Source organism: Chiloscyllium plagiosum, unplaced genomic scaffold (genome assembly GCF_037043375.1).
Source record: "Chiloscyllium plagiosum isolate Xiang-an unplaced genomic scaffold, Cpla_swu_hap1 HiC_scaffold_43, whole genome shotgun sequence".
In the NCBI taxonomy this organism is placed as follows: domain Eukaryota; kingdom Metazoa; phylum Chordata; class Chondrichthyes; order Orectolobiformes; family Hemiscylliidae; genus Chiloscyllium; species Chiloscyllium plagiosum.
Window position 1 is genome coordinate 14,356,858 of NW_028270181.1, and position 72,089 is coordinate 14,428,946.

The window sequence follows — 72,089 nt, forward strand, 5'->3', positions numbered from 1 at the left end:
TGCTGATCTTTGAGGGGCTCTATTTTCTCCCTAGTTACCCTTTTGTCCTTAACATATTTGTAAAAACCCTTTGGATTCTCCTTAATTCTATTTGCCAAAGCTATCTTATGTCCCCTTTTTGCCCTCCTGATTTCCCTCTTAAGTATACTCCTACTGCCTTTATACTCTTCTAAGGATTCACTCAATCTATCCTGCCTGTACCTGACATATGCTTCCTTCTTTTTCTTTTCCAAACCCTCAATTTCTTTAGTCATCCAGTATTCCCTATACCTACCAGCCTTTCCTTTCACCCTAACAGGAAGATACTTTCTCTGGATTCTCATTTCTGAAGGCTTCCCATTTTCCAACCGTTCCTTTACCTGCGAAAATCTGCCCCCAATCAGCTTTCGAAAGTTCTTGCCTAATACCGTCAAAATTGGCCTTTCTCCAATTTAGAACTTCAACTTTTAGATCTGGTCTATCCTTTTCCATCACTATTTCAAATCTAATAGAATTATGGTCGCTGGCCCCAAAGTGCTCTCCCACTGATACATCAATCACCTGCCCTGCCTTATTTCCCAAGAGTAGACCAAGTTTTGCACCTTCTCTCATAGATACATTCACATACGAATCAGAAAATTTTCTTTTAAACACTTAACAAATTCCTCTCCATCTAAACCCTTAGCACTATGGCAGTCCCAGTCTATGTTTGGAAAGTTAAAATCCCCTACCATAATCACCCTATTATTTTCTTACAGATAGCTGAGATCTCCTTACAAGTTTGTTTCTCAATTTCCCTCTGACTACTGGGGGGGGGTCTATAATACAATCCCAATAAGGTGATCATCCCTTTCTTATTTCTCAGTTCGACCCAAATAACCTCCCTGGATGTATTTCCAGGAATATCCTCCGTCAGCACAACTTAATGCTATCCCTTATCAAAAACGCCACTCCCCCTCCTCTCTTGCCTCCCTTTCTCTCCAGCATTTGTTACCTGGAACATTAAGCTGCCAGTCTTGCCCATCCCTGAACCATGTTTCTGTAATTGCTATGATATCCCAGTCCCGTGTTCCAAACCTGAGTTCATCTGCCTTCCCTCTTAGGCCCCTTGCATTGAAATAAATGCAGTTTAATTTATTAGTCCTACCTTGTCCCTGCCTGCCCTGACTGTTTGACTCACTTCTGTTCTTAACTGTACCAGTCTCAGATTGACCTCTTTCCTCATCATCTCCCTGGGTTTCCCCCACCCACCTTACTAGTTTAAATCCTCTTGATCAGCTCTAGCAAATTTCCCTGCCAGTATATTAGTCCCCTTCCAATTTAGGTGCAATCCGTCCTTCTTGTACAGGTCACTTCCACCCCGAAAGAGATTCCAATGATCCAAAAATGTGAATCCTTCTTCCATACACCAGCTCCTCAGCCATGCATTCATCTGCTCTATCCTCCTATTCCTGCCCTCACTAGCTCATAGCACCGGGATAATCCAGATATGACTACTCTCGAGGACCTCCTTTTTAAGTTCCTGCCTAACTCTCTGTCATCTCCCTTCAGAATCTCAATCCTTTTCCCTTCCTATATCATTGGTTCCAATGTGGACAATGACCTTTTGCTGGCCCCTCTTCCCCGTGAGAACATTCTGCATCCTCTCTGAGACATCCTTGATCCTGGCACCAGGGAAGCAACACACTATTCTGATTTTTCACTGCTGGCCACAGAAACGTCTGTCTATACCTCGGACTAGAGAATCCCCGAACATAATTGATCTCTTGGAAGCCTTGTTGCATTAGAGCCAGTCTCAATACCAGAAACTTAGCTGTTCATACTACATTCCCCTGAGAATCCATCACCCCATACATTTTCCAAAACAGCATACTTGTTTGAAATGGGTATATCCACAAAAGACTCCTGTACTAGCTGCCTACCTCTCTTACTTTTCCTGGAGTTAACCCATCTATGTGACTGTATCTGAGACTCCCCCCACCCCCCCCCCCCCCCCCACTTCCTATAAATGCCATCCATCACGTACTGTTGTTGTTGCAAATTCCTCATTGCTTCTAACCGTCTCTCCAACTGATCCATTCAATCTGATAAGATTCGCAACCAACAGCATTTATGGCAGATATAATACGCTGTAATCCTTAAACTTTTTAAACTCCCACATCTGACAAGAAGCGCATATCACTCTACTAAAGGCCATTTTTGCTTCTTCACAATGTACAGACCCAGAAAATAACACCATCTTATTCCTCTACAAACACTGCCCCAGGTTAAATTAATAGTTATGGCTTATATTTTAAGTTTAATCAAGAGACATATCTCCAAAACATATAATCAAGAAAGAACCCACTCTATTCACTACTGTAGCCTTTCTGTAGGTCACACTTAAAACAACAATCTGCTTCTGTGCTGTGAACTTCAAGATCAATCGTGATTATTTGATAAATGTTGGTCATTGAATATGATATGCTCTTAACTATGTAACTTTTCCCTTTAAAAAAAGAATATTTTAATATGACTGGGATAAAAATGAACTGACTTCAATGGAGAGTAAAAATGGGTCAGTTTAACCCAGTTTTTTACCCAATCCATAGTCTTTAGGTGGGTTGGGTTAAATTAGCTCCCATTACCTCTTTACTCCATAAATATTAAGGAATTTTGACAAAAGTATTATCTCAGCAAATCCCCAATTGTCCTTTTCTGAGGAATATTCTCCTGCACAACCCTTCTATTATCTGACCATACGACATTAGACCAGAAGAAGGCCATTCAGTCCATCAGCCCACTCAACCATTCAATAAATTAAACATTATTCTGTGAAATTTATATTCCAAGAGTTCAAATCAAAGTGAGAGAACAAACTATAAACAGACAAGATTCTGGTAGAGGAAAGAAAGTCGTGGGGTAGAGAGAGCTTGAGAATTTTGGCACTGATATTTCTTCTCACTGACGTAACTATGAATTGAGCTTTGGTGTTCTTGCGTTGTATTTTGATGTACAAGACAGCTGGTCAAGTCTAAGGGGTAAGGATGAAAGGAATACATTTAAAGTTAAAGCAGTAATTTTAACGTAACAGGAGAGTCCAGCTCAGAACTTAATTTGCTTACAGTTAGATCCTGAAAACAGTAACGTGATGTGGTAGATGACCAGCGAATTGATATAGTAGAAGCAAAATATTGTCGGTCTGGAATAAAACAGACAATGGTGGAGAAACTCTGCAGGTCTGGCACTATCAGTAGATCCATCTCGAGGACAAGGGCAGCAGATACATAGGAACATAACCTGCAATTTCCCTTCCTATCCTGACTTGGAAATATATCGCCATTCCTTAGTTGGTCAAAAATCCTGGTACTCTTTCTTGAATTGCTACAGATATATTCGGTGTAAGTAGTCACAACATTGGGGACTACTTACACCGAATATATCTGTAGCAATTCAAGAAAGCCACTCACTATCACCTTCTCAAAGCAAAATTTGTGACGAGCAATAAAAGCTGGCCTAGCCAGCAATGCCCAAATCCCAGGAATGAATAAACAAAGTAGACAGAGGAGCACAGTTAATATTTTGAGTCCAATATGACGGCTTCAGAAGTCAGTTCTCCAACACTTTCTGTTTCTGTATTAGTTGTTGTAGTAATGTTAGTTGACAGATAAATATTGGCTCAGACACAAGGGAAAACACACCTGGAATATGTTATATCCAGAGCCAGGACACTGACCCTCAATTTAATACCTCATTCAAAGGAACACTTTCCAAAGTGGAATGCATCTTTATAGTTACATTGAGTTGTTGCGATAGATGATATGACAGATTCTTATTTGACCCAGAGCAAGAATACTTCATCTAACCAAGGTTATGGATTTACTTGTAATATGGTGACTTAATGGTGATGATACAGAACTGGTAAGGCAAATGTTATGAATTTAAATTACAAAATTGAATTTAATAAATTGAGTGGTCAACCAGTAACCATGAAAGCTGATTGCTTTGTTGGCATGATAAGCGCTAACCTAGTGGATAACATTCTGAATTAGCAACTATATTACTGATAAATCTATAACCGCTGATGGAAAATTACGAATATGGAAATAATAAATATGTCGCAAAGAGAAAAAAATCACAAGAGATTTCTACATGCAAGAGAATTTGCTGTTCTGGTTTTCTTAAGTCCTCAGAGTGACTAGTTACACCTGATGTGGAGGTGCCAGTGTAGGACGGGGGTGGACAAAGTTAAAAATCACACCAAGTTTATTTGCAAGTATAACCTTTTGGAGCACTGCTCCTTCATCTGATAGTTAGTGGGGCAGGATCATAGACACAGAATTTATAGTAAAAGATCAAAGTGTCATACAACTGATGCAATGTATTGAACAAATATTAATATATTTACATATTAATGAATCGAAACCTGTGACCCCATTTTAAGTGATTAAAGACTTAACAGCAATCTAGGTTTGGTCAATACATTGCATCAGTTGTATTAGACTTTGATCTTTTCCTGTAAATTCTGTGTCCTATGATCCTGCCCCACTAGCTACCTGCCAAAGGAGCAGCGCTCCAAAAGCTTGTACTTTCCAAAAAACCTGTTGAATTATAACCTGGTATTGTGTGATTTTTAACCTAGTTACATGTCACCTGGATAGAGTTGAAAGTCAAGTCCCGCTCTTCCCTGAGTCATCACCAACGTTAAAACACAGAGTTCCCCAATTTAATTATCAATTAGACCCAGAGTGGCAGAAAATGCAGACTAGGTTTCTATACTTAACAAAAAGTACGATTCATTGCAAATACATTGATTCCAACAGAAACAATGATGAACCATTGACATATAACTATACTAATAAAAACTCCAACATTTATAGGACTCCCCTCTATACACACACACAGACACAAAAATGCATGTTCTGGGTGGAGTGAAAGATTGGGAAGACAGTTCCCAGTCTCTGTTCACAGGGTTTGCCTAGGATAATTTTTCTTCTGATCAGAATGCTGTTTCTTGATCTTCCTTCTGCAGGAAGTTTTATCTGTTTGTAGCAGGCACAGGGTGACTGGTTTGTAACTTAGAAAAATTTCTGACTTATTCATTTAAAGTCACAGCTTGTTGCAAGGGGAAATAAACTGCTATCTTTAGGCTTGAGATGTTTTTTAACTGCAGAGGGAAAACAGCTCCTTCCCTTTTTTGGAGATTCAATCTCCCTCAAGCATTCACATTCATAAGCTGTTCAGCCAACTCGGAGTCAATAGCATAGTCATTGGCAGACAAGAGAGCTTTGTCATTGATAACTGGTCTCTCCCTTCCCCTTCATGTTCTTCACTTAAGCATTGTCCTTATCCAGCTTTGCTTGTTAATGGTTCACTGGCCACATAGGTGTTTTCCTGGTGGTGGGAGGTATGGAATAAAGCTTTTGCACAATGGTGTCTTTTTTTACTGAGTTACTACACACACACACAAAGAAACAAGGAAGAAAAATAAGTGGTCCCTCATCTCCAGACCATTCAGCTACCCGAACCTCCATTTATACACAGGTCCCCTGGCGCCAGCTCATCTGTAACTTGACTTCAAAATAAACAATGACTTGAGATAGCTTGCTTCTTGAAAAATCAGAAAACAAAAACAGCTGGCAATAGAGCAAATTGAGTCAAAACGAGTGGTGTGCAGCCCAACATTATGTTGAGAGCATCCTAACGGACTGTCTATGGCCAAGCCTCTGGTCTGGTGGCAGAGGCTGCCCTTGACTTTCTGGGCTGGAATCCCCTGAATGAAGGCTATACCCCTGTGTTGGCTGAAGACTGCTGACACCCATAACACACTCCCTGGCTCTGTGCCTGTGCTAAATGGCATGGCTAGACAGTGGGACTGTGACAGAGCCAGAAATTGTTGGAAAAACCCAGCATCGGTAGAGAGAGAAACATAGTTAAGTTTCGAGTCGTGACCAGAACTTCATACGGTTACTCTAGTTATTAGTTAGTCAGTATCCGAGGAGAGGAGAATCGACGTTTCAGGCATAAGCCCTTATCTGATACCCAGCATCTGCAGTCCTCACTTTCTCCTAGCACTCTAGTTGTAAAGACTCCATGTAGAATTAACATAATTTCTCCACTTCCCAAATCATTTCAGGCAGATATACAACTGGGGACAGAGAATTTATTTTGCGTTTTTTTTGTCCAATGGAGGTTTACAAATAATTCCCCTCATCGGGTTGCCATTCTTTCAGAGTGAATAGCGCTGCAGGTAGAGTGTTGGGAGCTTTAGTCTAGGTCAGTGTACTGCTGGAAAAGCACAGCAGGTCAGGCAGCATCCGAGGAGCCGGAGACTCGACGTTTCGGGCAAAAGCCCTTCATCAGGCAGAGGTGAGCTTGCGGCCTTTGCTTACCTTGCAAGCCCTGCAGGCGGCTGGTCCTGTAATCCACCACCCCACAGGATTCGTACGGCCCGTAACGAATTGTCACTAGCGCTGCCTGTGGCATTCCAGCTCCCACTGCAGCCCCACTACCCCCCCCCCGCCACCCGACCTGACAACAATACAAAACGTTGCTAAGGAAGTGAAATCATTATTGGTGGAAGCATTGAGTGATTTTTAAAAAAAAAACTTCCGTGGGTCCCTTCTGAGTTTTGAACTCGATAGAAGAACAGTCGCTAACTTTTCCAGGTTTCGCTGTGACAAATCTTTCTGCTCTCCTTCGGTGCTGTCTAAAGGTTTAGTTTTGGTCGGAGCTGACTTGTTTTGCTTCAATATCCAGCCCGTTCTGCTGTGACCGTGCAGACATTCCCAGTTCGTGTGATTGCGTTACTGTCAAACAATGCATTATGCAAAAAAGCTGATGTGCATCAGACAAGAAACAAAGGTCCCCTTTCTTTAATAAGAAACAACAGAAATCCTGGGGAAACTCAGCAGGTCTGGTGGCCTCTGGGGAGAGAGAAATACAATAAATGTTTCTGGATGGTTCAGATTGGACTCGAAGCGTTGCCTGTTTCTCTCATCCGAGACACTTGTCAGATCTGCTCAGTTTCCCCATCATTTCCTGGGTTTGTTCCGGGTTTCTAGCATCCGTGGTATTTTGCCTCTAATCCTCTTTCGTTTCAGCTTTTCAGAGTTGGTGTAACTTTTTAATGTTTTGTCAGTGGGTTTTTTTTTCAGGTTATATGTCGGCGGTTGTTGAAACTCAGTCAATGACGTAAAGTAATTTTTTTCATTTTGGCGTCCAGCAATGTAAAACTCTGAAAGTTAGTGTGTTCCAGCACCTTGATAGCTGCATAAAAGGCATTAATGGCTCTTGGTTCACATTAATGATTCCTTTGTGGCTTAGAGTGGTTTATGGTGCTCAGTTTATTATAGAGTCGTAGAGATGTACAGCATGGAAACAGACCCTTCGGTCCAACCCGTCCATGCCGACCAGATATCCCAACCCAATCTAGTCCCAGCTACCAGCACCCGGCCCATATCCCTCCAAATCCTTCTTATTCATATACCCATCCAAATGCCTCTTAAATGTTGCAATTGTACCAGCCTCCACCACTTCCTCTGGCAGCTCATTCCATACATGTACCACCCTCTGTGTGAAAAAGTTGCCCTGTAGGTCTTTTTGATATCTTTCCCCTCTCAACCTAAACCTATGCCCTCTAGTTCTGGACTCCCTGACCCTAGGGAAAAGACTTTGCCTATTTACCCTATCCATGCCCCTCATAATTTTGTAAACCTCTATAAGGTCACCCCTCAGCCTCCGACGCTCCAGGGAAAACAGCCCCAGCCTGCTCAGCCTTTCCCTATAGCTCAAATCCTCCAACCCTGGCAACATCCTTGTAAATCTTTTCGAACCCTTTCAAGTTTCACAACATCTTTCCGATAGGAAGGAGACCAGAATTGCACACAATATTCCAACAGTGTTATTGAGGGACATGTTGTAGTTTCTCTAGCTTTTGGTGGTATACAGAAGTTGTTCATATTAATAGCCACCCAACTTCCCTTCCTGGTTCCCCTGTTAGCTGATAATGTTAACCTGCTAATGTTTAGTATTGTCTCCCTGTCACTTGGATCTGTCGTTATACATGCTATGATCTGTATGTCCTTGATTGCTATGATCTGTCTGTACTGCTTGTAAAAAAGAATTTTACTGTATTTAGACACACGTGACTGCAATAAATCAAATCAAAACTCCAACCCTTCCCTCCTTCCAATCTCCTGCCTGCTCTGAAACCTCCTTTCCTTCTCCAAAGTCTTTGAACATGTTGCCACTTTTTCAGTCTCCCCTGCCTTTTCTGGAACTCCATGTCTGAATCTCTCTATGTAGGCTTCGAGCCTGGTCACAGTACTGAAAGGGCTCTGATCACAGTCATAACTGATGACTGTCGGAAGTAAACTATTCTCGATCCCCTTCTCATCTTGTTTACAGCCTTAGAAACCTCTGACCAAACCATTCCATTCCAACAGCTCTCTGACGTTATTCAGGAGAGTCGTGCTACACTCAACTATTGGCAATCATATCTAATTATCACGAGAGAATTTAATCAATGTTTTCTCTTTCAGCTCCCACATTGTTAGCTCTGCAAAGGATCTAGCCTTAGCCCTTCATTTGATAAATGTAAATCTCCTATATACAATACATTTATATTCATAGCTCCACATCAAAGTCAACTCTAATAACCTCCTGTAATTGTAAAACAATTGTTAATTTACAGCCAAACTCCCACCCCCATCATAATGAAAGGTTGTGAAATCAGTCAAGCAGTAACAATGTCTTTGTTATAGCACTTAGGAATATGTCAACAAACATCTATTGAAACTGATTCTTTCAGCTCACATTTTAAAACAAATCCAAAATTTAATGGGTAGGGGGTTATATTGATCAGATTTATTTGATTAACTGACAAATTGACAGTTCCACAGACCTTATTGAAGCTAGAAATTCCTACCTCTCATTAAGGATATGGTCAGAAATGGTGTTGGGACTTGAGGCTCTGGGTTCCTCGTGCTGTTTTGGATGAGTAGTTGTGTTTCCATGACACTAAAAGAGTCTAGACCAATGTTTCAGGTCAGTAACCCTTTGTCAGAGTTAACAAAAACAACCATTCTGAAAATACATAATTGCTGGATAAATGCAAGTTGCTGCATTTTGGGAAAGCAAATCTTAGCAGGACTTATACACTTAATGGTAAGGTCCTAGGGAGTGTTGCTGAACAAAGAGACCTTGGAGTGCAGGTTCATAGCTCCTTGAAAGTGTAGTCGTAGGTAGATAGGATAATGAAGAAGGTGTTTGGTATGCTTTCGTTCATCGGTCAGATTATTGGGTTAAGAAGTTGGGAGGTCATGTTGTGGCCATACAGGACATTGGTTAGGCCACTGTTGGAAAGATGTTGTGAAACTTGAAAGGGTTCAGAAAAGATTTACAAGGATGTTGCCAGAATTGGATGATTTGAGTTATAGGGAAAGGTTGAATAGGCTAGGGATGTTTTCCCTGGAGCGTCGGAGGCTGAGGGGTGACCTTATAGAGATTGACAAAATTATGAGGTGCATGGATAGGATAAATAGACAAAGTCTTTTCCCTGGGGTTGGGGAGTCCAGAACTAGAGGGCATAGGTTTAGGGTGAGAGGGAAAATATATCAAAGAGGGACAACTTTTTCACTCAGAGGTTGGTATGTGTATGGAATGAGCTGCCAGAGGAAGTAGTGGAGGCTAGTACAATTGCAACATTTAAAAGACATCTGGATGGGTATATGAATAGGAAGGGTTTGGAGGGATATGGGCTGGGTGTTGGCAGGTAGGACTAGATTGGGTTGGGATATCTGCCTGGCATGGACGGATTGGACCGAAGGGTTTGTTTCTGTGCTGTACATCTCTATGACTCTATGACTGGAAACAGCTTTCCTTGTTTCAATTTTAGATTTTTCATATTCACAATTTTAGCTCCTGTGGCAATGTTAACATGGTTTCAAAGTGTTTTGTTGTCCAGGTCATTTGAGGGTCAGTAGGCTTCCTGTACTATTTACACCACAATCTGTTTCCACCCATTTGTTTAAAATGGTCTTTTAAGGCGTATGTAAGTTGAAAAAAGTTATAAGGTCTGAACAGGATGCATGCAAGATAGTATTGAGCAGAAAAAAGTTGTCTTATTCTCTCGAAATATTAAAATGCTTGGCTGTAATTCCTCAGTTCATCAATCAGTTTACTGCAAAATAATTTATCAAATTTATTGAACAATTTAACTGTTTTGATTTGAAGTAACCTGCTAGCTGGAAGAGGCAATAAGGGTCATCAGAATATAATAATGGGATGAGATAGCTGTCACAGTCTTTCACAAAGTCTGGGTGTTCATGCTGATGATGGTGCAAGATGCAAAATGGGGAAATGAAAGTCTTTCTTCCCCATTTTTACACCCATTTTCCATTTTATTAATTCTTCAGGAAGAAATTTTATGGGGTAGACACAATTTAAAGATACATTTGTACCCCTAAATTATGTACAGTATTTTAATTCCACTATCAGATTTGCAAACATTAATTAAAAGAGTGTGGCATTGAAAACTGTTGAGTTAAATGTTTGACGTACATTTATACTTTCCTGTGCAAAATTGACATAAAACCACAAAATCACTCCTGACAAATGATATAAGAATATAGATTTTGTCCAAATTTTATTTTGTACTAAGGTTATATGCAAATGATAAAAAAAAATCATGTTTGCACAATACCTATTGTGAATCATTGCAATTTTTTGTGCAGATTTGTTTATAGTCTGGCAAGGATCAGAAATGTATACTTGAAACTGGAACAGAATTATGGCTGGTTGGGAGTGAATAATAAGGCTGTAATTTTGTCACAGTTTTAGCTGACAAGTCTTGATAGCAAAACTCAAATTGTTTATGGTGTCATCTGAAAACAGAAGTTCAATCACAGCCACACTTTCTATCATCTATATTATTTTTATCACATATTTTATATTCATGAAACAAAAACTGTGCCATGAAGGCAGCTGAAGTTCATGCTGAAATTCACAGGCAGGTGATGTTAATATGAATAAATTCCAAATCTAAGGTTGAATACAAAGAATTAAGAGCATAATACGAGTGTACAATTGTTTACATAATATTTGTCACAGAATAAATTCATTAAAAATCAATGCATTTTCCTCTCTATTCTGCGTTTTTATGCTATGATTTGCAAAAATGGTGCTTGTTAATTCAGAATAGCTCTGTTCAGTAAATATGACTCTAGAATCTGACCTCTCTAAACTCCTGATATTTTAACTGGCTTTAACAATGCTCCTAGCAGACTAAAGTGCCACAATTTTCTGACTGTAATTCCCTTCCTGACAGTGATTCCCACCTACTTCAGATTTACTTCTGCTAAAAACCCTATGCAAGCTTTTCAGCTTGACTTTTGCAATGGCTTCTGTACCCTATTTAAATAAATGCCCAGTTACTAATGAATGCGATGGCATGAAAAGTTAAAGAATTTCTGTGGCAGCAAATGAAGAAATGCTAACTGCTATTTTGCCTTTCCCAGTCCTGTCGTATAAGGTTTGCTGCTAGGAAGTTACAGGAAAATAATTTTTCTAACACTTCATTCTAATCAATCAGAAGTGACATTTAATCTCAGAACCTGCCACATAAATTTGTTCATATTTGTTCTGAAGCTGTGCTGTTTCGCCAAAAAATCAAATTAAGTAATAGACAACTCATCAGAAATGCAGCAGTGAAGTTTCTGATTATTTTGACGATAAATGGATTTGTTGAAATTACACCACTGTAGGAGATCATTACAGTCATGCAACTCCCACTATCATTTGCCTGTATTTTCCTAGTCATCTTTTTCAAATACTCATCCAGTTCCTTTGCCAGTAATCATTTATTACAACTCAATTTCAGTGGATAATTTTAACCCTTTATCTTTCCAATGATAACATTTTTTTTGGCTGCATAAGCAACTGCTTTGAATACTCTAACGAAAGTCTCTATTAAGTGGTTTACTGATCTTTTTCTGTGCTGAAAATGTGTTGCTGGAAAAGCACAGCAGGTCAGGCAGCATCTAAGGAGCAGGAGAATCGACATTTCGGGCATGAGCCCTTCTTCAGGAATGAGGAAAGGGCTCATGCCCAAAACATCGATTCTCCTGCTCCTTGGATTCTGCCTGACCTGCTGCGCTTTTCCAGCAACACATTTTCAGCTCTGATCTCCAGCATCTGCAGTCCTCACTTTCTCCTGATCTTTTTCTGTTTCAATTACAGGAAAAGGTCTAAATTTTCAAGTCTTTTTACAAGTAAAATGCTTCTTTTCCAAAATACTAAATCCATAATCAGTAGCAAAGCTAGATAGGCAAAGATCAGGACTGTAATGTACTTTTGTAATATTATCATTTTAATGTGTTTGTTACTGAAATGAGAGGAAATATTCTCGGTATTGCTTTTGGCTTGGGATACAGCAAACTGATAATGGGCATCTTCTGAGATGGAGGCACTCTGGTAGAATTAGCAATCAGCACAGGTCATAGAGAAGAGTCATGCAGCATAGAACCACATCCTTCAGTTAACAAGTCCATGTTAACCATAATCCCAAACTTAAGTAGTCCCACCTGTCTACGTTTGGCCCATATCCCTCCAATATTTCTTATTCATGTCCTTATCTAAATGTCTTTTAAATGTTGTAACTGTATATGCATTCAACTTCCTCTGGAAATTCATTCCACACACTGTTAAAAAAAATACCCCTACTGTCTTTTTAAAATCTTTCTTCTCACACATTAAGAATAGGCCCCCTGGTCTTGAAATCCCCCACTAGGGAAAAGACACCAGCCGTTTACCTTATCCATACTCCTCGTGATTTTATAAACCTCTATAATGTCACCCTTCAAGCTCCTAAACTCCAGTGAAAAATGTTCTAGCCTATCCAGGTGGCATGGTAGCTCACTGCTGCCTCACAGTGCCAGGGACCTGGGTTCATATTCCCGCCTTGGGTGACTTTCTGTGTGTCATGTTTGCACATGCTCCCTGTGTCTGTGTGGGTTTCCTCCCACAATCCAAAGATGTGCAACTCAGATGTGAATTGGCCATGCTAAATTGTCCATAGTGTTAGGTGCATTAGTCAGGGGTAAATATAGGGTAGGGGGGTGGGTTCCTCTTCGGAGGGTTGGTGTAGACTTGTTGGGCTGTTTCTGCACTTATAGGGAATCTAATCTAATCATCCAGCATCTCCTTATAACTCAAACCCTCCATTCCTGGCAACATTCTAGTAAATCTCTGGTCAGTATTTGTGGACTTATAATGATCATTCACTGTTTTCACAATAAGCAATTTATTGAACAGTATTGCACAATTGTCTGTTTTTTTTCCTTTCACTTGTTCAAATGCACCAACTCTTCAGCAATCTGCCTCTATAGGCAGTGTTAAAGGATAAAATTTGTCATTGTACAGTGAACATAAAATTAATAACACTCCACTCACACACACTGATTTTACATTTCAACAAGAAATACACATTTTGAAAGTAAAATATAGTGAAAAATACAGAGAACTTTTGTTAGTTTCCAGCATGAATTATGAGAATTTCCTCTGAACATGCTTCTCCAACAGATGTATTATGTACAATATACGTTTATACTGTACTGATTGTACATATATATTTGACTTTTCTATAATTAATTTTCTAAAATATGTTTCTTTTGTTGCATAATTATAATTTATATAAATAAAAGCAGGACTCCAATAATCCTGACATTTAAATAAAAATAGTTTCATCTGATTGGCATTTAGAGAGGCAATGAGGCAATTATTAATCACCACAATTATTTACAGAACAAAGCACACCACATGTCTTCGCCCTGGAAGAATACAGCCAGGATTATGACTGCACCAGCGCTCGTTTCAGAGCTATATTTTACATTCTATTGCTACGATAAGTGATACAAGAATACTTCCAGTAAGACTCACATGTGAAACAGTTACAGATAGACTCATATTCTCGAACTACAGCACATTTTTTTAGCACAACAATTTTGTAATTTACTTAAAAACAAATGACCAAAAAGAAACTTTACTGTTCAAATTGATTCAAATGATATGGTTAACAAAATTATTTAATTCTCTAGCTTTCATGATTTTGTTACCACAATATCACAAAACAAGTTCTTCAATAAGCAAAATACATTATCTTCTTGTGTTGCATAAACAATACAGACATGAGTTATATGTTTTGGATTAAATTGCATTGCTGATTATCATCAAAACATTTGGCAGACCAATCTATCCTGGACTGATGTGCAACATATATGTATCATTATAGAGAGAGAGAGATTTTTTTTTTTCTATTTTTCATGGTAAAAACATTAGAGCTAATTCTATAATTTAACAAACTTGTGATTTCTTTGTTCATAGTGCATGAACAGTGGCAAGTAAATGTTTTTTCAGATTCTATACAGCTACTAAATGGATTAAGACTGATAACAGTATGCTATTCTTTTGCATAGAGAAATGACCATTTATGCATTTCACAGTACAACAGTCTGAGAACTTTAATGATACAACTTCCTTCCATTTTGAACCTTCTGTGTTATATTCCCCAAGAAGCTTTGCTTGGCTTTGGTGTTGTACTTAACGCACAGCTCCTTCATCTGAATAAAACTCTTTTCCACAGCTTTTGCAAACATGGTAGAAGAGGTCTCCTTGCAATCATTAAAGCAAGAAATGCAGAAGATGATATGGTCTAAGTGTGGATTGTAGGAAGCACCATAACCATCTGGAACTACAGGCCCATAAAACAGAAAGCCCTCTGTTGTAGTTGGTACCTGTGGAGTAATGGAACACTTAATGATCTTGAGCTATGAGCTTGATTGAGTACACAGCTACTTTACATTTACCTGTTCCACTTTGCTGAAATATGGGTAAATCTTAAGTGTTTCCCATTGACTTATTAAACAACAATCTTTTGTCTGCATTTACACAGTTGTGCATACAGAATGGTGACATTATTTGAACAATGCTGCTATGACAAATGTTCAACATGTCATAGATTTAATATTTTGCATAGTTTTAAATAGTCGATAATACTCTTCCCAATGCAGTCTGTGTCCATACTTGTCTGGAACCTTCAGATCTTGACTAATTTGAGAATCTAGTCAGATGTAGGCTGGTTAATGCTTTGATGGGAGATCACCTAGGTATACCAGGCGCAACCGACTTTAATATCTCTACTTCTGAGGACTTTGCCAACTCCTACCCAACATAATCCTGGAGCAGAAACATCATGTGGAGATTTGAGGTCTATCACTCCATGGTATTGGATATGGATGTCTCATCTGCAATTGTTTATTTGAATTGGTTAAGTGAGAATCTAATTAATAATCATAGTTTAATGGTGTTTTGACACTGACCTGGCTGGTGGAGAGGGTAAAATGGTTACTTATTAGGTATGTTTCATCAGTGAATAATTTAGGTAAATCCATTTGCAGTTCCTTTGCCATCTGCCGCAGTCCAAGTAAATGATTATCAATTGCCATCCCAGTAATAGCCTAGATGTGGGAAGATAAACTAAATTAATATTATCTGATATTAACTATAGCCTTGTGGCATTCACTTCTCAGGAGTGATGCAGCCTCTAAGTCAACAAAATGGCAAGTCAGAAATGTACATCATACTTTTCATTGAAAATATAACAACCATTATTTTCAATGTACACAAACAAAAAGCATCCTTCAGCCACACCTTTTGGGAGTGGCACGGTGGTTCAGTGGTTAGCACAGCTGCCTCACAGTGCCAGGAACCCAGGTTCAATTCCAGCCTCGGGCGACTGACTGTGTGGAGTTTGCATGTTCTCCCCTTGCCTATGCGGGTTTCCGACGGGTGCTTGTTTTCCCCCACAATACATAGATTTGCAGGTTAGGTGGATTGTCAATGCTAAATCACAGCGTCCAGGGATATGTAGGTTAGGTGGGCTCGCCATTAGAAATGCAGGGTGATAGGAAGGTGGGGGGTGGGGGGGCGGTGAGTCTGGTTGGGATGCTCTTCAAAGAGTCAGTGTGGACTTGTTGGATCAAATAGCTTGTTTCCACACCGTAGGGATTGTATTCTGCCTTAAGCAGTGTATACTTTGCAAATAAGAGACAGGAAACCAGCCTTACTTAATGTCTGTAGCAACAAAATAAGTTATATTATTTCACCTTGATTATGGAACTGGTTGGAAAATGGGCACACCCAAATTCCTAGGGCTTTGTAGTAATGAAGGATTACAGGATTTTATCATCAATGAGTATTTGCATTTTCCCATTTAGAATCATGCTCTCTCATTACTGAAATAGTAGGTTACCACAATATCACAAAACAAGTTTTTCAATAATCAAAATACATCACTTCTTCAGGGGAGCAAGCTTTCAGTAAATGCCAGTATCAAATTTTAACCAGCTGCCAAGAAGTGAATGAGTTTGGCAGAGTGGAAAGTGTATTCCTCTCCCATCCCATCTGTACAGGAACATCTGACCCCTCACTGACTCACTCCGAATACACCCCTCCCAATTCACAACACAGACTGCATTTTACTAGTTTCTGAATTGTCTGTTATAAAATTTCTGAAGGAATTTACTGTGTTCTCAAATATTATTGAATAATTTGAAAATGAAATGGTTCCACGTGTTTTAAAATTTGGACTGCACTGAAGATTATTGCTGCCAATGAATTAGATGTAGACCAGTGGTTTGCACACAGCGTAGACATTGTGGCTGAATATTAAGTGTAAAAGCTACACTATTTTGTGACAAGAAACCAGGTTATTCAACTGAGGTGTAGCAAACTGAATGGCTGAACAGAGAATCCAATCATCACCCCCTTGACATTCATTGGCATCACCATCACTGAATTCCCCCATTATCAACATTCTGGGAGTTACTGTTGACCAGAAGCTTAACTGGACCAGCTGTGCAAATATCATGGCATCGACAACAGGTCAGAGGTTGGGAATTCTGCAGTGAATAACTCACTCACTGACTCCCTAAAGCCTATCCACCATCAACAGACACAAAACAGGACTGTGGTGTTTTACTTGCCATTTCCCCGAATGAGTGCAGCTTCAAAAACACTCATGAATCTTGACACCATTCAGGAGAAAGCAGCAAGTAACTTTTCATGTATTCACATTATATTCCACCACCCATGTCTTGTCCATCTAATTAAGTGATCTAGTCCATTTGAAGCTTCCTTGCATCTTCTTTACAACTTACATTCTCACCTCGCTTTGTGTCACTAGTAAATTTGAAAATATTACTTTTGGCCCTTGTATCATTTATGTACATTTTGAGCTGCTGCAGGCCTAGCACTGGTACTCCACCAGAAACAGCCTGTCTTCCTGAGAATGATCCATTTATTTCTATTCTCTGCTGTCTGTGTATTAACCTATTTTCAATTCATACTGATATGTTTCCAGTAATCACGTGTTCTAATGTTGTTTACTAATCTGTGGTGGGACCTTTCCTAAAGATCTTCTGAAAGTAAAAATACAGTACTTCCATTGGTTCTCCTCATAATAACTCTAATAGTTTGTCAAACATGATTTCCCTTCCAAAAATCCATGAATGAATAGCTAAATACATTTTTGCCTAATTCTACCATTATTTTCAGTGTCCTTTAAAATAGATTTTGGGAATCCAAGATGGCGGTGACCCAGTAGGTCTGCTTTGCTGAGCTCTGCACCAGAACCCAAAGTAGGGCACCCACCTTCTCTTTACTACTTAATGTGCTGGAAATAACCATTTCTTGACCCCTAGAACCATCTAGTATCAGTTTTAAATTGTCAAGAAAACGACCAAAGGGAATGTAGCATGAGGATCGCATCAGGCAGGAACAATGGACACATCTGTGGCCGCACCCCCGTCTCTGTGACCACCTCAGGGGACTCACCTATGGGGCAGAGCCTGATCTCGGAGTTCGTGAGACTCTGAGAGGAGATCGATTCGTCGACAGAGGAGCCAGACTTGGGCCAGACTTGAATCAACCTCAGTCATGCTGCAGAGGCATGACCAGGAGATCCAGCACCTCGGACAGCATGTTGGGGAGGCGGAGCAACAGGCCATGGCTTCTGCGACCGCAGCAGAATCCTCAGCGGTTGGATACAGGCCCTAGAATGCCGAGTGCAGGCCTTGGAGGAGCAGGTCGACAACCTCGAAAATCAAGGTCATCGGAAGAACATCCGTTTGGTGGGGCTTCCTGAATGGGAGGAGGAAGGTCAGCTCATCAGCTTCTTGGAGCAGTGGCTCCCACAGTTTCTGAGGCTGAAAGTCGAGGTAGGCCATGTGAAGGTCGAGCAGGCCCACCGGGTCACAGTGCACAGGCCCGGATCAGACCAGCACCCCCGCCCAGTCCTAGTGCGACTCCAGCATTATAGAGATAAGCAATGATGCTGGAAACCTCTAGAGCACTAGGGAAGGATCCTCAGGCTCTGATGTATAAAGGATCACAAATTATGCTTTTCCAGGACTTCTCTCTGGTTGTGATTCACAAGAGGAACGCCTTTGATGAGGTAAAAAGGTGGCTGAGGAACTTGACTATCCAGTATTCTGTTAGATATCCGGCAATACCGCATTTCAGCCACGGACGGTCCGTGTTCAATTTTGATTCACCGGAAAAGGCAAAGGATTTCTTGGATACTTTAAAATAGACTGACTGGCTTTAATAATATGGACAATTATGTTTATTTTATTTTTTCTCTGTAATTTGCCAGGTTTACCTGGTTGTTGGAGGGTGGTCTTGTTTTTTTTAATATGTGTCGGGGTCATAATTATTTTCCTTTTTTTTCTTTCCTCCCCTTTCTCTCTCCGTTCCCATCATCCTTTATTTTCCTGGGTTTTCTCTTCTTATTATTTCCTTTTATTCGTCTTTTCCATTTTGAGATGGGGGGGGGGTGGGCGGTGGGAGGAAACGGGGAGTGGTTTTTTTGTTCTATCAGGAGTGCTAGGGTTACAGTATGGAGGAGAAAGTGAGGTCTGCAGATGCTGGAGATCAGAGCTGAAAATGTGTTGCTGGAAAAGCACAGCAGGTCAGGCAGCATCCAGGGAACAGGAGAATCGACGTTTCGGGCATAAGCCCTTCTTCAGGAAAACCTTCTACAGTATGGAGGGCATGGGCTGAGTGCCCACTTTTAACTTTCTTGTTACAAGATATTTGTATTTTTGTTCTTACTTTGTATTGTCTGGGCAGGACTATGGCTTCAGCCAGAAGGAGTCATGGTGGGGCTAATGGGTGGTATGAGCGCGCCCTTGTAGACAAGGGGGAAAGTCTCCTTTCATTTGTTATATATTGGTATGTTGTAGAAATAGTTGTTAGAAGTTTTGATTTGGTAGTTTTGGAAGTTGCATTTTATACAAACTGCTTGTGGTTTTCACTCGGCGTGCTATGAGTGGGATTCTTCCTCCCAGGGGATCACTGACTGTTTTGGACGATCATGGCTAGCCATTCTTTTAAATGGTGCGCCTGGAATGTTAAGGGGAGTCATTCACCAATTAAGAGAAAAAATATACTGTCAAGCCTTAGAAAAGAGATGGTCATGTAGCCTTGTTGCAAGAAACACATTTGACCGAGAAGGAGCATTTGAAGTTGCAATAGGGAGGATTTGGCCAGGTATTTTTCTCATTCTTTAATTTGAGAAGTAGAGGAGCTGCTATTCTCATCCAGAAAAATCTCCCATTTCAAATGCTAGGCCAAATTAAGAATGAGTGTGAGCAATTCATAATTCTTAAAGCTTTAATACATGGAGAGGAATATGGGATTCTGAATGTATATTGCCCGGCCCACCCAACCCCCCCGACACATCTCCTTAAATTCTTAACGGATGCACTTTCTAGATTGATGGTCCTTGGGGCGCGTTATACAATTATAGGGGGAGACTTTAATCATTTTATTGACCCCAAAGTGGACAGGATACCTAGGGGCCTTGCAGGCATGTCTCCACAATCCATGCAGTTGGTGGACCTGAACAGGGAGCTGGAGTTGGTGGACGTGTGGAGATGTCTTCACCTCGAAGATAGGGATTTTACCTGTTTTTCTAATCCACATAAGTGCTATACTAAATGTGACACTTTTTTCGTCTGATCGACCTTTTTGAACTCGGTGCAGTCTTGCAGAATAGGGAACATAGCCGTTTCTGGTCATGTGGCAGTGTACATGGAGGTCAAGACCGACGGTAATGGGATAGGCTCCTGGCATTGGCGCATAGACCCTTTCCTCCTGAAAGATAGCAATCTTATAGAGTATTTTTCACGGGAGTTTAAAATCTTTTGAGATATTAATTTAGGTATGGCCAGTAATCCATCGGTGCTCTGGGAGATTGCCAAGGCCAGGCACGGGGTTTGACTATTTCTTACTCTGCGACCCAGAAGCGACAGAGGGAGAACAGCAACGTTTGCTCAAGGCTCGCCTGGAGGCAGCTGAGTTAGCATACTTTGACAGACCTTCTGTAACTAAATTGCAGCGGATTACAGCCCTTAGGGCTACTTTGAATGTTGCACTTACCCAGTCAGCAAAGAGGGAAATCTCTTTTGCGAAACAGAAATTGTTTAAGTATGTGATGAACTGGGTAGATATCTAGCATACTTGGCCAGAAAGAAGAACGCCCCCCCAATCTATTACATCCATCAGAGAGAGAGTGCTGCTACTCTTACTTGCAATGCCAAAAGGATTAACGCAGCATTTAGAAAGTTTTACTGTGAGCTGTACCGGTCGGAAGGCTGTGAGGACAGAATGATGAAGGTGGAATCCTTTTTTAAGACCCTGGACCTTCCGGGTGTAACCTCAGAGCAGCGTCCTTTCTGAACGTCCCCCTGACAATTTAGGAAATACAGGAGGTGGTGAGGCTGCTCCAGAGTGGGAAAGCGCCCGGACCAAATGGATTTCAAAGTGAGTTTTATAAGGAGTTTATAGACAAGCTGGCCATGCCAGCTCATTCAGTCAGGGCTGCCTCCCATCTTCTTTAAGAGAAGCAAATATTTCTCTTATTCTTAAGAAAGGAAAAGCGCTAGAAGATTGCACTTTGTACAGGTCCATATTGTTACTGTCGAAAATGCTGGCGTAAAGGTTGGAGATGGCATTGCCTTTCATTGTAAAGGAGGACTAGAGGGGTTTTATTAAGGGTTGTAGGTCTACCAACAATATTAGAAGAGTACAAAATATGGTCCAAATATGCCAGCAAAGATTGATCCTGGGTTTAGTAGTCTCCCTCGATGTAGAGAAAGCACTTGATTGGGTGGAGTGGCCGTAGCTCTTTTATGTCATGGAACGGTTTGGTCTTGGAGGGGTTTTTGCCAAATGGGTGGCAGTGTTGTATAATTATCCGAAAGCAACAGTTCGCACTAATGGATAATAAGGTCAGATAGTTTTAGTGTCAGCAGAGGCTGCCCACAAGGGTGCCCTCTCTTGCCACTACTGATCGAGCTGCTGGTAGAAGACATTTGGACTGATCCCAATACAACTGCCCCAGGGGTAGGATCAGGCGGGCAGAAAATCACCCTCTATGTGATTAACGTTCTTCTCTTTTTAACGGATCCAATGACATCCGTGTCCCGCTTAATACAAGTGATTAATCTATTTGGTTTGTTTTCAGGAAAATTAATTTCATGGAATTGGAGGCCATGCCTGTTGGGGGGGTCTTACCAGTATATCCAATTTTGGGGGTGGAACCCGTTTCCCTTTCTGGTGGTCACAGGGAGGTTTTCTGTATTTAGGTGTTTTTATCACCCCGGTCTTCGATCAATTATATAAAGCCAACTATGTACAGTTGTTAGAGAAGATAAGGCTGGACCTTCGGCACAGGGAAGACCTTCCAATATCTTGGTTGGGCAGGATAGCTCTGGTTAAAATGAATGTTCTTCCTTGCTTATTATATCCCATGTGAATGCTCCCATTGATGCTGCCAAGGCAAGCACTACGCAGGCTTTACAGCTGGCTTGGATCTTTTATTTGGCATCATAGGCTGCCTCATATTAAGCTGGATGAACAGGCTGAGGTTGTTTTCCCTGGACAGTTGGAGGCTGAGGGGCGACTTATACAGGTTTACAAAATTATGAGGGGCATGGATGGGGTAAATAGGCAAAGTCTTTTCCCTGGGGTCAGGGAGTCCAGAACTATAGGGCATAGGTTTAGGGTGAGAGTGAAATGAGCTGCCAGAGGAAGTGGTGGAGGCTGGTACAATTGCAACATTTAAGAGGTAGTAGGAAGGGTTTGGAGGGATATGGGCCGGGTGCTGGCAGGTGGGACTAGATTGGGTTGGGATATCTGGTCGGCATGGACAGGTTGGACCGAAGGGTCTGGTTCCATGCTATACATCTCTATACGACTCTAGATAAATTGCAGCTTCCTCAGGAGAGGGGGTGTCTAGATTTTCTGGACTTTAAGAAATACCCTTGAGTTCTTTACTATCCTATGTCGCTGAATGGGCCCGTCAGGTCCCAACTCATTGTCTGGTTGGACATTGAGGCCTTTGAAGAGAAAATGAGGTCTGCAGATGCTGGAGATCAGAGATGGAAATGTGTTGCTGGAAAAGCGCAGCAGGTCAGGCAGCATCTAGGGAACAGGAGAATCGACGTTTCGGGCATTAGCCCTTCTTCAGGACATTGAGGCCTCCCAGACAAAATGCCCCCTCATTAATTTGTTGTTTGTGGACAAGATGAGAACTGTTATGGACCACTGCAGAAACCCAATTGTCCTAAACACAGTTAAAGCATGGAGAATGATATATTTTACAAAAAAAACTTCCCCTTTCACTCCCACAGTGGGAATGTTGGGATTCCAGCCAGGGTCGATGGACTCTGGCTTTAAGCTCTGGGAGTTCAGAGAAATCTCCTATTTGGGAAATCCATTTGACAAGGAGGTCATTATGTCCTTTGAACAGCTGAGTCAGCAATTTAAGTTACCTAGGAGAGATCTCTTTCAGGTTACAGACTTCATTCAAAAAAAGACTACATTGATAGTTAGTCCCTACAAGTCAGATATGGAGAGGAGAGTGCTCCAGTTTACAGGCACCCTCTCGGTTAGCACTCTATCACTTGTTAGGAAGTTTTGAAGGACATGAGCAGCTATGCAGAACTTGGACTCAAGAATTGAGGGTGGAAATCTCGTCAGAGACGTGGGAGGATATCTGGGAAAATGTTAGGAAGATCTCAATTTGCAATAAGATCCAGGCTATTCAACTGAAGCTACTCCATAGGGTTCACTTGGCACTGGAACGGCTTGCGAAATTTAAGACAGGAGTGTCCCCCATGTGCCCCAAGTCTAAAATGGACATTGGCACTCTCACTCATTATGTGTGGTCAGATATTGGGATGCCATAGCGAGTGTTTTGGAAGAGGTTTTGGGAATTGAGGGTAAGTTGGATCCGGTGTCCCTCCTTTTGGGTCTTCCAAATTGCTTAATATTCTTTCATTCTGTGCGAGAAAGAACATTCTAATGAGCTGGGTGTCAGAGATTCCCCTGGGACGTTTGAGCTGGCGTAGGTTAGTCATGGAATACATCCCCCTGGACTTCCTTACAAGTATGGTGCACCAGAAAACTGAGTTGTTTTACAGAACATGGCGGCCCTTTTTGAATTATATTGATGCAGACTTCTCGACTATACTGATTAGAGCCTTTGTGTAGCTGTGAGGGTTGTGTCTGGTGGTCCGGGGTCCCTGGGGGAGGAAGAATCCTTAACAAGTATGGGTTTGCTTATTATTGCTCCTAGTGGTGGGGAGCTTCAGTGAGATTGCATGGTGTGTAGTAATTTAATTGCATATAATTTAAGTTAATGTGCTATAATTTGGTTTAATTTTATTGTTTGTTTATTTATTTTTCTTCTTTTCCTTGGTTATTTATTGAATTGTAGTTTTTGTAGAGGTTTTGTTTTGCTTTTTTTCTTGTTTCAGTCGTTTGTGGAGTAGAGTAGTAGTTTGTTTCCTATTATTGTTATTATATTATAAAGTTGTCACACTATTTTGTCCTGGTTTTTGTAAAAAAAACAAATTTTTTTCAATAAAAATATTTATTAAAAAAAGATTCTAACATTTTCCCGAATACTGATGTCAAACTAATAGGTCTTTATTTCTCCACTTTCCCCTCTCCCTCCCTATTTGTGTAATGGAGTTGCATTTGCCACTTTTCAGACTATGAGAATCTTTTCCAGAATCTACAGAATTTTAAAAGATAATTGACAATGCATCCACCACAACACAGTCCTTGAGTTGGCTGAGGACAGGTGACATTCATGACAAGCTTCCTGACTTTGTGTCTGTACTAAATGGCACAGCCGGACAGCAGTACAATGAAAGAAACAGAAAACCTTGAAAAAACTCAGCAGGTCTAGCAGCATTGGTGAAGTCAAAGCAGATTTAATGTTTGAGTCTAATAATACTCTTTCCCATTCTGAAGAAGAGTCACTAGATTTGAAATGTCAACTCTGCATTCTTTGCACAGATGCTGGCAGAACTGCTGAGTTTTTCCAGCAATTCCTGCTTTAATATCTCTTGCTGGCCATTTTCATTCACCTTTCCTAGTGTGTGTTTATGTGTTGGAAGTAATGTCTATTTGTTATCATATGTTGCTTCTTTAAATACTAGCCATTGCTTATCTATTATCAAATCATTTTGTGTATTTCCTAATCCATCATAATCAACTTTCTCCAGACATCTTCATGCTTTCCCTTGTTCAGTTTTCCCTGGTTTCCCTGGTTTCAAAATGTAAATGATATCACATTCAAACTTAATGTGAGGGTCTATAATATTATGATCACCATTTCCTAAAGGCTGTTTTGAAACAATATTATTAACTAACTATTTTTCATTACATAATAGTAAACCTAAAAATCCCAATTCCTGCTTGGTTCTTCAATGTATTGCTACAGAAAACATCTCAGGAATTTATTTTCTGCAGCATTAATGATTATTAGTTTTATTCATTTGAAATGTAACTTGAAATTTCCCACTAATACCGTATTACTCATAATGCATGCATCTCCAACTTCCTGAGTTATATCATGCTCAACATTACTACTACAGTTTGGTCACCTATAAGCAGCTCCCACTAATGTTTGCTACTCCTTGCTGTTCCAAAGCTCCACCCAAACTGAGGTTACAGCTTGATTCTTTGATCTAAGATCTGTCACATATTTATTCATCTCATTGTTTATTAAGAGTTACCCCACCTCTTTTGCCTTTTTATCTATCCTTCCTAAATGATGAATACCTTTGGATATTCAGCTCCTAAACTTGGTCACCCTGTAGCAACTTCACTGTAATGGTAATTTAATCACACCCATTTACTTCAATTTGAGTCTTCAAAACATTAACCTAATTGCAACTACTGTGTGCATTGAGATACAATGCCTTTAATTCAGCCACTTTAACATTATTCTGTTTCCTGATCTTATTTGATACATTTGCTTATTTGATACATTTGCTTCATCGGTCTCTTGTTTACTATCTCTTTACTTCCATTGTGGTTCTGTCAAAGTGACAGTCAAAAAAAGCAAAACAATGCCTCTATTTCTCCAGGAGACTAAGTCATTTCAGCATATCCACAAAGACTCTTACCAATTTTTATTGATGCCTCATAGAAAGCGTCCTATCTGGATGCCTCACAGTGTGCTATGGCAACTGCACTTCCCAAGACCACATGGAACTACAGAGACATGAACACAGCTCAGTCCATCACTCAAACCAGCCCTCCATCCATTTACTCCATCTACCTCAGAAAGCAATCAAAGACCCCCTCACACCCCAGTTATACTCTTTTCCATCGGGCAAAAGATATAAAAATTTGAAAACACGTGCAAACAGATTCAAGAACAGCTTCTTCCCCACTGTTATCAGACATTTGAACAGATCTCTCAAATGTTAATGTTTATCTCTCTCTCTGCACTTTCTCTGTGGTTGTAACACTGTAGTCTACACTCTGTTCTGTTACCTGATGTACGTTGTTTGGTACAATCTGCTTGTAGAGCACACAAAACACTTTTCACTGCATTTTTGGTACATGTGATAACAATAAATGAAATCAAATCAAAGTCATTTGTCAATGATTGATTTCCTCACCCCATGTGATTTGACAAGCCTTTAGTTTGCAAACATTATTTTGTGAAAGTGTACTCCTTTTAATTTTCAGTTTCGGTGGTTTGCAGGAGAACGGATCAGCACATTTTACCGAAACATTTAGTTATCTATTTTACAATTAGATTAAAACTAGTCATCCTGGTTGTACTGTTATACAGTTTTAAAAGTGCATGTCACAGTGACTTAAATCATAGTTGATTAAAAGAAATCACATTGTCTGTCCCTAAATCAAATCTGTTTTATGATAGATTGCATCACAGAGAATGATCTTGGTGAGTCTGAGTAGATTGAAACATCACAGTGCAGTGAGTACATTTATACTGAGCCATGAAGATGCAATTTTAAAATATGGATCTTTTTTCCTTGTCTTGAGATAGTAAATTACACAATCTTAACTTTCCTGTTACAGAGCAGGACAGTATGAAACTGCAAGATTTATTGAATAGCTAATGAAAATAGCAGAAGCTGTAAGTGCATTCTGTTACCAAGAGCGCCATTTACTGCTTCCCTTTTATTAAGTAATTAATTAATTAGCCTATAAATGTTGGAATCAATAAAACTTTTACTTGGCTAGCGCAGCATTTGAAATGGAAATTATATTCACTTACCAGGATGGTGTAATTCGTCTGTGCATTGATTGCTTCCCAGAGATGCTCCATCTTCTTTGAGTCCTAATATTAAAAGTCAAGTTTCATCATACATTAGGTAGTTGATAGTGTACAAGTGTGCCTGACAACTGGTTATTTACACACACACACACTTCACCTGTATGTTTGCACTCGCACATCACATCCCTCCACCTACCACCCCTTGTGCTTGGTGACATATCTTAGCTCCAGTTAAGCAATGCCTTCAATTTAAAACTCCCATCTTGGATTCGAGTCTCTCCATGGCAAATAGTGGACTTTGAATTCAATAAAAATCTGGAAATTAGAGATTAATGATGACTATGAAGTCATTGTTGGAAAACCCCATCTGGTTCACTAATGTCCTTTATGGGAAGGAAACTGCAGTCCTTATCCAGTCTGACATACCTGACAATCCAGACCCACAGCAATATGGTTGGTTCTCAGCTGCTGTTTGGGCAATTAGGGATGAGTATTAAATGTTGGCTTCGCCAGTGATGGTCACATGCCATGAATGAATAATAATTTTTTTTAAAGTTCACATACTGCTGTGGCCTCCTGAGTATGTCTGATCATTCAAAATTGTATATTATTCATAAAGTTTATGGTATACAACAAAACATTTGGACTCAAAAATTATGAAAAGTGCAATAAAAGTTAACATGTCTCCAAACTTATACTGAGCCATGAAGCTGCCACTCTTCTGTGCCTGGATAAGATAGGATAGAAATAGTCTTAAATCATTCTGTTTCGAGCATCTGCCCCAGAAGGCAGTGGAGGCCAAGTCTCTGGATACTTTCAAGAAAGAGATAGATAGAGCTCTTAAAAATAGTGGAATCAAGGATTATGGGGATAAGGCAGGAACAGGATACTGATTGTGGATGATCGGCCACGATCATAACGAATGGTGGTGCTGGCTTGAAGAGCCGAATGGCCTACTCCTACACCTATTGTCTATTGTCCTGAGGACAAAATCCTTCAAATTGAAAATTATAGAAGCTGCAATAAGCTTTTCTCCATGTACTGTGTTCCATTTTGAAGTGCCTCAATGTAATTTCAACACTGTTGATGTTCGCTATGTACGTTCAACATCAGACACATAGCCTGAGGGGTTTGGCAGTTTCCAGCCTCTCAGTGCATTTGGCTGAAAGGCCAGAGACAGCAGCCCCAATTTTAATTATCATCTCATCGGTGGCCATCCTTGCCAAGGTTCCAAATTCTGGATTCCATTCTTAAACTTCTCCACTTTCAAGATGTTCTTTAAAATTTACCTCTTCATGGAAACTTTGGGTAATTTGCTTGAAATTATCCTTACGTGCTCACTATCAAACTTTGCATTATACTGCTCCAGTGAAACACCTTGGGACATTTATTTCTGTTAGAAGTGCATGTATACAAATTATTGTTGGTGCACACATTCATTTATCAGTACATACACATGGGTGCATCCCGTTAATCATTCAGCTTTACATTTGCATGTGTTTATTCAGTGTATCCCTCACGTACACTCAGATCCACCATATATTCACTTATACTCCTTAAGGTAACAAATACTTTGTTACACATGTGAAAAACCCATCAATTGAGGTTAAATATAAAGCTAACTTCAGCAAAGAAAGGTCATAATAGAAAACCAGGTCCTAGAGAGCAGAAGGAAATAAGAGCTGTGCATGCACTATCTCAGACTATCCAGCACATTTTTATAGACTTAGACTAAGTGCAATAAATTACTAAGCTGCCACCACAAAAGCACAAGAGAATTCAGGAGAATAAAACTACAGCTGGCACAAAGTATAGAAGAAATATTCATTTCATGTGGAAAGAAAGAGGAGGATTTCTACCTGAACCTGGGATGGGTCTTAGTAATATTTGAGCACAATCAGCATTTAACTGATGTTCGGTTCTCTCTTATTTTAGCAGAGATGTTAATCCATTTAAAACATCTCTGCTAAAATGAAGCAAAAGGAATGTCAGATGAATGTGGCAAGTCTTTGTTTGGAAACATGCAACACTGAAGGTGACCATTCAATCTATTGTACCTATGCTGGCTCGTTGGAAGAGTTGTTCAAATAGTCCCATTCCTCTGTCATTTTGTCACTTTTTTTTCTATAATGTTTTCAAATTCAGTTTTGGAAGTTACGACATTTCTATCCTATGCAATCCTAACATAGTGGTGATGAATGAGGATAGAGGGAGAAGTCAAGATTAGACAAAAAGAAGGCAGATTCAAAAATGAGAGTAAGTCAAACTGAAGGATGGAGAAAGATCAAGAGAAAAACTCACCGATATAGATGGTCCCCCATCTATCATTGCTTTTACAAAATCGAATGCCTCTTTCGTTGCTGATCGAATATTGTCAACTCTTCCTTCCTGAAAGCGACGTGTTGAAGCACTTTCATAAGTAGGGACAAGCCTCCCATGGCATCTGGATTAGAAGCAACAACAGCAATTTTTAATAATGTGAGAAGTCCTCAAGAATGAGGGAGATTCAAGCAGAACAAAAGTAAATGTGAAAGATGAGCAGAACAATTTGAAAAGTAAGGAAACAAATACTTTATCAGTAATGTGAAAAACACAGCAAAGGATAAATATAAAACTAACACCAGAAAAGAAAGGAGATAATAGAAAACCAGGTCCTGGATAGCAGAAAGAAAGAATAATAAGACATTTTATATAAGGTTGACGAACAGAAATATCAATTAAAGATTAAATATGATTGGAATAACATGGAGGATCAGTAAATATCAGGTATACGATAATATTTTTTCTCAACAAACCTTAATATATATGAAATTATAGATGCAGTAATTTTAACTTGGAATGTACACTCTATTTAGACATAACTAATGCATGCATTATGAAGAACCTCAAGTTAATTAAATGTGTCCAGGGAATCAGATGGCTTGTATTCAATAATCTTTACGGAGATGAGAGAGGAATTGTGTGAGAGATACAAATGATTTGTGTTCAACATTGAGGAAGCGATAGTAAGGGGTCTGACAAATGCAGTGAATTGAACTAGATGTGAATTATTCCGTTCAGAGCATAATTTTTTTAAAATTGAGATTTAGCAATTTTAATAATCTAGCTTAAATCATTCCATATCTATTTCCTGTATAAGTTGTGTTTGGTGTATGCTCACCACTCAAGGGCAACTAAGGACGGACATTAAAGTCTGGCCAGCCAGCAACATAAAACTGTGTTTTAAAAAAATGAAACATTCTGGTCTTTCTAGAATCATAAGCTACAACTTCTTGCTCAGGATTCTAAAAGAATATTGATGAGGGCAATAATCTTTGATGCTAGAACCGTCTTTCCCTTTCTTCATGCAAATATGGATGACTGGTCTCAGAGTCCAGGCATTAGAATACAAGAAATAGACATAGACCATACAGCCCACTGACCCTACTCAATCTTTCAAGGTAATCTTGGCTAACCTTCAACATCAACATTGATGATTATGTACCTCCTGTAATGCAGTTTCATATATGGTTGCCTACCACGAATGAATGAAGTTGGGACAGAGATGTTGGAGATTTTTTGCTCTCAGGGGGTAGTGAATCTGTGGAAGTCTTTACTCCAGTTGAGTATAGAGGCTGGATTATGAAGTATATTGAAGGCTAAGAGAAACAGATTTTTGGTCAGTAAGGGAATTAAGGGTTATAGGGAAAAGATAGGAAAGTAAAGTTTAAGATTATCAGATCAACCATGATCTCATTCAATGGTGGACTGGATTCAATGGGCCAAATGGCCTACTCCTGTCCTGTGTCTTATGATGTTGCCTCAGGTTACATGTTTTTTTGAGATCTAAGTGGCATTCTGCCAATCTTGTTGATGCTCCAAGGTAGAACAAAGACTTAGATTTCTAAATTCGGAGAGGTAACCAACGTCAACTGGTAACAGCAATCCAGAGGGTATGATCCACTTATGCTTTCAGAAATCATTTTATTGCATGACAGAACATTTGGTGGTGCAGAAGCTTTAATTTCATTTGGAAACATCATGACATTACTGGGATATTAGTTAATTGGATTGCAAACAGTATTAGTATTAAAAAGTGGCAGATGATGATAAATTTAAAAGTATCTGCTGGAGGGGGATAACTAGTTAAGTTCTTTGAGGCATTTTTTGCTAGTCTCCTGCTTTTCACATAAATCAGAAATTATCCTAAAAAGGATGCTTGCAATATCAGATGAAAAGGCAAACGTTTTGGCTGGATGTCAAGCATGCAAGATTGATAACATTACAAGAGATCAAGATCAATTGAGTGCTTTAGATTAGGAATGGCAGGAGGGATTTAAATTAAATAATTTAAGATTTAAATTCAAATAGATGTAAACTGAAACAGGAATTGTGATATTTGATGTATTATGAAAACTTTCTTATAAACATATTGAAGGAACATGATTTTGCAGCAATATGACTTGGCCCTGGAGGAGGTCTTGCTAAGGTCTTATGAATAGATTTTTATTTTTTCTTTTTGCTAGGGAAATCTCACCCTCAATGCAGGACACGGTACACTCTCCAAACATTTGGGCTTGCATTAAAATTGGAACTCTGTAGGCTAAACTGAAGGCTTTGTAGACTAATTGGAAGTTTAGGAAACAGAATTTGATACTGCTTAAACTATGCTCTTTGAGTACCTTTGGAGTCAGCTGAGGCAAAAGTAGGACATAACACTCATGCAATGGGAAAAAAATACAACTTATTATTGCTCAATCACTGAGGCTGTCCTGTCAACCTGAAAATGTTAGAGACCATCCCACTGCAGTATAAGAAGGACATTTGACTTGTAAAGGGGATGTTTTCACTTTCAGGGGAGACCAAAATTAGAGGTCATAAACTCAAGACAGTCTGATGAAGAATCATCTAGACTGGGAACATAAGCTTGCTGACTCTCCATGGATGCTTCCTGCTCCACTGGGACTTCCAGCATTTTTAGTTTTCAGTACAGAATCTGATGTCCGCAGTAATTTGTTCCCGTAGTCATTAATAAATTCAAATTGGAATGCAGGAGGAACTTTAACCTGAATCTGAACTTTAATTAGAATCTGAAACAAGGCGTAATTGAGGTGAAGAGTGTAGATGTGCTTAAAGGGAAGTTATATTAAATTAGGGAGAAGGGAATTGAAAAATATGTTATTGGACTTAGATGAAGAAAGTTATAAAGAATGTTGTGGAAGCATGGATTCAGCGGGGCCAGAATCTGTGCCATAAATGCAATATAAACCAGACCTTTCTTTAATTTGATTTTAAGAAATCAAGAAGGATGATGAAAAAGGTGATTAAAATGCTGTGACATTGCGCCATGCACATGCAAATAAGTTGCTTAACTTGAATGTTTGACATAAAACACAAGACCATGAAAGTAAGAAACCTCAAGCAAATTGGAAGAGTGCTCCCTACAGAATTATTTCCTAACCTGGTTAGAATGGATTCCGCAACCTAGTAATGATTGTTACCAGGTTAAGCAGCAATGGAGACAGTTGAATGATATATACATCACTTCAGTTGTTAAGTTGGCAGGGATTTGAAGTTTCATCTCAAGGAAGGAAACCATTCAGGGTAAAGTAAAGCTTTTGATGCTATAAATTTATAATGGAGGATGGTTTTTAGTTTTGCTTTAAGAGAGGGGGAAATATTTTGAATTCCTTAATTTGATAAGTCAAATGATTCAACTAGAAAGAACTATGACAGGAGATCAAGTTTTGACTAGTCTGCAAAAAGAAGAAGCTCAATTATGCCATTTCTATACGATCCCACATGCTTCAAAGCTAGATTGGAGATCATTGTAAATTGCTGAACTTCAAGGCAACTTCAGAGACTTACCTGTAATAAGACAGCTGCAATCCAACCTGGATAAAAGCATCAGGACTCATCTTTTGTTTTTTAATGAAGTCTTTGCCAAAAGTCTTAAACCAGTACACATTTAGATCAATGTTGTCTATCAACCTGGAAAAAACATATTACCAAAATTATAAGATACATGTAATATCATAATTTGCACTATTTACACCTCAGGTTTAGCCAAGAATACTAGTGAAACAGAAGGAGTTTTACAATAATCCAATAGTTTTGTGGTCACCAAATCTGATATTAGTTTTTTATTCTATATTTTTATTTAATTAATCAAACTTAAATTCCCCATTTTGTATGTTATGATTTAAACTCATTTCTTCAGATTACTATATGTCATCTTTGTGTATTATTCCAAGGTGTAACAAATACAATACTGTAGCCAGAACTGCAGTGAAAGCTGAAATCCATTTATAGATGATTCACTGTAATTATTTTCATAACTTTTACACAAATAAACTCTCATAACATATTACTTATCATTTGGCTGTACCTCTGAAGCTTATCAGCTGCTGAAGTTAAATATCTTTGTATTTCAGAGTCACATTTCCACCTCAGTCTTCTTGGAGCAGGCAGCTCACAGACAGAATCAGCTCGTACTAACTTTTTTGAAGTCTCTTTACTGTTAAAAAAAACGGATACACCAATATGTACATTACTCAACACTTGGGTCAGAATTATAGAACTAGAAATGGCTTTGTGTAGACATGCCAATGAATTTGTATTGAATGCACTGCCAAGTGAAGTCTGACCACACTTTCTTTTTGCAAAAGAAAGAACTTGAGCTCTTCAATCTTTTAACATTAGTCAATTTGTCAGGGGAGCAGGTGAACAATAAGGATAGCGGAATACTCAGAATAATTCTTCAATTATTTTCATGCTTCACGACAGCTCAGAACAACCTCAACAATTCGACCAGTTCATGTACTATTTATAGCAGGGCCATGTACAAATCTGTTCCCAGCAAGTGCAGAGTTCCAAATAGTGGTGTGACTTGTACACTGGGCTTTTTCTAAATAATATATTCATTTTCCACCTGTTGTGAATATATGCTGTACGTAAAGCTCAATAGTGGCTTTTCCACGATTTTCCAACATGCCAGCCCATTTAATAATTCACTTCTGCATTAAGACAACAGACAAACTAACTTCATATGAAGGTGTTAGGCATTCGAAAGCTAATATCGCATTGTTATTTTTAGGGTAGAGGCTTACTTGCTGTTAGTTTTGTTTTGTGAAATTGAGAAAAACTATCTTTTTAGCTGTTCTTTGTATGGGCCTCCCATTCTTGTGAGTCTAGTCAGTCAAGTGCTAAGGGAATTTTCTCTGTAATGACACGTCTCTTGCTTAAAAAGAATCATAATCGAGAATCACTGGTACACCTTTTACATTGCATTTTTTCACTGTTACAATAAACTGGGTTAAAAAACCTTTGTAACATTTTAATTCCATCCGAGAATTCCACTACCCTTATTATTCACTTAACCCTCTGATTAAATTACTGATAAATAAAGGTTTTCCCAAATAGATTTCTGCAACATAACAGTCATTGAAGTGAGAATATTAACAAGAAAACAATGACGTACATGTAACAGAGTAGGTGTTCAACACATTGTATAACTGCGATGCCTTCTGCAGGTGAGTGTTCATAAACCAGTCCACAGATTCCATCTTTTCCAACAACAAACTGCATGAAAAATGGAAATCTGTCAGTTTTTCTTCGGTTAAATTGTGAGGTCAAACCAAATGTATCATGAAAATAATTGTTAATACATCTTCTGATAACCGCTCAGTTTGCCATTTTTTCTTTAGATATCCGTACAGACAACACTACTGCTTCATTAAAATATAGAAACATAGAAGATAGGAACAGGAGTAGGCCATTTTACTCCTCAAACCTACTCCACCGTTCAATAAGATCATGGCTGATCACCCTAATCCCTCCCTCCCCTCCAACATCCGTTGATCCTTTTAGCCTCAAGAATTACTTCTACCTCCTTCTTGAAAACACAATGTTTTGGTCTCAACTACTTTCCATGGTAGTAAATTTCACAGGTTCAGATGAAAACGTTTCTCCTCATCTCAGTCCAGAGGTTAAACTATCCTTATCCTCAAACCCTCGTTCTGTACTCCCCTATCGTTGAGAGCATCCTTCCTGTATTTAGCCTATCCAGTCGTGTTAGAGTTTTCTAGGTTTCTGTCAGATAACCCCCCCTCATTCTCCTAAATTTTAGTGAAATTCCAACTGACTCAATTTCTCCTTAGATGTTAGTCCTACCATCCATGGCTTGTGACCATAGAATCCACAGGAATCGGTGCTGGATCCACTTTTCTTTGTCATTTGTATAAATCATTCAGATGAAAATATAAAAGGAATGGTTAGTACGTTTGCAGATGACACCAAAATTGAAGATGGTTATCTAAGTTTACAAAGAGTTCTTGATCAATTGGGTCAGTGGACTGAATAGTGACGGATGGAGTGTAATTTGGATAAATGAGAAGTGTTACATTTTGGTAAAACAAACAAGGGCAGGACTTATACAATTAAAAGTAGGGCTTTGGGTAGTGTTGTAGAAAAGAGAGACCCAGGGGTTCCAGTACATAATTCTTTGAAGTTTGCATCACATATAGAAAGGGTGGTTAAGAAAGTGTTTAACACTCTTGCCTTCATCGCTTACATTTTTGAGTATAGGAGTTGGGACATCATGTTGAGGTTGTACAGGTGAGGCCTGTTCTAGAGTACTGTGTCCAGTTCTAGTCACCCTGTTATAGCAAGGATATTATTTAGTTGGAGATGGTTCAGAAGAGATTTACCAGGATGTTACTGGGAATAGAGCGTTTGAGTAATAGGGAGAGGCTGGTGAGGCTAGAACCTTTTTCACTGGAGTGTAGGAGTGTAGGGTGACCGTACAGAGATTTATAAAATCAAGAGTGGTATACAGATGGTGAATGGCAGATATCTTTTCCCTAGGGGGGAGGTTTTCAAGATTATTGGGGTATATTTTTAAGGCAAGAGGAGAAAGATTTTAAAAGACATAAGAGGCAATTTTTTTACACAGAGTGGTGCATGTATGGAATGAACTTCCAGAGGAAGTGATGGATGTGGGAACAGTTATAATATTTAAAATACATTTGGATAAATACATGAATTAATAATTTTTGGGGGTATATGGGCCAAGCACAGGCTGGTGTGATTAGTTTAGTTTGGGATCATGGTTGGCATGGACTGGTTGGATCGATAGATCTGTTTCTGTGCTGTATGACTCTATAACTCTATGAATCAGTTTGGTTAAAAACCTTCGTTGCAATTCCTGCATAGCAAGAGCATCCTTCCTCAGGTAAGGAGACCAAATCTGCCCACAGCATTCAAGGTGTAATCTCACCAATGCTCAGGGATCCTTTACCATTAATGGGATAGCAGCATGCAAATGGAAAGAACTTCAACAAGGGCTGCAACTTCATGAAATTGCAAGAAAATGAATAAAGCCTGTACAATCACGGTCAAAAAGCATCAAATTCCTAATGCCCATTGCATACAGCAGCAATCCTGATTTAACAACTGCTGATTTAATATTGGATTTCAAGTTTTATGGTCAAGGGAGAAAGTTCTGGTTAGCAACATCATCTGAATTACACATGAAGCATTTCCCTTCTTGTAACTAAAATTTCAAGTGCAATAGCTCGTGGCAGGAATATGGAGAAAAGACTATAAAACCATAAGACATAGGAGCACAAATTAGGCCATTTAGCCCTTCAAGTCTGCTCCACCATTCAATCATGGCTGATAAGTTTCTCAATTCCATTCTCTGGTTTCTCCCCGTAATCCTTAATACCCATGACAACCAAGAACCTATCTATCTCTGTCGTATTCTAGATTAGAGTGGTGCTGGAAAAGCACAGCAGTTCAGGCAGCATCCGGACGTCACAGTGTATATTAAATTCATTGATGCGTGGGCAGAGGGGGATGAAGGTGAGTCCTTTGCTGAGGACTGATCGTTCGTCCTCAGTGAGGTGGATGTCTGGGGGAATAGTGAAAACTCGGCAGGACTGGGAGCTGGGACCCAGTGTGGGGGCGGAGCCTGTAACTGGAGTGGTGTGGTGGTGGGTGGAATGGGGGTGGAGTCATGAGCAGGGGTCGTGTTCCCCTCAGGGTTCTGGGGGTCGGGGATGGTGACAGTGGGATCTGCGAGGGGCATGTCAGCAGAATGCAGGTGAGTGGCGTTGGTGGGGGCGGAAGTGGTGGCACATGCGGCAGTGGGGGGAGGGGGCGGAAACCACTGAGCGTATGACATCAGCGATGATGTGAGGGGCGGAAGTGATGTCATGTGTGCTATGAGGAATTGTGAGGAGCAGAAGTGGCTGTGGAAGTGACCATGATGGGTGGCGGAAGTGACGTCATCAATCACCGTGGGGATGGTAGCTGCACCAACCGCATGGCTATCTCTGTCTTATGTCTACTTAATGACTTGGCCTCTACAGCCTTCAGTGGCAATGAATTCCATAGACTTGCCAATCTATGGCTAAAGAAGTTTCTCATCTCCAATCTAAAGGGTCTTTCCTTTACTCTGAGGCTGTGCGCTTGGATCCTAGTCTCTCCTGCTAATGTCCACTCTGTCCAAGCCCTTCAGCATTTTTTAACTTTCAATTAGATCCCCTCTCATCCTTCTAAACCCCATCGAGAATAGACTTGGAGTCCTCAAACGTTCCTCATATGTTAAGCCTTTCAATCTTGAAACCATTCTCGTGAACGTCCTCTGGACCTGCTCCAGGGTCAGTCCATCCTTCCTGAGATATGGGACTCAAATCTGTGCACAATACTCCAAATGTGGTCTGACCAGAAACTATAAAGCCTCAGAAGTACATCCCTGATTTTATATTCTAATCCTTTTGAAATAAATGTCAACATTATATCTACCCTCCTAACCACAGACTCAACCTGCAAGTTTACCTGAAGGGAAACTGGGGCTAGGACTCCAAAGACTCTTTGCACTTCAGATTTCTGAATTTTCTCCTCATTTAGAAAATAGTCCATGTATCTATTCTTCTTACCAAAGTGCACAACCTCACTTTCCCACGTTGTATTCCATCTCCACTTCTTTGCCCGCTCTCCTAACCTGTCAAATCCTTCCTCAGTACTACTAGTGCCTCTACCTATCTTTGTATCATCTGCAAACTTAGCCAGAATGCCCTCAGTTCCTTCATCTAGATCATTAGTGTATAAAGTGAAAAGTTGCGTTTCCCAACACTGAGCCTTGTGGAACCCCACTAGTCACCGGTTGCCATCCTGAAAAGGACCCTTTTATCCCCATTCTCTGCTTTCTGCCAGACAGCTATGCTCCTATCCATGCTAGCACCTTGCCTCTAATACTATAGGCCCTTATCTTACTCAGTAGCCTCCTGTGTGGCACCTTGTCAAAGCCTTCTGAAAATCCAAATAATTAATACCTAATGGCTCTCTTTGATATAACCTGCTTGTTACCTCCTCAAAGAATTCCAACAGATTTGTCAGGTATGACCTCTCCTTGATGAAACAATGCTGACTTTGCCCTATTTTACTATGTACCTCCAAGTATTCAGGAATTTCCTCCTCCTGAATGAACTCCAAAATCTAACCAATGACCGAGGTTAGGCTAATCGGCCTGTAATTTCCCATCTTTTGCCTCACTCCTTTCTTAAACAAGGGGGTTACATTAGCAATTTTCCAGTCCCCTGAGACCCTCCCTGACTCCAGTGATTCCTGAAAGAGATCTGGCTTAAACATGAGCATCTCTCACCTCAGCCAAATCTTGTAGGAGATTGACAATGTAGCCATATCTATCTGACTTCGTGAATAGTCAACTGTTCCATTGAGTATTTCACTTTTGTTAAGCCCACTGATCTTTGTGAATTTAGATGTCAGCACTGGTATGAATACCACTTAAATAAATGGGTTAATATCTCATAATAAACAAGAAACTAAGAAAGCATTCATCCATTATTATCATGAATAGAATTTTCTACGATTTTGAAACATATACAATGATTTGATCTTTGTCAATAGGAAAGAAACAATCCCCTAAAGAAACTTCCTTAAGAGATCATTTAATGTTTTACATGAGAGCCCTGCATCCATTACCTGCATGGTTTTGTCATACCAGCGATTTGCTCTATTTTTGTGACAGTCACCTCCATGCATTATCTGTAGTGCCAGGTTTATATCTGTCTGCTCAACACCACTTGGGGAATCTAAGCACAGCAGAAATATGCAGCGTTCGATCGCATCCAGAGAGTCTCGGTTAGTAGAGTCTGCAAAGAGAAAATTCAGAACTCAAGCAAACAGATTTTAGATACCCATTGTAATTAGGGTGCCACAGTTAGGACAAAATGGCTGTTGGGCACCAGTTGTATATACTGTTAAATAATACTTGCGAAAATATTCTTATTACAGCTGCCATTTATCAGGTGACACAGATCTAATAACTATATAACTTTCCTCAATGTTTAGACCACTTGTATTGCACAAATTCTGTTAATTCAAAAGTGAATTTGCCAAACTATTTCGTGTAATTTGTGTGAGACTAGTATATTAACTGTAATTGTTGGTATTAAGGCTTCTTGGAAAGTAGTTCTTCATCAGATATTGCCTCATTTCAGAACAACTGCACTGCGATTGCATCTAATAAAATACAAAGTGTATGATATGTGAGATGGTTTGAATCATTTTAATGTCACCAGAGCCATTCGGCCAATCACACTGAGTTCTTGTTTGTATTATCTAATTGGCATATGGAACACGATAACTTCTTTCAGAGAGAGTGGTGCACTCTAGTAGCACAGATAGGTTTTACATTGTGTTTAACAGGTGTTGATTTCAAATCAGTGCTTACAGAATACTGATGTCCAGATCCAGACAATAACTGAAAAGTTGAGGCATTAGCTTTATTATAGATACATTTCTGATTTGGATTTAATGAAAGTAAGTTGTCATTATCCCTGTACTGCTGATCTAAAATACATGGGCAAAATACCTGTGCTCTCAAAGGTTTAAAGAAGTTCCAGTTTATAAAGCAAATAAAAGGTTTAATGAATCTTCTAAACATTTTTAAAATTCAATTCGACACTGCACTAGAGTTATACTCCATAGAATACTCCATGCAATGCACTTCATTTTTTAAAAATTTGTGTGAAATGTGATCATCATGAGCTATGCAGCATTTATTGCACCCCTAATTGCCCTGGAGAAGGTGAGCTACCTTCTTGAACTACTATTACTTGACCTCCTGCCCTTAGGGTGCAGGCATACCCACAGTGCTTTAAGGAAGGGTGTTCTTGGATTTTGACCCATGGTAGTAAAGGAATATTGATATAGTTCAGGATGGCCTATGGCTTGGAGGGTAACTTGCACGTGATACACATTCCCCTACTTCCACTGCAACATTCCGAGGTCTGAATTGGGATGGGCTCCAGACTTTATTGTCATACTTGAGTTACTACAAAATGGAAAATACAGCGCAACAATGCAACAATGACATTGTAACCAAACCCAAAGATATATTCATCATTGAGCTCCATTACAAGTTTGGACAATGATGCACAACTCGTTTGGTTTTGTGTTGAACTTCTAAAGCATACAGTGTCGATTGAATATATAGAGTATTAGCCCTTACAGCTGACTGTAGGGCATTGTGCAGACAAAAACCGGAATATCTGCATAAACAAATTTCTATCTCTTAATAGCAACTCATATTTACCCTGTCCCAAAAGGTCTATCGGAATTCATAAGATATGAAATGTAAATAGCATATGTACTGAATTCAGCTTGAGCTACATTTCTTATAAGTTATAAGTGATTGCCACAACCATGAGAAACATGTTGCTTTTTTTAATTCGGTATTATTTTGTTTGAGATAATGAGTAAAATACATTCAATGCCACAAGCTTTCACTGAACAACTTACCACATTTATTATCTGTAACTATTGATTTTGTTTGATACTTCTAGAGGTTTGTGCTCTTTCTAGAGCATAATGTGAAGTACTCAATGCTATAAGGGAAAGCATGAACTGACCAAAATACACATTCAGAAATAGTAACACAAGTTGCTGGAAAAGCTCAGCAGGTCTGGCAGCATCTATGAAGAAAAATCAAAGTTGAAGTTTCGGGTCCTGTGACCCTTCTGCAGAAAGGGTCACCCGCCCCAAAACATTGACCTTGATTTCTCTGCATAGATGCTACAAGACCTGCTGAGCTTTTTGGCAAACTTCTGTTTTTGTTTCTGATTTACAGCATACGCAGTTCTTCTGGATTTTATAAAGTACACGTTCACTTTTATGTGTCACTTACATCATTGAAACATGAAAACGTCTTTATCAATGTGTGCAAAGATAGTTACTTGTTGTACCTCTGAAAGAAGCCAATGTACTTGTACTCAATATTGACTTTTGTAATCAGTAGGTCAGAAGCACTGTAAATCTAATAGGAAGCTTTCATATTTGCATATGGACTAGAGTAGCAAAACAAGTCCAAAAGAAACAATTACAATTGTACACAATAAATAAGGGGAATTGTCTTCCACATTGTATGTTTCAGGCACAATTTGTTCAAAAAGTATTGATTTTAGTCAAATATATTTTCCACTTTTTCTAACTCACCTTCTATTACAAATTCACGGAATTTTACAGCTGGATCAAATCTATTGCTTGCAGAAAGTTAGATTTAACTGTCCCAGTTATTATCACCATCATTAGTTAGTAGTAATGTGAATTTTTTATGTTATGCAGTGTTAAACATTATAAATATTGATCGGTGACTTCATTTTGCATGGTGGTAATAACAATTTCACCAAAGCACCTTTCAAATCATGACCGCTGCCGTCTAAAGGACAATGGCAGCAAATACGTGAGAACGCCACCACCTGCAAATTTCCCTCTAAGCCACATACCTACCTGACTTGGAAATATATTGCTGTTCCTCATGTGTCACTGGGTCAAACTCCCTCCTTAACAACATTGCAGATCTATGTAAACCAAATGGACTGCAGCATTCAGGAAGGCTGCTCACCACCACCTTCTCAAGTGATTTTGGAATTGGCAGCAAAGCCCACAATAAAAAAGTCAATTGTGCATGAGCAATCTTTGATGGTGCATCAAGATGTACTGAGTAATGTCTGAGGGTATGAGTAATCCAGTATATCCCATTAGTTTAACCAGATCTTTAAAGGCAATCGCGTTTAAGATGACTGTATGAATTATATTCTCATTTTATTCAATTGGATTCCACGATATTTTCCAAATATTTGGTGCTTGTATTTTATTATTTTTCTTGTTTTGATTTCATGGTATTTAGTTATCTATAGCATACTCTGTCAAGCAACTTACTTGCCTCATCATTTAATTGTAAATTAATTCGGATCAATTGATTCACAGACCTATACTTAAGAAGTGAACAGTATAAGGTTATGGAGAATCGATGTTTCGGGCATAAGCCTTATGCCCGAAATGTCGATTCTCCTGTTCCTTGGATGCTGCCTGACCTGCTGCACTTTTCCAGCAACACATTTTCAGCTCTGATCTCCAGCATCTGCAGTCCTCACTTTCTCCCTGTATAAGGTTATGTCTGGTAGAGTCCAATGATCAAAGGACACTGAAATAACTCATGGAAAGAAATGTGTTTGGTGCATTTGCAATACCAAAGTTCATTCTAAGACCATTCTCTAATTCAACTAATACATTGTACATGGCCTTTAACATGGATCTAGATGTAGGTTTGCTCGCTGAGCTGGAAGGTTTGTTCCAGATGTTTCGTCACCATACTAGGTAACATCTTCAGTGAGCCTCCGGATGAAGCACTGGTGGCATAGCCTGCTTTCTCTTTATATGTTTGGCTTTCCTTGGGTTGGTGATGTCATTTCTTGTGGTGACATCATTTCCTATTGTGGTATCATTTCCTGTTCTTTTTCTCAGAGTGTGGTAAATGGGATCCAAGTCAATGTGTTTGTTGATAGACTTCCGGTTGGATTGCCACGCTTTTAGGACTTTTCATGCGTGTCTCTGTTTGACTTGTCCTGGGATGGATGTGTTGTCCCAGTTGAAGTGGTGTCCTTCCTCATCAGTATGTAAGGAAACTAGTGTGAGCGGGTCATGCCTTTTTGTGGCTAGTTGATGTTCATGTATCTTGATGGCTAGTTTTCTGCCTGTTTGTCCAATTTAGTGGTTGTTACAGTTCTTTCAAGGTACTTTGTAAATGACATTAGTTTTGCTTGTTGTCTGTATACACAACAAACAACAACCTGCCATTCCTAGATGTCACAGTAGAGCAAACAGCCAATGGGAAACTTCAAACCAGCATCTACAGGAAAACCACACATACAGACCAAATATTGAACTACAGAAGCAATCATCCAAACATCCACAAACAAAGCTGCATTAGAATATTATTTCAATGGGCCACCACACACTAAAGCACAGAGGAACTACAAAGAGCAGAGGAAAATCATCGAAACAGTGTATTAAAAAAGAATGGATTTCTCAGCAACGATCCCAAATAAGCAGACAAAACGCATCCAGAAACCCTAGCCACTCTCCCCTATATTGAAGAAATTACCGCCAGACTACTCTGTTTGTGGGCGGCACAGTGGTTAACACTGCTGCCTCACAGCACCAGAGATCCAGGTTCAATTCCCGCCTCAGGCGACTGACTGTGTGGAGTTTGCACATTCTCCCCGTGTCTGCATGGGTTTCCTCCAGGTGCTCCTGTTTCCTCCCACAGTCCAAAAATGTGCAGGTCAGGTGAATTGGCCATGCTAAATTGCCCATAGTGTTAGGTGCAGTGGTAAACATAGGGAAATGGGTCTGGGTGGGTGCGCTTCAGCAGGTCGGTGTGGACTTGTTGGGCCGAAGTGCCTGTTTCCACACTGTAAGTAATCTAGTCTACTCAGACCTCTTGGCACCATAGTAGCCCACAAACCCACCAACACACTAAAACAACAGCTAATGAACTTGAAAAACCCAATATAGACAACAAGCAAAAGTAATGTCATTTATAAAATACCTTGCAAGAACTGTAACAAACACTACATTGGACAAACAGGCAGAAAACTAGCCACCAAGATACGTGAACAACAATTAGCCACAAAAAGACACTGTCACGAGTAGCCTTACATATGGATGAGGAAGGACACCACTTCAACTAGGACAACACATCCATCCTAGGACAAGCCAAACAGAGACACACATAAGAGTTCCTAGAAGCATGGCATTCCAACCGAAACTGTATTAACAAATACATTCAGTTGGATCACATTTACCACCCCCTAAGAAAAGGAACAGGAAATGACATAACCATAGGAAATGACATCCCAACTGAAAGAAACCCAAACATATAAATAGGAAGGGGGCTACACAACCAGTGTTTCATCCGGAGGCTCACTGAAGATTTTACCTAGTATGGTGATGGAACGTCTGGAAACGAACCTTCCAGCTCAGTGAGCAAGCCTGCATCCAGAACCTCAACCTAAGCTTCACATCTGTTCAAAACTCACTAACATGGATCTATAATATCTACAATACAAAACAACTTTGAATCTGATTTTGGTAAGTAGTCAATGTCAAAAAAAATCAGCCTCTATCAAGGGACTGTGAGCAATCCTTCTGTTGGATGTATTAACAGTGATTAGATCTTTCGCCATGGGAAGATAGAATCTACCTGTTGGACAAAGTGCTACAAAATGTTTATTCCAAGGGCAATGTATATATTCTGTCCTTAGAGATGGATTTCTCTTCAAAATAACATCAGGAATGCCGACAAAGCACTGTTAATGTTTGGAAAATTAAAATATATTCTTGAAGTAAAGTAATGGTAGCAATGAATCCATTGCAAAGCTTTCCATAGATTTGAAGGCGTTATAGTTCTAGATGCAGATGAAATTAAACTCGGGCTTCTATCCTTAAAAAAAAGATAGAATTTGTGTAAATATAAGAAAAGCTTCTCTAATGTCAATGAGATATGCATTCTAATTTCCTGTAATGGTAATGAGCTGGCAGGTCTACATAATGTCCATGATACAATGAAATGCAAGACTGGAAAGTGCTTCTTACAGACAAAGTATTTTAAGACACACTAATATGAATTTGTGGTCTGAAATGAAACTGATGTGGGAGTTCACTGGTACCTATGACTACCATCCATATAATTTGCTTGCTAGATTTATGTAATACATCAATTTGTGACTTTGATTGGACAGCCGTCATTTTAGTTAAATCGGCATTAAATTTCCCATCATAAAATTAAATTAAAGTGAGAGAAAATTAGAACATCCAACTGTAATTGAATTTCTATTTGGACAGTTTGCATCTGGTGAAACTGAAATTAATGGAAAACATTGGCATTCTCAAATTAATGGAAAACATTGTCCCATTTGTATTTTCGTGGTACAGGGAACAGATAGAATCCCATATCATTTGCATTCAAAACAAATAACCTTTGGCCCAAAGCATTTGACTACCTGGTTTCATGTTACTGAATAATGGGAATACTTTGCATGCTTTGCTGGATTGTATCTCACCTCTCATGACCACTCTCCTCGCCTCTGCCCATTCGGTCCTACTGTCTGATGTGAGCAGCCCAATTGGAGCTGTTTGTTCCTCTTGGTTCTCCGCCATTTTCACAATCTTTCTCAACTGAGTGAATAAGTCAGTTTCGTTCAAACGTCTGAAGTTTATGACAACATCCAAAACAAAGAACTGGAAACAAATGGAACTGACGTTAATGTTCAGAGATTGTGTAAAGTATTAAAAGATATGGGTTATGTTTTTGAAGACCTATTTAATTTGTGTTTTTGGTTACTTGATGCGAATAAAGTCCATTATTTATATCTTGTTTGATAACTTAAAAAGATAATGATCAGGTGAGCTGTCTGAAGTTATGATCTCATTTGATCTCATTCCGACATCGACTTACTAATGTTCACTCCAATTTCAGCCACTCTGGCATAAATTTCCAATTCTTCTGCAATTTATTTGTGTTCTGTCACATGTAGAAATTGGGATAAGCCTTCTCACCTGGTTCTGACAAGCCACTATAACATGCTCTGGTTCAGGCATGACGCTGCTTTTCTGGACTGCCAGTGTATCTTTTTGGTGACCTGGGAGACGATAGGATGAGAACAGCTTGTAGTACTGCTCCATACACAAGGGTTGTCCAGCCAATTGACCGCGGGCATAATCAACAGGTAAAGCACGGCTGAAAAACAGATGCAAAGGGAAATGTTTCCAGATACTCCTGTGATACCCAGCATCATACAATTTGAGTTTTCAGCCAAATCAGTTCACTCCACATGATATCAAGAAATGGCTGAAAGCACTGTATGCAGCAAAGGCTGTGTAGCCTGGCAATAGTTCAGCAATATTATTCCAGTTGTAACCATGTCTTTAGTCATATTATTCCATTAGAGCTACACTGCTGCTATTTACCTGACAATGTGGAAAGTTGCCCAAGTATATCCTGTACACATAAAAAAGGACTAACGTATCAGTGTACTCTCAATCATTAGCATAGTGATGGGAACTTTATCAACAGGGCTATCAAGTGGCACTGACTCAGTAATGATCTGCTCACTCTTATATAGTTTGAGTTCTACCACAGTTATGTGGCTCTGGGCCTCATTATAACCTTGTTTCAAACATAATTGACAATGTTGAATTCAAGAAGTGAGGTGAGAAGTTGACATCAAGGCAAAATTTGACCAAATATAGCATCAAGAAGCAACAGCAAAACTGAAGTAAATGGTAATGAGGGAAAGCCTTCCTCCTGACTGGAGCAATATCAAGCACAATGACGATGGTTGTCCTTGTTGGAGGTCTGTCATCTTAGACCCAGACATCACTGCAGCTGTTTTCAAGAAGTTAGTATAGTTCTTACGCCAAAAGGCATCAAAGGATAGAGGGAGAGGGCATGATTGATGAGCTCAATGATCAACCACAATCACAAAGTATGGTTGAGCAGTCTTGAGGGTGTCTAGTGGCCTATTCTGCTCCCACCTTCTAAGTTTCTATCTTGCTCAACAGAGTGTCCTAGGTCATCTTCATCCGCTTTATCAATGACTTTCTCGATATACTTTCAGAAATGCGGATGTACACTATAGATCGCACAATGTTCAGTAACATTCACAACTCCTCAAATGTTCAATACCATTTGCAAATCCTCAGTCATACACATATCTAACAAGACACGCACAACATTCAGGCTTTCCCTAACAGCACCATGAGTATGCCTACATCACATGACTATAGTTATTCAAGAAAACTGCCCAGTATCACTTTCACAACGTCAATTAAAAATGGGCAACAAATACTGGTCTTGGCAGCAGTTTTCACATCCCATGAAATAATTTTTATAAAACCATAGTTTCTCTCTGATTGTAACAGCTGCTAAAAGCAAAGATCCAGATTTTTACTCTGCTCAACTTGGTTAGAGGTCTGAAAATCTAGATGTAATATTAATTTTGTTAGGAGCCTGCATTTTTAAAAATCTAAAATACAATGAATATGGTTAGCTGTCAACAACCACCAGAAAATATATAAATGCAATGTGGAAACTATAGATAGATACCGACCATCAAAGTCCATACCTGAAACCATAAACAGTAGTTTCGAGCAATGCAGAAGGGCAGATGATTCATTATTATCAACAGATATCCTTCACTTCAAGGCTGACATCTGCTCAGGTTGATTGAACAGACTGATTCTCAGTCCACAGTTATTTGGTAATGTGAGGCAGAATGTGCCATGAAGTAGCAGGATCTAGAACACATAGTTTACTTCCTTTCTCTTTCCTTTTCTGGGCATGCAGCCTCATCATTAAGATGTTGTGACTCAGAGCATGATGTAGATTGATAGACTAGCTGTCACGATTTTGAATGATTGGTGACAATTTAGACTCAGTCATTAATTTCAAGGAGAAATTCTGAGTGTATTTGAATTGTTTTATTTGTCCTCCTCTAGAACATCAGCCATATGAGTGTTGAGTTAGTCTGGCATGGAAGTTGTTTTCACCTGTCCAGAGTACAGTGCATCACTGCAGATTTTCCTGGAGTTTTGCCTGAATGCTGCAGAACTGCTTTCCAGAAGGACGTTAGTGTGACTCTCATATTGAATCCCAATGAAGGTGCATTGAAGGGGTTTGCTGATAGAGTTTCTCTTATGTGTCAATAGTACATGTACATAGTTCAGCATTCATTGTAATGGGAATGACAATGACAAGATGTAATGACAAGTATTCTATACATAAGGACTTTAGTTGACTTGCAGAGATCTGTGCTGTCCCCACTGCTGTTGTTTGTGGAAAGCTAAATGGACCAAAGTGGATGATAGACAGCAGACAATAGATGCAGGAGTAGGCCATTCGGCCCTTCGAGCCAGCACGCCATTCATTATGATCATGGCTGATCATCCACAATCAATATCCTGTTCCTGCCTTATCCCCATAACCCTTGATTCCACTATCTTTAAGAGTGGATCTCCACATGATGGGTGAGATATTATCACAAGTTCCCCTTTAGATTCTAAATCCTTACATTGCCATGAAGACAAAATCCTTGACATGCCTGACTTGGCTCACTGCAATGCCCTAATACTGTCTAACCCCATAACTCCTTCAATCATTCCACACAATCTCTAGAGTTTGCAATGACCTCCAACCACCTAATCGTTGCATTCTCTGGTCTTTCTGAACTCGGTGGTCCATTGATCAAAGGCTACAGGCTTCCCAACATCAGCAAAAGGAATCCACTGCACATATCTGCCTCTCGCTCTTTTTCAAGATCCAAAGTTACCGAAGGAGTATTTTAAAATCGAAGTCGAGTGATTTACAGGAGGCGTTTTCACGCAATAATCTTAGGTTTAGTGGAGAAACAAAGGGAACATAGTATTCAGGGGGTTACTGCGTTTATTGCTATGACCGATATTATTCCATGTGAGGTTGATATCTATATTATAACTTACGCATCTATTACAACTTTGTAATCCAGTATTCCCGCAATCAGGCGGGCAGCGAACCTGTAAAGGATAAAAATAAATACTGGTAATAATAGCACCATAGTGAGATTTTTGCCAAGTACGAGCTAATACTAAGAGAAAGGAAGAAGCCTGAAGCTCCACTTATTATTCACGAGAATCATGTTGTAACGCCCATACCTCATACTCAACACTAAAGAGCTCAGCTCCTAACTAAGACTGTTTGACCAAGTCCCAATTATTTACAACCTTAAGCCTCCCAATGTCGATAGGGGGACAATGTGACCTCGCAGCTGCCCTACGCCATTCTTGTAGTAAATTACGCTGATGTTTCTCCCATTGCACTGAATACTCAGCCGATATACCCGAAGGAGTGTACTTAACAAAATAAAATTGCAATAAAGCAAAGAACTGTGAGTCCTGGAGTCACTGCACTCGAAAATTTGACTCTGCTCTCCCTCCACAGACCTGCCGAGTTTCTCCAACGTTTTCTGATTTTATTTCTGTAAACCAAAAGCTGACGTTGGAAACTGCTTCTGTTAAAAACAAGAACCCAGCAGCAACGAATCCGTGCCACATGGACTGGGGCCAACTCTGGAAAACACCACCCTGAAAAGTTACCGAGGTGATATTTTAACTTGCAGTGCCCTGAGATACATTGTGGACACCGAGTGATGCACGGTCCAACGTTTTTGGACGGGTAAAGGTGGGATCGTACCTGAGTTGATCATTTTGATCGCGGAAGATCTGACGGGGGAACACCATCCCAGGGCTGGAGTTTACTGTCAGGGGCACTGGATTGCGTAGATACATGTCATCCAGCCACCACTCGTACACCTCAGGAAGAAATGGAAAGGTTACCCTAATGTCACATTCAATCCTGGAAATGTCCTTGTTTTATATACACGGTTGTCTGATTCATTAAAATAAAATGAAGAACTGCGGAGATCTGAAACAAAAAACAGAAATTGCTGGAGAAACTCAGGATGTGTGCCAGCACTTGTGGAGGGACAAAGCAGAATTAACGTTTCGGGTCCTATTCTGCGGAAGAGTCACTGGACTGGAAACGATGACTCCGCTGCCTCTGTTGTTATCTGATTCATTGCTCAGTTTCGACTTCAATGTTAAAGACATTTCTGAAGCAGGAAATGGTTTCTTGTTATAAACATGAGGCCCTTCGGCCCACGATGTTGTGCCGAACATTTGTCCTAGCTTAAGCACCCATCCATGTACCTATCCAGTTGCCGCTTAAAGGTCACCAATGATTCTGACTCTGCCACTCCCACAGGCAGCGCATTCCATGCCCCCACCACTCTCTGGGTAGAGAACCCACCCCTGACATCCCCCCTATACCTTCCACCCTTCACCTTAAATTTATGTCCCCTTGTAACACTCTGTTGTACCCGGGGAAAAAGTCTCTGACTGTCTACTCTATCTAACCCCCTGATCATCTTATAAACCTCTATCAAGTCACCCCTCATCCTTCGCTGTTCCAATGAGAAAAGGCCTAGCACTCTCAACCTATCCTCGTACGACCTATTCTCCATTCCAGGCAACATCCTGGTAAATCTCCTCTGCACCCTCTCCAAAGCCTCCACATCTTTCCTAAAATGAGGCGACCAGAACTGCACACAGTACTCCAAACTGTTCAAACCGTTCGTGTCAAAGATCTATCAGATTGTTCGGAAAACTGACGCAAAGCTAATTGCAGGAGTCTGTGGTTTAATTAGCAAGAAACCGCATGTGAAAATCTTGGTGAGCATGCGGAAATGATGTGTTTTTCGGAAGGAATCGAAGCTATTGCCTCTGAAATTGACGCATACGAAAATGCCTCTCGAAACTCGTAAACATACATAATCTGTAAAACGAGGCCGGAAGATTTGTATAAAGAATTTGTTGTGGACTGGGTTGGAGAGTTTTAGTTGTAAAGAGAGATTGGACAGGCTGGGTTGTTCCATTAGAGCAGAGAGACTCAGCACAATGTCCAGTTCAGGTCTCCCTGTTAGAGGGAGGATCTGATTAAGCTGCACAGAGTTCAGAAGACATTTACCAGGATGTTGCCGAGGATGGAGGGGTGGAGTTACAAGGAGAGGCTGGATAGGCTTTTTTCACAGAAGGTTAGGAGCTTAAGAGGTGAATTTATAGGTTTATAAATTGAAGGGTATAGGTTAGGTGAATGTCAAGTGTCTTTTCCCTAGGGTGGTGAATTTCAAGACCGGGGGCATATTTTTAAAGTGAGAGGTGAAAGATTTTGAAAAGGCATGAGGGGCAGTTTTTTTTTTAACACAGAGAGTGGTCTGTGTGAAATGAACTTGCAAAGAAAGTGGTGAATACAGATACGATTACAATGTTTATAAAGACATTTAGATAAGTGCATGATTAAGAAAGGTTTGGAGGGACATGGGTCAAGTGCAGGCAGGTGGGACTGGTTTAGATTGGGATTCTGGTCGGCATGGGGTGGTTGGACTGAAGGACCGTGCTGTATGACTCTATGACTCATTGATTAAAGTTATGAGGGTCATAGACCGAGTAGATGGGAAGAATGTTTCCCCATCATTCGGCCTATGGAGTCCACACCGACCCTCCGAAGAGCCCCCCCCCCCCCCCCCCCACCTCCCTTTATCCTGCATTTCCCATGGCCAATCCACCTAATCTGCACATGGTTGGACTGTGGGAAGAAACCGGAGCACCTGCAGGAAACGCAGGCAGACACACGGGGAGAATGTGCAAACTCCACACAGACAGGCTGCCCCAGGCTGGAAACGAACCTGGCGCTGTGAGGCAGCAGTGCTAACCACTGATGGAGGGATGGGGGTGGGATAAGGGGCAGGAGGTTTAGAGGGGATATGAGGAAGACGTTTTTCACCCAGAGAGTGGTGGAAATCTAGAATTCACCATCTATCATTTAGATAACATTTAATGTGTATTTAGACGTGCACTTTCCATTCCAACGTATCCAAGGCAATGGGCCAAGTGTTGGAAAATCTGATTAGAATTGTACGGTCGGTATTTTTAATGAGCACGGACGCGATGGACTAAATGGCTCTTTCTCTTGGGCTATCGGACTTACGACTCTATGAACATTTCATAGCAGTTCAAAGGACGTGTGTACTTTGGCGAAATTCATTCCAAGGTAATAAGCTAGGACAACGTTATCTTTTGAAGGTACCGTGGCTTCATTTACCCAGTTAGCTTCTCTTTCCCGTCGCTTTATCAATTGTTGCTGCAAAAACTCGCCAATCTCGCCACGGGCACCGAACTTCTGCACAATGCCCTCAGTGGTTCTGTACTGCTCCTCGGTGACCAGGTGTCTCATAGACTTCAGGTACATGTTCAAGGTCTCTTGCAGAGGCGGCACTGGCAACTTGGGCAAGACCTGCAACACAGACAGGTTCAGGAGCAATGAGATGACATGCAACCCTCGTTTTAGCTCCTCAACTAAATGTAAAAAAAAAATCAAATGAAACGGGAAGGCGAGAAAATGTCAGCAGTTTGATGCTTCGTTTACGCTTCGTACTGACTTGGTCTCGGGCAGCAACTTGCCTTTGTAAACAGTACCGGCGTGTCTTTTGCCTTATGGCTTTATTATTTCTGCAAACGTTCAGCATGTTTGAGATGGGCCACCTCCTGCATGTCATTTGCCTGGTTTCTTTTCTAGCTCCCAGAGGGAAAGGACAGTTCAATCAGTTCTACACTCTGCTTTCTCCATCTTGCATTATTATTGTTCATGATAGCACTAAACCTAATTCTCTCCATCGAAAATAAAACGACTGGATTTATCTATTTCACGTCCCGAGGATGCTGTAAAAGCTACATGTTGTTATTTGGGTTTGATTGTGAACTGTTCCTGGTTTAACTTTAATATAGGACTCAGTCTGTTACCAAGCACAGCATAGAACAGGCACATATGAAAGGACATGGCAACAGAACACTTGTACATCTAAGTGTGTAGAAAAGTTGAAGTACATAGCTGTTCCGGCGAGTTTTGGGTCGGACCGCATCCTGGCTGGAGTTTTTGAGGATGGGCATGGTTCCAGTTTGATCTCAGACTACCGAAAGGAGGGAGACACCGAGCTCGGGGATCAGCCAACTCCTGGTGTGAAAAAACACAGTTAGGTGTACGTTTAACTCCGTATCAATGTATGAGGGATAAAGATCCACACACACACACATACACACACACACGAAGACCCAGTACATGTTTTCCTCCATCTCTCTCTGCTTGCCTTTCTGTATTTTATTTACTCACACACGAAAACTAATCAGAATACTGGGTCACTTATTAATGGTTCTAGAAAATCAAATTGAAAAAGAAAAGGGTAATAAAATGCATGGAAGAGATAACGCGCAAGGCGACACTTCCTCTTAAAAAAATCATTAAAGCAATCCCAGCAACCTTAAACCCGCCTAATATTCCAAATAGCCTTTCCGATTCTGTGTAAATAAATTACGAAAATGTATTTGTTTTCCTACTTGAGATAAGGCCATTGAAAAAGCACCCACAGGAGAATTCAGATCCGACAACTTCTGAAATCCCCACCTGCCCGGGAATCTAATCCAACCTGTTCTGGCAGAAAGCGAGCACTCAGAACATTCCTAAGAATCAATCCGTGCCCACCGTTCACAAGCTGGGGTTTGCTACTTACCGAACTGCCCTCCGTTTCATGGAAAACGAAGGCAATGCTGACTCCACTCAAACGCCTCTCGCCAAGCGCATGGCGGCAAACTAGGTCTGAGCTGCATCGAAAACTTTCTCAGTCTGCTGGCATTTTCTACCCATTCTGACTTCTTCGCGCTCAGAGCGATGGAGCCCGAACGGAGAGAGACACACAGAGAGAGAGAGAAGCGAGCAGACCTCCGCTTGACTTTTTCTTGATGGATCAGAACCCTCCCCTTTTCCCGATTCGCCGAGCCTCAAAAGCGACAGATTCATACGTAGCACCAGAATCAGTCACTGGACATTGGTGGGGCCATACTTCAGGGTAGGGGGACGGTGAGGGTGTAATACCTCGGAGTCGTCTCCCTAAGTGTCGATGCCTTGTAACATTTGAGCTATAAGGATGTGTGTATTTACATATCATACCATTTCAGCAATGAACATTCAGATGGTAATCTTGATAGAATCTAACGCTAGTAACAGATTTTTAATAGGTGCAGTGTCATTGAAGCGTCCTCCGAATTCAGAGAAGAATAACATTAGAGTATAGCTCACATCCTTCTCGAATACCTTGGGAATTATTTAAGCAGGGAGTGTAATTTGTACTCGACCGACATGTGAGTTTTCGTCACTTTAATCTTATTTTTGACGATCAGAAACATGCAAACATTCTTAAAGTGAGCTAGAGTGCTATAGGCCAAAATAATGTGAAGATTTTAATGGGTATACCGAGCAAAATTTGTGGAGCAACCTACTTGTTGCCTTCCATCGACTATTTTGAAAAAAGTGGCCGGAATATTTCCTCGTGAAAGTTTGGTACAGGATGGATATGGGAAGCGTATAAACACATGTTCTCACCTGAACACATTTACATATACAAACACGCATACACACCTGCACACATTTACATATACAAACACGCGTACACACCTGCACACATTTACATATACAAACACGCGTACACACCTGAACACATTTACACATACAAACACGCATACACACCTGCACACATTTACATATACAAACACACGTACACACCTGCACACATTTACATATACAAACACGCGTACACACCTGCACACATTTACATATACAAACACACTACACACCTGCACACATTTACATATACAAACACGCGTACACACCTGAACACATGTACATATACAAACACGCATACACACTTGCACACATTTACATATACAAACACGCGTACACGCCTGTACACATTTACATATACAAACACACATACAATTTGTATATATACATATATACAAACCAACATACAAACCTGTGCATATTTACATACGCAAACAAACATTCTCACCTGTGCACATTTACATTTCCAAGCATTTGGTCTATCCAATGTACATTTACACATGCAAACACACAAATACCTATGTATGCATTTGCAAATAATCTTACCAGCACAATTTACATATACCCACATTCTCTATTGCACACTTTTGCATATACAAATAGATATTCTTCCATGTACACATATTAATATTTACAAACACATATTGTCAGTTCTACCCAGATTTCACTCTTGGTATTAAATTCCAGAGTCAAATTTGACGATTTGCATGTTTGTGTGAAAGATAGGTCGCAAAACCTGGTCGAAAGCGGGGATGATTTCTGTCTGTGGCTGGGAGGATGCGGAATGAGTATTGCAATGTGTGTAATGAATAATTTCGCGATGAAGGATTATTAATGTGCTGTTGTAGGTCTTAATCGAGGGTTCTGTTAGATTTCACCCTGAGATGGCATAACCGAGGGCACAGTTAGCGCCTAACTCCACCAATCATTGTACGATGTATAAACTATTGACTTACATTATTGAAATATTCAAACACAAATAGAAACCTTCTTTCAAATTAAAGTCAGTCATTAGTTACCTCTTTCCCCATTAATCATGTTCTTCAACAAAAAAGCACCACGTTTATTGCAATTTATTAGATGAATTTGAATTAAAACTGCTCATCGATTTTTCAAATATATATTAAAAATGTTATTTACTCCCAAACTTGTGAAAGATGACCTCCAGATTATCGGACTGTATTTCTTGGCAAGTTCTACTGATGAATTTATCATGTGCGTCAGTTGTCTATGAGTTTTTTTTTCTATGCCGTCTGTGTATCTGTTTAATTTTTCGGTGAATTGTGATACTCAATGTCAGCCGAGACAGTAACTAAGCTTTCTGTGCAGCGTGCGCCGACTCGAGACAAAGCTGACAATGGTTTCGGATCGTTTTTCAAGAGTTAGTTTGCTATTTAGTCATTTTAATGTCTGGACACACGTGGAAGTCGAGGCTTCCGATATCCTACTCATACGGGGATTTTCTCTATTTTTATTCAAGTTGCAACAGGTTGCACCTCATGCATCTCACTCGGAGTTGGCCCCGTTTTGATTTAGATATTTCAGAAACTCGTTGTTTTATCTTCCTGGCATCGAATATATTCACAGATGCGGCAGCCCGTGCAGACTGTAATGTTGAAGGGAGCAAATTCCTTTGATGCTGGAATCTGTACTGAAAACAACAAATGCTGGAGATCACAGCAGGTCTGACAACATCCATGGATGTGACCTCCAGCATTTGTAGTTTTCAATGTTACTTTACCTTAAATCTACACTATAAACTTCAACTTGTAAGAGTGTCTACCCACTGATTAAGCGGCCTTTTGATTTTTTATAACTATGATTGCTAATATGTGAACTAAAGAGAATTCTCGGATACGCTCTGATACCCTCCTTTTCACTGAATTACAGAATGGTGCGATGTTTCGGGCCATTGGGCCCATCGGGTGCGTGTCAGCTGTTCGAAGGACCTTTCCGGTTAACATCTCCGCTCGGTTCTTTATCCGCATTCATGTCCACCCACCCACCCAACCACACACACAATCCATTTTTTTTTTACAACTTCCATTGAATCAATTTCTACCATTCTGTCAGAGTGCATCCTAAATCATAAACGCTGAATGCTCTTTTTAGAAAAGGATTTTCATCCCACTCATCTGCCTCTGTTTCATCTGTAACCACCGCCTTCAAATGGTATGTTCTGGTTTTATAATTCTGACGATTGGTTTATTTAGTACCGAAAACAATTTTCACGTTGAGTGCCGTGGAGTAAGCGTGCTCCACCTTATTAAAACGTGAAGCTAAGACAACCTGTCTTTTGGAACCAAATAATGGTCTACAGTCTTCAAGTGATTCATCGTGGAGAACATTATAGTATTCACTTGAATTTGTTCGGACGGGAGCTCCAAGCAGATCTCGAATTTATTCGAGTAAGACACAGAGGACGTTTTAATTATTCTGTGTTGGAGATGAAGCCAACACTTTAACCACATTATTCCAATGTGTGCATTCACTAAATTGCCAGCAATTACATTTCAAGTGCCGTTAAGGTTTCCTGACATCGGAATATGGAGCGCTCGAAAAGTGAAAATACAGCTATTTTTTAAGGAAGTACACAGTGGGACGTGCCAAACCTGACACTTTTCACTAAGTGCAGTGCGTGTATCCAGCCGTGATATGATTGGAACACCGATTTATTCAAACTCATTCACCGTGTCTTGATCCAGGCTTTAATCTGACATTGTATTTATAATATAGCAGCACACAATGGTCGGAATAGTCCCATACAGAGATTAATTCTCCGAGAAAAATACACAATCACCTCTGCTTCGATTCAAAGGGTTGGGGAGAACAATTCAAGGAACATACAATATATACAATTATTCACTTCCCGTCAGATCCCTGAATGTATCCATGAATTTTGTTTAAATACATACAACGATTTACTCCTCACAAAAAAATTACAAACTAAAACTGGCACACAGCGATACAATAGAGCAATGGGGCACTGGGACATCAGTTAAGTAGAATGGTGATAAATGGATATTGGGTTCTGACAGAATGCAGATTATAATCTTTTCAACTTTATCCCATTCTCCATCCGCTTAAAACAAGTGGAATAAGCGATTACATAAACTATACAAAATTAATTCACGAGCAATGGGTAATGCTTATATTAGACACCGAGTACATCACAGACGGGCAATGGGATGTTACATCTCGTTAATGTTATTGTCCTTGGGAGATGTGACTGTGGAAGAGTGCCGGAGTTAGCTGTAATCACTGCCCGATGAATCATCTTCAGACTGAACCTGGTTCCCCCTGGAGCTCTCGAACCCGGTGACATCTCGGCCCCCGGCCGTGGAGTAGTTCCCGGCCGAGCTGCCGTACTTTTTCTTCCCGGTGCTGCGTTCTTCCATTTTGATGGTGTCGTAGAGCCCTTTGGGTCCCTCCTCCAGGAGGACATTCGTCTCGGAGAGCGAGGGTTTCATTTGGCACACGTTTCTGAGCAGCAACAGGGCGGGGGCGTACAAGACGTTGACACAGCCCATGCCCAGGTTGAGCTGCACAAAGCCCAGCGTGTGAACGATCTGGCCGGCCACAATAGGTCCCAGGGCATAAGCAACCGAATAGGAGATGTCAGCGATGGCATAGACACTGCCATACACCGACACATGGCGAACATCTACCAAGAAAGCAAGGGTCGGCAACAGGGCAGTGTCCACTAGCGCGATCCCAAAACACAGGGAACACAGTGGGATAATGAGTTCTTCAAAGTTCCTGCAAGCTGGAACTGTACAGGAGCTAGCACCGATTATAACCATGCCGATGGCTCCGTAGAACCATTGGTAGTTGGGATACTTGGCAGCCAGTCTGACAGTCACGTATACCCCCAGGATGTGCGGGAAAAACGCGGGCAGCCACGTTAGCCCCACTTGCCACTCACTCGCGTTCATTGTCTGCTTCATCCAGTTGGAGATGGTGGGTTCCAGGAAGGCCAGGGGGATGTTGCAGGTGGTCAGAGCGCCGGCCACCACCGCGATGTATGGGTCGATCATGAGCTTGTAGATGGGGCTGCCCTGCGGCATGTTCTCGCGGGTTCTGCCGCCCAGGGGGGACACCACGGTCAGCAGCAAGATCCCGTCCAGCAGAGAGACGAACGACAGCACCAGGAAGGGCACCCGCTTGCCCGCGAAGTCGTACAGGATCCCCCCGAAAGGGGGCGCCGCCAAGCTGCCGAAGGAGATGAACGCCAGGGCGATGCCCAGGGCGGTGCTCCTCTCGGACTCCTCCGTGTACCTGTCCGCGATCATCGCGATGCCCGAGGTGTCTGCAAAGGCTGAGCCCAAGCCCTGCATGCTCCTGGCCACGAATAACATGGCGTAACTTTCGCCGAAGGCAAAGGTGAGGGTGGATAGGAAGATGATGATCAGCCCTATGAACAGAGGGATGTCACAGCCCACACGGTCAATGAAAGTGCCAGTCAAGGGGTTGGCGAGGAGCTGCAGGATGGCTTTGGAAGCAAAGAACACCCCGATTTGTATGTCTTCGTTTGCATTGGGGTTGGTGTACCGCACAACTCTCTGGCTGGAGTTCAGAGATGAGCCATTGGTTCCATTGGAAGCTGAACTGACATAGACCAGCTTGTAAGTTCGCAGAGTTTCCAGGTAGTTCGGTATGATCGGGACAATGACCATGTACAGCATGTTGTCCAACAGCAGGGCAATGCACACGATCACCAGCATGACCCTTCGCTGCCTCCGGGGTTCTTGCATCGCTCTGCTTATCTGCTTCGTTCTCTCGCCGATCATTTCGGAGAATTTCACCACGGCCGCTTTGGCCAGTCCGATGGTCATCTCTGCAGCCATGACTACCCCCTAAAACCGAGCGGCGTAGCACGGGCTCTCTCCCTCCGCTCACCCCCCCCCGCCCCCCCACGCCCCCAACCACCGTCCCCAGCCCCTAACCCAACCCCTCCTTCGACAACACCGAGCTGTCTCGCAGGCGAACACCGTGTCTGTTACCTCGACATAGCGTAGTGTCCGGCTGCAGCGCAGTGCAGCGGGCTGTTGGGGAGCATGCTCCCGGCTCGGTCTTTTTTTTTGGGGGGGGGGGGGATCTCACAAAGGGGAGCAAGTGGGTGGGGGTGGCTCAGGTAGAGATAACCGTCTGAACTCCTGCCTGCTTACCCCCCCTCCCCTTCGGCCAGTCCAGCTAAAACAAAACAAAATGCAGGGACCCCACAGTGAGAGAGTCTAGTGACTAGCGGCTGGATGAGGGGGTAGCGAACCTGAAGAGGTCATCCCTGCTCCCACCTGTAACGTCCAGGGCTCGGGAACTATTCCTCACTCCCACCGAGTGAATGGCATCCTCTCCAGCTCCTCCTCGGGTTTTCTAAAGCTCATGACGTGCCCCTCGCTCTCCCCCTCCCCCCCCCCTCCCCCCTTGTCTGCTTCCATCTGAACACGCCCCTTTATGTTAATGCTTCAATTTCCCCAGTTACAGTACCCGGACTGCTTTCCCCGGCCCGCACTCTCCTGGCGACAGCGGGAGGCGGAGGGAGGGGAGTGGGGGTGGATCTCCGACAGCGCACTCAGTCAATCCAAACCCATCCCTAGGATTTCTCTGACAAACTTATCGGTGCTTCGTCAGGACTGGGAACAAACTTCCACGACTCTAAGATAAACAGAAACGATTTCAGAACTAGAATGGGGTGGGGGCGGTGGGGAAGATGAAATGTTTGTGAGTAGAATATTGAAGATTTGGAGAGCGCCTGATTTTTGGAGACGTTTTTCCATACTCTTCATTTCCCCCGTTTTGTACATTTCTTTTTGGGTGGGAGACCCTTCCCCCCCCCCTCCCTCCCGTTAGTGGGACTCAAATGGGCTCTCCTGTCTCAGAGGTAGGGACACAACCATTGCCCTTCGTTTTCGCTTGCAAATATTTTCTACTCAACCTGTTGAGAGATGGGTCAACAAGTGTGGTGCTGGAAAAGCACAGCAGGTCAGGAAGCATCCGAGGAACGGGAGAGTCGACGATTTCGGGCATAAGCCCTTCATCAGGAATGAGAGATGGCATTGCTCAGCCCTGGAGCTGGTGGGATTTGAACCCGGTTTTTTTCCGGTTCAGAAGCAGATTCATTTTGAAACCCTCCAGTGTGGCCATTCGAGTCGACACCGACTCTCTTTTGAAGAGCATCCGACCCAGAGCCACTCTCTTCTCCTAGCCCTGTAACCCTGCATTTCCCATGACTAATCCACCTAGCCTGCACATCCCTGAACACTATAGGGGTAATTTAGCATGGCCAATCCACCTAACCTGCATATCTTTGAACTCAGAGATAGGGACACTCCCACCGTGCTACAAATGCGCTGTTTTAATGGATCTTGAACTAAAGTTATTGACCAATGCGGTTGAGACGCTTTATTGCCAATCGCCCCCAATTTAATCAAACCCAACAGTTCATTGCTCAGTTCAAGCAAGCCACATTTCTTGCCCCCTCGTACGGCACAAGATTTCAAGATCTCTAACCTGGACGTAAACTGACATGGTGGAGGGAGACATGACAGTCCAGGAGCAGGTAACATCGCTGAGCGGTTACAACTGTTTTGAGATTCTGAGGAAGGGTCACTGGACCCAAATCGTTAACTCTGATTTCTCTCCACAGATATTGCCAGACCTGCTGAGCTTTTTCAGCAAATTCTGTTTTTGGGTTTGAGATCAAGGTTGGGTTGGTTTAAGGGGCAGTGACTGGCAAGCACATACTCAACGCTGCACTGAAACTCTTCCCTGAGATTGTTTCCTGATTTTAAGAAAAAGCTTAGTTAAGCCACCAGTTTTGTTCAGCTTGTGTAGACTGTGTAATCGGACTGGGGCTGGAGCATATTCTGAACAATGGGCAGACAGCACAGTGATCTCACATCAATGTGATCAAACTGCTGTTTGTCATCGCGGACTAACCTTCAGGAGTATTTTTACATCAACTGACTCAGACATGTTACCACACACCTCTGGATTCGAGCCCAGGCCCTTCAGCTCAGTGGTAGGGACACCACCAGTGCGTCACAAGATACCCCCGCCCCCAGAACTGCGGTAAAGTTGTTTTATTCATGTCAGTGGTAGTCACCAGAGATGAACTATTCTCAACTGTTCTGTGAATTAAATAGGAAAATCAGTTTGGTTTTAGTTTGACTTGCTCACACATGTTGCAAACCTGTGCAACAGGTAAGATTTGAACTCAGGCCTCGTGGCTCAGAGGTAGGGGCACTACCACTGCACCACAAGAGCACCCGTCTTCCCTCCTGCACGCCCCTCCCCATTCCAAATGTGATGATCATTCTAGTCCACATCAGTCCCACTCACTGTCGGTTCCTGACTGCAGTAGGGAGAGCTGTTTCCTGAAGCCCTGTTATTCTAGTTCGCCGCAGAGATTGGTAACAGTGGAGCTGGTTTGGTTTTGAAGGCTAAGTTTGACTCTACATCCGGGATTGTAGCTGGAACCCTAAATGCAGTATATCATTTGAAATCCCGAGGTCAGAGAATTTTACTACCCTCAAGGTTTGATTTAGAATTATAAGGGAAATGGGGATTATTATTTATTCCATAGGCAGAAACTTCGATGATGGTAACAGGAAGCGTTTTAATTGGTGGTTCCAGTGAACTGAGTCCACTACAGTGGCCCAGAGACACACCTCTGGCTGCTGTTCCATACTTTACATTAGAATCACCAGGGTTTAGCAATGGCGAGGCGTCATTAATTCTTTGTGTCAGCATTTTGGGGAGAAGGTAACACCGAAGATGTAGACTGAAATATCTTCAAACTCTTCCATGCATCGACTGAAATAGGTTACATGTTGCACCAGTAAAGGTCACCATAATCGTACGAGACCACCGGGTTACTCTGTCATTATAGAGAGACACTGGGGATAGTTGAGACTGAGAAGGAGAGTCCTTCACGGTAACCTCAGACAGTTCAGGAATTGAATCCACGCTGTTGACATCTCACTGTGCCACAAACCAGCCATCCAGCATCCACAGAAAACACTGGAAAATGGTGAAAGCAGCTGGGGCTGACTGACACACCTATGAGGACGACCTCAAGGATTCGGATCAATATTCATATATCAACTTAGCAATATCAATGAACGGTCACATGGAAAACAAATTGCTGGAGAAACTCTGCAGGACTTGTAGCATCTGTGGAGAGAGAGATTGAGTTCACGTTTCTTCAGAACTTCAGAATTGGATTTTAATTAATACTGAGGGATAGGATTTATAAGTATCTGGAAAGACACTGCTTGATTAGGGACAGCCAGCACGGATTTGTGAGGGGTAGGTCTTGCCTTACAAGTCTTATTGAATTATTTGAGGAGGTGACCAAGCATGTGGATGAGGGTAGAGCAGTGGATGTAGTGTACATGGATTTTAGTAAGGCATTTGATAAGGTTCCCCATGGTAGGCTTATGCGGAAAGTCAGGAGGCATGGGATAGTGGGAAATTTGGCCAGTTGGATAGAGAACTGGCTAACCGGTCGAAGTCAGAGAGTGGTGGTACATGGTAAATATTCAGCCTGGAGCCCAGTTACAAGTGGAGTTCCACATGGATCAGTTCTGGGTCCTCTGCTGTTTGTAAGTTTTATTAATGACTTGGAAGAGGGAGTCAAAGGGTGGGTCAGTAAATTTGCAGATGATACGAAGATTGGTGGAGTTGTGGATAGTAATGAGGGCTGTTGTCGGCTGCAAAGGGACTTAGATATGATGCTTAGCTGGGCAGAGGAGTGGCGATGGAGTTCAACCCTGTCAAGTGTGAGGTTGTCCATTTTGGAAGGACAAATAAGAATGCGGAATACAGGGTTAACGGTAGGGTTCTTAGTGAGGTGGAGGAGCAGAGGGATCTCGGGGTCTATGTTCATAGCTCTTTGAAAGTTGCCACTCAGGTGGATAGAGCTTGTAAGAAGGCCTATGGTGTGTTAGCATTCATTAGCAGAGGGATTGAATTCAAGAGTCATGAAGTGATGTTGCAGCTGTACAGGACCTTGGTTAGGCCACATTTGGAGTACTGTGTGCAATTCTGGTCGCCTCACTTTAGGAAAGATGTGGAAGCTTTGGAGAGGGTGCAGAGGAGATTTACCAGGATGTTCCCTGGAATGGAGAATAAGTCATACGAGGATAGGTTGAGAGTGCTAGGCCTTTTCTCATTGGACGGCGAAGGATGAGGGGTGACTTGATAGAGGTTTATAAGATGATCAGGGGAATAGATAGAGTAGACAGTCAGAGACTTTTTCCCCAGGTACAACAGAGTGTTACAAGGGGACATAAATTTAAGGTGAAGGGTGGAAGGTATAGGGGGATGTCATGGGTAGGTTCTCTACCCAGAGAGTGGTGGGGGCATGGAATGCGCTGTCTGTGGGAGTGGCAGAGTCAGAATCATTGATGACCTTTAAGCGGCAATTGGATAGGTACATGGATGGGTGCTTAAGCTAGGACAAATGTTCGGCACAACATTGTGGGCCGAAGGGCCTGTTCTGTGCTGTATTGTTCTATGTTCTATGGGAACTCCTCCTTTCCACCCCTCGGGGAACCTCGGGAGGGAGATGTTGTAAATCTAAGGCTGTGGTGGGTTACAGTGTCAGTCCGGAGACCTGAGCAAACCCCCAGGATGACAATCCACTGCAGCACTGGTCAGGAGGACGCAGTCTTGCTGGAGTTGCTCTCCTTTCACCCAAATATTCGACCAGTCTCCCCCTCCACCCCTCCCTTGGGGTGGAGGTTAAACGAACCCATAGCACTATCTCAGAAAGAGCAGAGGTATTCTTTCCGCCATCCCTCATCCCGCCACTGGCCGAGCCAACGCCATTGTCCCAACCAACTCTGCTACATGAATAGAAATGCATTGCTATTGGTGGGATCTTGCTGCCCGGAAATTGGCTGCCTTGTTCCCTAGGTTCCCGCAGGGCTCACTCTGCAAAGCATATTTAAATGGCTGTAATTCAGACAATTGGAGGTCGGGAGCTATCAAAGTATGGCTTTTTTTTTGAGAAGTGAGTGGAAAAACAACTTAGTGATCAGAGGGAGGTGATTAGACCCTGAGAGAGTGACTAGGAAAAAGTCCCATGACTTGTCCTACCTGCCTATCTTCTTTTCCACCTATCCACTCCACCCTCCTCCCTGACCTATCACCTTCACCCCCACCCCACTCACCTATTGTACTCTATGCTACTTTCTCCCCACCCCCACCCTCCTCTAGCTTATCTCTCCACGCTTCAGGCTCTCTGCCTTTATTCCTGATGAAGGGCTTTTGCCCGAAACGTCGATTTTACTGCTCCTCGGATGCTGCCTGAACTGCTGTGCTCTTCCAGCACCACTAATCCAAAACCTGAGAGAGTGACTGGCGACCGTGTTAAATCAATGGGACTGTTCAGACTCGAGATTTTCAATTACTTGGGAGCGACCTCTGATCAGTAACTGAAACTCAAGCATCTTTGGTATGTCAGGCTTTGAGTGACGAGCAAACTGAATATTGCCAACCTGGCTGTGTTTATATATTAATGCAATGACTATGGGCAGAGCACATGTTAGAAGCACATGGTTAGAAACGCAGGAAGTCGCAAGTAGGAAGATACAGCTTTTAGCGACCACGAATAGGCGAATACAGGAATGCACACACTTCCAGGAAAATCTCTATAATCACACGTAAAGTGAAGTAGCGAGATCAATGTACTGAGCTGGACGTTCCGTTTCGAGATATAAAACCGGATCTGGCCCTCGGTTTTATTTTTTTCAGGTGTAATTTGCATTGTGCAGTTTGTTCGGATCAATGTCATTCAGTTTGCTTTGATTTGCAGCCTGACTCGATAAAAGCACCAATTTATTTAAGTTGTGTATCAATTTTAATCAACTATTATGGCCAATTCACTTTCCAAAGTGGACTGGATTGGCAGTCACAGCTTGCCAGAATTCAAGTATCTAAAAGCGTTTGCATTTTTTGTGGGACTGGCAAATCACTCCTGCGGTCACATCAGACAAGTCAACTCTGTGCATAAGTAATCGAAATGTTTCAGGCGCTCATCAAACTGCGTCCTTTCATTGGCAAGATTGAACACTTAAAGGACTTGGCATTATGTAAGGCAGGATATGACTCATAATAAATGGATCTCTTTTCCTTAAGCCATTGATAACTGAAGATTCAATTATGCCAAAATGTCTTTTCACTTTTATGTTTTAATACAGATGTCCTTCTGTGGCTGGAATCGGCCAAAGTATGGGACAAACAATTGGCAGAACTCACCTCATGGTGCAATCATCTTTAAGGTTTCATCTCCAAGATAAGATCTGAGCTTCGAATCCGTTCAAGATTACCTGTCCCTGAAATATAACAAGCTGCCAAGACCCATAACAAATGGTTTTAATAAACCTATAAGTGAAATTAAGAAAAAGGTTTAATGTTAATTTTAAATTTATATTTGAAAATATTTTGGCCACATTAGTTCAGAGTTTTGTTTTGCTAATTTCTCAGCATCTTATCCTACAATATTACTGATTAAATATTTCAGCAATTTTTAGTCAAGTTTTTGATCAGGCATTTGATCCATGTATCCAATAATTAATATCACTGTGACAAATCTCCCTCTTCCTGTAATAATTACATTTTGTACACTAATAAGGTAATTCCTCATTTAATTCTAGTTTCCTGCACTTTCAATTGTAGCATACGTTTTTCCAATTTTATGAACTATTAATGCATCCTGAAAAATCAACCGCATTTTGGCAAAGTTTTTTAAGTTGTACTCATCAGGACAATTAGCAAGAAATGTCAAAGTAAAGGGGGAACAACATTATGTGTATGTCTATGGAGTGTACGATAAGATAAAAATAAGGAGGACATGCTTTTAAGTTCATAGACCTTCAGACATGATGCATTCTAGCTGAGGGAAGTAAGACTGAAAACTGTATGGGTTACCTGGTCATGATCTTCCAGACCTCTTTCAATATAGTGGGAGGACTGAAGATGTTGTATCTGTTTTTAGAAGTTGGGGAGGTGGTGGGGGTAGGGGAGGTGATGGTAGGCAATGCATAAACTCAGAATGAAAAGTCAGTCAGCCTAACATTAATAGTAAGGAAATTATTCAAGACAATAATCCAGTACAAAGTGAACCTGAATTTGGAACAGCATGGTTAAATGAAAGGCAACATGGCCTTTTTAAAATCATATTCGACTAACTTGATTCAGTTCTTTGATGTAGCCAGTGAAAGAGATGCAGTTGATATTATGAATATGGAAATGTGGAAGATGTTTGACAAGGTATTCAATGGACTTGTTAATAAAAGTAAAGCCCATGGGATTTTAAAAAAAGAAGCCAGCAGAATGAATTCAAAATAAAGGACAGAAAATAGAGAGTAGCAGTGAATACTGATGTTTCAGACTGGAGGAAAGTGCAGCATGATGCTCCCCAGGAGTTGCTATGAGGGCTATTGTTCTTTTTGATGTGTATTAATGACTGGGACGTGGGTAGATGGGGCATAATTTTAAAGTTTGTGCATGATAATCAACTAAAATATGTACTAAGTAATGAGGAAGATAATTACAGGCTTCAGAAGGACGTAAACTAATAAAATGCACAGACACTTGGCAGAAAATATTTAGTGCACAGAGCACAAAGTATTATATTTTGGTAGAAAGAATGAAGAGAGGTGGTGATACAGTTTTAAAGGTGCTCAAAGCAGGGAGACATAGGGCTGCATAAGGTCAAGAAGGCAGATGAATTAAAGCTGATGAGATCCTTGGCTTTATTTGTACAAAAATAGAATAAAAAAAGACATTATACTAAAACGCTAATCACACCTCCATTAATGTATTGTGTTCATTTCTGGACATCACACTTTCAAAAGGATGTCAAGGCAGAGGCAAGGGTTTAGAAATGCTTACTGGTGTGGTACCAAGGATGAGAGCCTTCAATTACAGGGAGAGACTACAGAAGCTGGGGTTGTTCTCCTTACAGCAGAGAAAGGTAAGAGGAAATCTGATAAAATATTCAAAATTATGAATGATTCTAACCAAACAAATGAAGAGAAGTTGTTTCCAGCGGCATACAGGTCAATCACCTAACAGACAATTAGAAATAATGTGAAGGAATTATTGCTTTTCTTCAGCATGTTATGATTCGAAATGCATCTCAGAAAGTGTAATGGAAGTATTAGTCAGTAGAGTCATTCAAAAAACAATTTGATAAAAATGTGGAAGAGAAAAGCAGGGCTAACAGGCCAGAAATGGGATGTGGGATGAATTGATTTGATCTACCAAAAAGCTAGCAGATGTATAGTAGACCGAATATTCTGTGTTGCTATGTCAGTTTTTGATATAAAGTCCATCATTTAGGGAGTTTTAAAGGACCTGATATAATTGATGACATTTATTATAGTAACAAATGAAACTACAAGTTAAATCACGAAGTTTACAAATTCATATAAAAGCTACACAGTAGGTATGTATAAAGATGAAATGTCTTGTTGTAAAAGACTGTCACTTCCGTGCAAGTGATTGGTATCTGCTTGAAAAGATTATAGAAAAGACTTGAAAAGACTTTTGATGGTCTGCTGGGCAGTAAGTTTTGACAAAGTCTGGACCTGGAGCATTAAGTCTACTCCTCTTTCTACAGCTGCTGCCTGACCTGCTAAATAATTCCAATATTTAGTTCAGATTTCTAGCATTTCAATGTTCTCCTTTTGCATTTGAATTTAAAGTATTTTTTTTGCCAACAAACAGTAACAATATAACAGTGACAACATTCTTCCATGGTTCATGATAACAGATCAAACCCTGCCACCATGCCATTTCTAATCATTTGAAACATTAAAGCAGCTACTGCTAGGTATTCTGTACTTAGGCAGCGCAATGTGCCCATTCCGTGAAGTTAAATGAGATATCTAAACTCATGTTATATAATTATCTTGAATGTTGTGCTTTTGTACAAAGTATCTATAAATGCTTGATAAGTTATTTGGAAAGAATGTACTGAAGCCATATTGTCATCACTCCTTTGCCTGACACTAGTACTTAGATACAGAACTCTGAAACAGAAATCAGGAATCATGCTTTGTACTGTACTCAGTAAATAATTGCCACACCTTCTGGCCATGACCAAAAGCCTCAACAAACAGCAACTTATTTTTCAATAGGTATGCTAATGAAATGATATGACTAATGCTTTACAGCAAGATAATGGTATTCACCAGTAACTCCAACGAAAACTGCTCAATAACCTTGGGCAATCCTTGTGGATAAATCCAGAGATAATTGTGCAAAGTTGACTCTGTCAAGTGGTATGATTATTGGAAGTCACACAATCATAGTAACCTAGAATTGCTACAGCATAGGAGAAGGCTATCAAAGCTGTGCCAACTGTCTACAATAGCAATTCCCTCACTGTTAACTCTTCCAATGCCCTATCATTGTTTTATCTTGAGATAATTATCTAATTTTCTTTTCAAATCTTCAACTGAATCTGTTCCCAGCACTCTTTCAGGTAGTGCGTTCCAGACCCTAACTCACTGTGTGAAAATGTTTTTTCCTCATGTTGCCTTTACCTCTTTGCCAAACACTTTATATCATCCTACACTCTCAAAAAGTGGCTAGCAAGATTGTAGATATTTAAGTTTCCTAAATCTCTTAAATTCAGGAGACATGGGATTGGAAAATTGCAAATGTATCTCCTTTATTAAAATGTGGGAGTCACAAAGCAGAAAATGCAGACCAGTTAGCTTAATAACTTCCATAAGGAAGATACTAGGACTTGGATACAGAACTCTGAAACAGGAATCATGCTTTGTACTGTATTATTATTAAAGGCATGATAGCAGGCCACTTAGATAGGTTCAAGGTAATCTGGCAGAGTCAGTATGGTTTTGTGAATAGTAAAATATATGTATTCACTTTAAAAGAGCTCTGTGAGGAAGTAACATGTACTGAGGATAAAAGGGAACCAATGGATGTGCTGTACTTATATTTCCAGAAAGTATTGGATAAGTTGCTGCATCAAAGGTCATTATGGAAAATAAAAGTGCTTGGCGTAGGGTTAATATATTGGTATGGATAGAAGATTGGCTAGCTAACAGGAAACAGAATAAGTATGAATGGATCATTTTCTTTCTGTCAAGAGGTAACACATTAGATTAGGTTCCCTTCAGTATGGAAACTGGCCCTTCAGCCCAATGAGTCCACATCAACCCTCTGAAGAGTAACCCACCCAGACCCATTCCCCTATGCTGTATTTATCCCTGACTCATGCACCTAACACTATGGTCAATCTAGCATAGCAAATCTACCTGACCTGCACATCTTTGGATTGTGGGAGGAAACCAGAGCACCTGGAGAAAACCCACACAGAAATGGGGAGAATGTATAAACTCCATGCAGCCGAGGTGTGAATTGAACCTGGGTCCCTGGCACTGTGAGGCAGCAGTGCTAGCCATTGGACCACCATGTTGCCCATGCGGTGTGTCACGGGGATCAGTACTGGCACCTCAACTTTTACAATTCATCTAAATGAACTGGATGAAGGTATTGAAGGCAAGGTTATGACATTTGCTGATGACATAAAGATAGCTAGGAAAGTGAGTTGTGAAGAGGACATAAGGGTGCCACAAAAGGATATAAATAATTTGAGTCAATGGCCAAAGCTGTGGCAACTGGAGTATAATATGGAAATGTGAAATTGTATATTTTGGTAGAAAGAACAGAAAGGATACATAATATCTAAATAGTGAGAGGTAGCAAAACTCTGAGGTCATTTTTCTCATTCAGGGGATTTGGCATCATTGGCGAGACTAGTATTTACTTTCCATCACCAATTGCCCTGCAGAACATGTTGGTGAGCTGTATTTTAGGACTACTGCAGTCCTTGGAGTGCAGGGATACCCACGGTGCTTTAAGAAGGAAGTTCCAGGCTGATTCAGTGCAAGTCTCAGGAAAAAAAAGGATGCCAATTTAAGACTGACATGTGGAAGAATTTCCTCTTTCAGAGGGATTAAGAATCTATGGAACTACCTTGCCACAGAGAGGTGTGGGGGCAGAGTTCTTGTGTATGTTTAAAGCTGAGAGATATAGATTCTTGATCCATTAGTGAATCAAAGGTTAAAAGGCACTAAAGTGAATATGAGGAATGTCAGAACAGACATGATCCAACTGGATTACAAAGCAGGCTTGAGGAGCCAAATGGCTGATGCATGTTCCGAGTTCTTATGGTTTTATGGTGAGTGAGGGAATAGTATGCCAGACTCTCAATTCAAAATGACCTGTGGCTTGGAAGCAGCAGGATCTGTGTGTTCCAGTGCATGACAACCAAAAGGTTAGTGTACAAGTACAGCAAGTAACTGGAAAAACTAGTAGAATGTTATCATTCATCATCAGGGAACTGAATACAAAAATAAAGAGATTATGCTTCAGTTATACAAGGCTTTAGGGAGACCATATACTGTATTGGTCACCTTATTTAAGGGCAGATGTAAATGCATTGGAAGCATTTCAGAGGAGGTTTACTAGAGTAATATCTGGAAGACGTGGGTAGGAGGAAATGTTGGATAGGCTAGGTTTGTACCTGTTATAGGTTAGAAGAATAGGAGGCAACTTGATTGAAACATATAAGAAAAATTTTGACGTGGTGCATATGGAAAGGATATTTCTCTTGTGGAAGAATCTGGAAGGGGGGGGGGGCATTTAAAACAGTGAAAAGGTGAATAATATTTTCACAGAGAGTTGTAACACTCCCGTACAACGGACAATGGCAGCAGAGTCTTGAACAGTTTTACGGCAGTGGTAGATAAGCGAATGGGTGAAAGATTATTGGAGATTGGCAGGAACGTGGAGTAATCAGATCAGGAAGGCTGGTGGAGCAGGGTTACGGAGCTGAGACCTGTAGCAAGTTGATACATGTGTATGCTAAATCGGTCCTTTCTGGTTCTCAGTTCTTTCACCAACAAGAACAGTCTCTCCCTATCCACTCTTTTCAGATCCCTCAATGTCTTGCAGATCTCTTTCAAATCTTCTGTTTTTTCAAGGAGAACTTCACTAGTTTCTCCAGTCTAGCATTGTATTTATTGGTTCTCAATTTGGAACCATTCTTGGGTTTTTTTAAAAAAATGTAGCCCCTACAATGCCAACCTTCCGACAGTGTGTTGCCTAGAACTGAATGCAGTCGTTAAGGCCAAGCCAGTGGTTTGTACAGGTTTATCATTACTTTCTGGCTATTGTACTCCATGCTCTATTCCTTAGGCTCCAGATTTAGAATGGGTTTTAAAAGTCAACGTGGTTTTGCCGCATGAACATTATTCATTAATTGCATGCCAACACGTTATAAATTAATTGGTGCCACTAAAATGAGACCACTTAAGCCGAATAGAAAGAAGGAGGTACAATTAAAATAATTGACCCAAGTCGATCTGAATGATGCAATGCTACTTAGCCGATGGTTTGTGATGATATGACACTATCAATCTTATTAATCTAACAGGAACTGACAACAGACTTTGAAAGTGGAGTCTAATTTATTTATTTCAATGCTGCCCCGTCCTCCAAAAGCATTAAGAAAAAAAAACTTCCTTAATGCAGTTTGCAGAACAGATGCCGCTAAATTCAGCGAAACGCAATGAGGCGTGACCTTCTGATGGATCAACAAAAATTAACAAGATTTTAAAACAAAGCAACACTGGGACTCTTGGGCAGATCCAATTAAAACCCCTCGGTTCACGATGATTAAACAATGCACTCGGCCTAGGGATTTCTACTTGGTTTTGGCTTTGTTCACAGCGTGGGAAATCCTGCCCAATTATCAAACAAATTTCTGCGATAAAAGATATCAGCGAGACATATTCCCCACTTGTGGCTGGAGTAGAAATTCAGGTTTTTATCTATTCAACCAAATGCAAAACCCTTTCTATCTTTTGCGATACTTATGAGAAAATAAGTCATTTCGAAATAAAAATCTGCAATGCACTTTGTAAGATCTTAAAATTGACCCGTGTTAGTTTAGGTAATCAGATTGTTAAGAAACTACAGTTAAAACGTTATACCTTCAGATACAAGCATTACATAAAA

General features: G+C 40.9%; 3 protein-coding genes across 3 annotated transcripts in view; all 3 read right to left on the minus strand.

Annotated features, from left to right (window-relative positions):
- cunh10orf53 (chromosome unknown C10orf53 homolog) overlaps nt 1-6,444 on the minus strand; it is a 17,584-nt gene extending 11,140 nt beyond the window's left edge. The window contains exon 1 of the mRNA XM_043678601.2: nt 6,351-6,444. Coding sequence (XP_043534536.1) covers nt 6,351-6,444 — 94 coding nt within the window. The remainder of the gene's footprint in view (nt 1-6,350) is intronic.
- Nucleotides 6,445-12,765: 6,321 nt separating this feature from the next.
- Nucleotides 12,766-53,348, minus strand: chata (choline O-acetyltransferase a). The gene is made up of 15 exons (XM_043679031.2): nt 53,137-53,348; nt 52,457-52,583; nt 51,675-51,866; nt 49,209-49,327; nt 48,479-48,532; nt 45,539-45,719; nt 45,043-45,220; nt 38,618-38,787; nt 34,089-34,189; nt 32,997-33,125; nt 32,477-32,599; nt 28,931-29,072; nt 26,630-26,692; nt 15,336-15,473; nt 12,766-14,750 (listed from the first exon to the last, which is right to left on the minus strand). The coding sequence occupies exons 2-15, from the start codon at nt 52,517-52,519 to the stop codon at nt 14,478-14,480; spliced, it is 1,926 nt and encodes a 641-aa protein (XP_043534966.2). The 5' UTR covers nt 52,520-52,583; nt 53,137-53,348; the 3' UTR covers nt 12,766-14,477.
- A 3,373-nt stretch (nt 53,349-56,721) lies between these two features.
- On the minus strand, nt 56,722-58,884 carry slc18a3a (solute carrier family 18 member 3a). The gene has a single exon (XM_043678599.2). The coding sequence runs from the start codon at nt 58,868-58,870 to the stop codon at nt 57,272-57,274; it is 1,599 nt and encodes a 532-aa protein (XP_043534534.2). The 5' UTR covers nt 58,871-58,884; the 3' UTR covers nt 56,722-57,271.
- Between the last annotated feature and the right edge of the window lie 13,205 nt (nt 58,885-72,089).

Coding starts and splice junctions, on each gene's coding strand:
- chata (XM_043679031.2), bottom strand. CDS start 52,519: ATGCCCATCCTCAAAAACTCCAGCCAGGATGCGGTCCGACCCAAAACT. Junction 51,867..52,456: donor AAACTCGCCGGAACAGCTAT/GTACTTCAACTT, acceptor TCTGTGTTGCAG/GTCTTGCCCAAGTTGCCAGT. Junction 45,221..45,538: donor TAGTGGCTTGTCAGAACCAG/GTGAGAAGGCTT, acceptor ATTTGTTTCCAG/TTCTTTGTTTTGGATGTTGT.
- slc18a3a (XM_043678599.2), bottom strand. CDS start 58,870: ATGGCTGCAGAGATGACCATCGGACTGGCCAAAGCGGCCGTGGTGAAA.